Raw genomic sequence first — 72089 nt, 5'->3', positions numbered from 1 at the left:
GACAGTAAATGACAGGCCTAGGAAAAACTGAAAGCTAATAATTTTTTAGTTTTGTTTTGCATGAAACACCTGTCTTTTTAATATTTTCCCCACTGTGGAATATATTTTTTCTCCTGTCTTAATCAGAGGTAGTAATGATGGAACCTGTTCTATGCAGGCAACAAGTGGAGGTTTCATCATTTTGCAACATGTAGCAGTTACCATTGCTTTTAATGGGTAAGAGTTAGGGTCAAGCACTTTTGCAGCTCTGGTCATTTCTTTTACTTGCCTAATTGCCAAAATAACTCTTTGTAAAGGCCTGCACTTCTCAGACTGAGTGGAAAAGGAAATATTTATGAAATGTTGGGAGTATTGATGGGATGGATGAAGGCAATTGAAACAGAAATGCTTTCTAATTAAATATCTGGTTTAGGATTTGAAAATGTACATTGTCCTAGATACGCCATAGATCTGAGACTATTGTTCCTGCAGAGCACTGTGTTCTGCAGGACAAGTTCTTGGGACAGGAAAGAAAGCATTTATTAATTAAGGATTTCAAATTGCTAGGCTATAAGGAATCCATTCCTCATTCTCCTCCCACCTTCTTCAGGGACCAGCTTCCCCCCTTCTCACACACCTACCCCCACCTAAAAGCTTCACACATTAACAAATGAGATTAAGAGGTCAAAATCCCCTGAACATTTTCAAAAACCATAGGAAAAAATCCCAGATTTATTTCATACTCAATCTGAAAGGTATGAGGTTATCCTTGTTGATCTCTTTCCCTTCTCGCCTGTTGAAGACACCCTATTGCATTGTAAGAAACCCCAAGGCTCTTGGTGATGGCTGCCAGACTCTGGGCTTGGCATGTGCTTTTTAGACAGGGTGGAGGAAGGCATGTCAGACGGGAAGAAAAACAGAAATTTCCCTGGGAAAATTGCCCTGCTTCTTTTGAACTGATCCACAAACTGACACGATTCTACAGGATGTTTTGATTTCTTCCGTACTGACATTTCTTGACAGAAATAAAATTAAAAAAAAAAGAAAAAGAACAAACAAGAAATGTTTCCTCTGAAAACTTCCACGTGACTGTATTCCAGGTCTCATACAGTAGCATGTTTCTTGTTAAATCCAAAGAGTTAAAGGGAAGAGATCTAAACATCACAGTGATCAATAGTTAATGCTTGGCTGATGTTAAAAAAGAGTTCTGGAGATCTCTTGATAGTTTTGCTCAAAGCATACAGTGAATTGCTATAAATATCTTCACTGACATAAGGCAGTATTGTTCCACTGTGGGAACTCAAAGTAAGCCCTCTGTCCTTAGCAAGCCCACCCTTCAACCTCAAGCATCAGGGCAATTGCCACACGCCCACTTTTCTGTACGGCCTCCGTCTGTAGGAGGACAAGCGCTCACCTCCAAGCACAGGTTACCTACACATGCCATTTATCTGGAGTTGAGCAGATGAAGAAAGGTTTTATCCAGGATCTGCCATGTTCACTGAAAAATTCAACAAACCAGTTTTTCTTTTGATCACTGCCTGAAGGTACGTGTATGCTGAGTTTGAGCACAGCACTCTTTATTTGGGTTCATTAAGTTCCTACTCTTCGGCTGAACTTGTCACAGGGTTTGCAGGTTTTTTTGATTTGTTTTTTTTTGTGTTTGTTTTATTTTGTTGGTTTGGGTTTGTTTGGTTTTGTATTTTGTTTTATTTGGGGGACTTTTTTGAGTATAAGCAGCATGAATAATCATTTTTTCCCCAATTACTATAAAGAAAGTTTCAGATGTTTAAATACAGGCGTGCTCCACCAAGACTGCTTTGACGAAATAAGCTGTTATTTGATTTCCTGGTGGGATTAGTTCTTGTTAAATACATTTTTAATGTACTTCTGGTACCTAATGAATTATGTAGCGTGCCCCTTTTTCTTCTGTCAAATGAGGTTTGGAAGAAACCAGGTCAAGTCCAATGGCAAAAAAATTATATCATATTCTGAAATAACCCCTAGTCAGAGAGAAAGAATCATTGTGGTAGAAACTAATTCCTGATGAAAAAAGGCAAATATTACAAACACAAGCTAGACCTCCCTATTTTTGTGGCCACCCCTCACCCAAAATTTCTTCCAATAGGGCAGAGGCCAAGTACAGTTTTTTACAGATCTTAAAGGAAGGTAGTGAAAGCCAGGTTTGAAACTATCAAAAGAAGGTTATTTGTCCCTCAGTGTATAGCAGGCCTGTGGCACTCCTAAAGGGGAGAATTTTCTGTGCATATAAGTAGAGCCTGGACACAACGTTGAAGAGAGAATCATTGCCGGTTATTAAGTAGAACAAGCCTGGAGTGCCCAGGAAATTCCCTGAGCTCAAAAAGCTCTGATGCAGGAAGAGTAGTAGCTAAAAAGTCACATGAGCTTGTCATGTTCCACCTCCTTCCTGGGTACCCATTATCATCATTGTTATGATTATTGTGTTCCCATCCCTATTAAAGGGTGAAATCCTAGAACAAAAGAAAAATTTCCAAAGTTACTTCAGTTGTTTGGTCATGTTTTTGTGATTTAATCCCAGCCAGCAACTAAGTACCATGCAGCTGCTCCCCCACTGCCTCCCACCCCTGATGCCAGCGGGGTGGAGAAGCAGAAAGAAAAGATAAACATTGTGGGCTGAGATAAGAACAATTTAATAATTGAAACAAAATATAATAATAATTATAATAATAATTATTGTAATAATAATTACAATAATAGTACAATACAGTAACAGAAATGGTAAGGAGAGGGTGAGAGTAACAGAACCCAAGAGAAACAAGGGGTGCCCAACACAGTTGCTCACCACCCGCTGATCAATGCCCAGACCATACCTTAGCAATGATCATCCACCTTCCAGGTAACTCCCCCAGTTTTTACACTGAGCAAGATGATCTGTGGGAAGGGATACACATTTGGCCAGATCAGGTCAGCTCTCCTGGCCATACTCCCTCCTGGATTTTTGTGCAGCTCCTCACCAACAAATCATGAGACACTGAAAATTTCTTGTCTTAGGGTAACCAACACTTAGGAACAGCCAAAACATCAGGATGTTATCAACATTGTCCTCATACTAAACCCAAAAAACAAAGCACTGTATCAGCTTCTAAGAAGAAAATGGACTCTGTTCCAGGCAAAACCAGGACATATGTACAAACTCAAAACCAATTCTTTTTAAGAAAGGGTTAACTATTTTTTCTGTGGAATAGCATTGTTAATGCAGCAAGGGTTTATGTTTTGCAACATGAGGTGTGGGGGTGACTCTTAACATCTTCCTGCCCTTAGGTTTGCTTCTGTGATGCTGACACACTGATTCATTCCAGAATGAGTGATGGAATCTCTGGTTAGGACTGAAATTAAACGTGTATTCAGTAAAGCCTGCATCAAATTTTCTGAGATTTCTCAGTTCTTTTTCTTCTTTTTTTTTTCTACTCTACAGAATTTTGGTTATTATCAAAAACTGAGCAGGTTCATAATTTCTAATTAAACTTTGACCACTGCCTCCTTTGTTCAACTTTTTAAAAATTGCACATTTGTAATTTTCCTGACAAGAATCAAATTAACAATTTTGAATTGCCTTGAGCTAATACCAGTCTCAAAGTCCTGCACACCTACGTGGTCTATTTTGATTGGGATAACTGGCCTTTCCAGATCAGTTGGAAGATTATTTGTAATGTGGGTTTTACACTTAACTAAATATCAGATACCTTGCTTTTTTACTGAAGCAATTTGAACTCAAATATTCCCTAGGGATTCTGGAGCAGAAAATCATTCTTCTACCTCCCACTTCCAATTATGTTGACATATTTTCCAAAATTTCAGTTCCTGAGGTAGCCAATGTCACATACACCTTGAAGGAAGAAAAAAGTTCTTTCGAACACAGGGCTTTTATTTTTTTCCTCCCATAAATACTATTTTTTTTATTTTATTTTTCTTTTTCCTGAAAGTTGTCATTAATCGCTGCTGAGAAAGGCTTTAGTTAATCAAAACCTACTTTGACACAATGTCTGAAATTTACCTGTTAATATACAATCTCCTACAGTTACTCGTCCATCCATTCAAATTCCCTCTATGTGACTCAGAACTGGAATATGAACTTGGCTTATCCACCTCTCAGGAAAGTAGCTTTGTCAGCAGTTTAGACCATCTGAAACAGGTTTCTCTTAATTTCTTCTTTTGGAGCTCTTCCCTTGGATACACTTAATTAAATATTAATTGTCCCCAGAGGAAAAAAAAATGGGGAGGGGGTGACTTCTGTTGGGTGGAAAAGGGAAAGTTCCAGTCCCTGGTCTGAAAAGTATGGAATTACACATGCAAATCAGAGCAGTGGAGGGGTTTTAGAGGGGAAAAAAAACCTTCTGGGACTCCCATAGGTGCAACAATTTATCTTTTCACCAGTTTGTCTCTCACTGGACACGTTTTCAAAAATGAAGCAACTGGAAGGTAGAGATGCAGCATTAATAGCATGTCTCCCTGGGATTTTTCTGCAGGACTAAGCATATCCTGAGATTGTTTATCTTGAGACAGCCTTGTACACAAGATGTGGGGACAGAGGTGTGTGCTAGCAAAACTGCAGTAGTTTTTTGCATGTACATAATTTGTGAGAGGCCCATTCAAGGTCCCAGGCACGTATGACTTTATCTCCCTGTGTGAGTAACAGCCCTTCACCCCCACTGAGTAAAGGACACTGCAGGCACACTGTGAGTGTGGAAATCGGACAGGGAATTTCATGTGTGACAAATGAGATGGGGTTTCCTCACCGGCACTACAGGCAAAGCCACGGATGTCTTCATCACATCTGACCTTAGTCTCTCAGAATGGGGCAATGAGAATTGCAAGACATCTGGACAACAGATGTGAAATACAATCCACCCTTGTCTACTGCGTTTGTACCATGATATTGTAAGCAGAGCCCAGGGACATATATCATCATTGTAAATGACTACACAAAGTGAAGGATGACCGGGACTCCAGAATCCACCTCCAGATGGGCAAGGAGACGTACAGGATCAGAACAAACAGGCAAACAAGAGGATGTAGGAGCAAGTCTGATAATTAATATATGAGAAGGAAAAAAACTGTTACTGTAATAAGACGTAAATTGAGTGCCTTTGGACAAACCTTGCTAAAGTGATCATTGTCCATGATGTTTTGTACTCTTGTTTGTTTCTTTGCTTCTTGCTTCCCCTGGTGGCATAGGTGCAAAATTCATCTTGTTTGGGGGTGCTTGGAAATTTATGCAGTTATATGGCTGGGAGGAAGAACTGTTGCCTCTCACCTGGGGCTGGCTGGGAGCGATGACAAATTCAGTAATGCAGCATGGGAAATTGTGATGCCCTAGCAAGCTAAACTTAACACAGTGTAAAAATTAGGACCTGAAATAGGGCATTTCTAACTCTGGGTTGGAAATCCCAGTCCTTTGTTTCTTTTTAGGTAGGCACGCAAGCCTCAGTAAGAGAACAATACCCCATCTTTCTGTCTGCTATCGAAGCATGTATAGAGAGCTCTGCGTCAGAGATAACAATGGAAACATGAGATAAATGAATAACAGAAAATGCACCAATGAACTCCAGCTGACTCAAATTTTCCCTAGAGCACTTTCCCCACTGGAAAGTATATGGAAAGACTGATTTTGAACCATTTTCTTTTGAGTTTATCTGATTGGCTTGGCCTCCCTAGAACTGAAACACAACTTCAAAACAAGTTAAAATGTGCCAGCTTGTAATTTTGCATTTTTCCCACTTTTTTTCATTCTGAAATACTTTGTTGAATTTTGTTTTTCTTAGACATCAAGGTAAATTCAGGGAACACAAGCCCCTCTTATCACTGTCCTCCTGGAATTACCTGAAAATCCTTTTTTGGACAGAAACTGAGTTTTGTCTTTGTTCAGAACACTTAGAAAGCTGTGGGTTTTTTTCCTTTTTTTCCTTTTTTTTTTTTAATACATTAATCTATAAAACTGAAAACTCAGTTGGTTACAGAGCTACAAACCAAGATGACCATGCTTCTACACCCCACAAGCCACCAGCAGCAGCCCAGCAGTGTTGATTGCTTAGCAGGTATCACAGAAGAAATTAGCTTTCAAGAAATCTTAGAAGAAAAGTGATATAGTGACTATGGGGACTTTGGCATGGGAAGCCATGAGAGAACAGGATGGGGATTTAAGGGTTGGCAGGATCATCAGGTAAACAGTTACAGGATATAAATGGATTATTGGAGGCTGTCTCTATGTAGCATCTCTGTTCTCTGCTCCTTAATAGCCTTTGTGTGTTGTCATTGATACCTGTCTTTCTGAGGAAGACAAGACCTTGAAAGGACTAGAAATTACTGAGTCCATAGACACTTTATAAGAAGATGAAAGATACTTTTGTTATCTCATAAAAATTTTATGCAGGTATTGAGTATCACAAATGTTCAAGCTGCCTTGCCCTGTCTTCCATTCTGTCTTCCTATGAGGGGCTTCTGGGGAGGGTCTTTCACAAAATTCTGGAAAGCAAATCAGCAACATAATGAGTTGTAATGTCATGTTTTATTGACTTCCATATGCCAACAGATTCAGCTGAATTCTCACATAGACAGTATTTGGGGATAAAGACCAGAAGTTTTATATGACATGGCCTGTCATGAAATTTTTAGAAATATAGGGTGAAATTCCCTATTTTTTATTATATATACTGCACTTCTAAACAAGCTATTTAAAAGCATTCAAATAGTCTCATTTTTCATTTTAATGTCACATCTCTTCATACTGCTGATGTTATGTGTAATATTAGATCAGGCTTTACTCTCACACAGATTAAGAGTTGGTAGCATGAGATATCAGAGAGTAGATAGGAGGTTATCTGCGTTCATTGTGCTTATATCAGTAAAAAGAGTTTGCATTTAGCACCTCAGCCAAAGGATAAAGATCAAATGTATCTACTGAACTCAGTGAGTTATTGATCAGCAGATTTAATTCAACATGCTAAGCAAAAAAGTTGTATGAGGAAGGCAGATGTTATCCTGTCTACTACAATATATGTTTTAGGAGATGAAAAGATAAAGAATTCACCTCCCTCCACCCAAAAAGCCTTTCAACAAGCCACTAGAGGAAAAAAGTTTCAACTTCTAGGCAATTAGGTTTTTATTCACCAAGCAAATTTCCTTATATTATTACCATTCAATAAGCCACCTTTTCTGACTTTCTGCCTCTAGCAGGCACTAATATGGAACTCTGCCAGGAAAAAATTACACAAAAAACTTGTACAGCTATTTTCCCATGCTGTGCTATAAAAGGTGTAGAAATCCTCCCTGACACAGGTTTTTTTCACTTACATCCAAAAACATACAGCATATTTTCACTTGATAATCTACAGGAGCTTATAATGGACAGAAAACCATGTGAGAATGAATAGAGTGGATGGCAACTCTGCTTCAAAGTCAAGAAAGGCTGATTAGAATTCCCTGTGCAGCTTTCATGAAGCTTCTTTCTGTGCAGTTTTTATGACATTGTCTCTCATTACGTGCTCACATACAGCTCTTTTCACAGGGCACGAGTGCACTCTGTGCCTCGGATGAGCGATGATCACTGACAGAGGAATTACTTCATGCTTTCTGCATTGCTCAGCATGCACAGCACATTTACTGCATCACACCAAGGCAGAAAGCATCTCTTCACTGCTCATTTCAGTCTGTTCTTCTCTGCATCAGATTTCTTATCTCATCCATTCCTGGCCCCACTTTTAGTCTTCCCATCTCAGTCTCAATTTTCCCAGTCAGGCTCAGCCTTATCTGGTCTCCAACTCCTGTACACCCATTCCAGGTTGATTGACACTGCAGTTGCTTCAAGCAGATGGAGCCTTTGTTAAGGTAGCAGAGATAGCTTTAAGCTAATTAACATAGGAAGCATTAAGAGTGAAACCTGCTAAAGCCCTCAGCAAACTCTTCATAACCCCGTAGGGCTGAGCCCCATGTCACCAGTGTTCAATGCTGGTACAGCAGTGCAGTGCCCAAGGGCTGCCTCTCCATTTCCAGGGCCAACTGCTTTCAGCCTCCCTCTTCACATCTGTTTTCTCTTTCAATAATCAAACCAGTTTGGACTACTCTGCATACAAACTGGGATGGATGTCATCATGGGGGGTCCTGAGATGTTATTTTCTAGACAGCAGCAGAAATGGCAGCAATATTGCTATTAATCTCTGTCTCCAAAACAGCTCTGATATCCCTTTATAGCAAGACTTCTACTTTGCCTCAAGAGCAGAAATGTCAGTCTGTTCAGTCTAGGTAATATTCACACATGCTGGGTCCTGGACTCTAGCTCAAAGGCAAAAGCAAAGCTGTTGTGTCACCTTGCCTTGACGTTCTGTGGGACATCAATGCAGAAAGCAGATGCTTACAAAAGTCCATTCATCAGAGAGGAGCTCTGTCTCAAGCTGATTCTGAGCCAGCAGCTCTCAGCATTGCCCAGCTAACAAACATGAACAGGGGCTTTCTGCAAAAATGCAGCGCAAACAGCAATGCTTGGGGCAAAAGAATACATGATAATCAACATCAATGCACTAAATGCTTATATTCAGGATGACATAAGCTCATTTTATATTTGCTTACCCAGGACTTACTGTGTCAAAAGAAATACTGAAAGACGATTTTTCCCCAGCTTTTTCATAAATTTCAGTTTCCAGCTTTTATTACTTTGTAATTAGTCATGCATGATGCTTTCATAAATGCTATACCCAGGGAGAAAAGTCCCTAAATAATCCCTAATGTAGTCCCTCAAAGGGAATTTGGCAATCACCTCAGATAATTAAATGGTGATCAAATGACTGGCTAAAACTGAGATGCTCTGCAGCCTCCCAGGTTTTCTGGTAAAGAGCTGAGACATGTGTTGCCCCTATTACCCAGGGAGGACATCAATCTGCTGGATGGTGTTGAAAATAAGACTCTTCCCTTATCTTCCTACCTTGCAAATACAATGTATGTTTGACTCTATGCTTTATTGCTTCCATTCTCATCCTGTAAGGTGCCCTGAGGCCTTATGCCTCTTCCCTGCCATGTATTACTGCACAGCTGGGGCCAATGCAGTTCAAGGAGAAGGCATTACCCTGGTGGGTTGCCTGAGCCTATTCTCACCCAAAGACTTACTTGAAAAGTTTCCATCCATCTGTTTGTCAGATTTGGGAGTCAATTAGCACTTCCATTTGTAGCATCTGTTTCACTTAAAACTTGGGGTTTTTTGTTTATGTTTTTTCTTGTGGTCACAAAATTTTTTGGCAGGTTTCAGCCAAGCTTTGGGGGAAATTTTTTAGAACCTTCTAGCCAGATATTCATACATATGTCTAAACCTGCTAGTTCAGGTTCTTATTTTCAGAAGGAAACTGATAATGACTTTTGCATTCAGCAAGACACTGCACGAGTTGAGTTTATGGGGCTTTCCCATCAATTTTTATTCCCACTGGTTTTTTTCTCCATCTCTAATGTGCAAGCTGATATACTGTTAACTGTACTGAGATTGCTGATGTTTACTCCAATTTATGCTTGACCTGATGGAAACCTCCTGTTTCTCCTCTGTCAAAACCACCAGGACTCCATCATGGACTGTCAGCATGAGTTCCAGCTGCATGGATAAGTCACTAAGTGAAATCAGAAACTTCATCCACAAACTGGCTGTGCTCAGTGTGTGGCAGTGCAGCCCCTTCAAGCTGGTGGTGACCATGTCCTCCAAGACCAAACCAGTTCAGAAATATGTTAAAGACACAATCATGCAAGACAAAGCAGCTCAAAGTCCATGATATTCTTTAGGAAGCACGCTGGGAATCACTCAGGAACTCTGTCAGGTTTCACAAGTAGATCAAAATGTCTGCCATGGTGGCAAGTGGAAGTCCTGGAAAAAGACTGTCCTAGTGTTTTCTACTGCATTTATTCCTAAGTGTCAAGTTACTTTCTGTACACATATTTGAGCATATGAAATGCCTTGATCCGCCCATTACTCTCTTCAGTAGTTTCATTGTTGGAATACAACAATGTGCACTTAAATTGCAAATAAAATTTCTCTACTAAAGAAAAAAAACACCTTTAAACTGAAAGAGTGGAGGTTTAGATTAAATGTTAGGACAAAATTCTTTACTATGAGAGTGGTGAGAACAGGTTGCCCAGAAAAGCTGTGGATGCCCCATCCCTGAAAGTGTTCAAGGCCAGGTTGGACAGGGTTTTGAGCAATTCTGCTCTAGTGGAAAGGGTCCCTGCCCATGGAAGGGGAGGTGGAACTGGATGATCTTGAAAGTCCATTCTATGATTCTATGACTGAGTCTATGATTGATTCTATGATTTAAGAGTTATTTAATAACTGCATGCTGTGAGAGGTTATTTGTGATCTCAGGCACAAGGTCATACAGACAGAAGTATATGCTTATATACATACTTCTATGTAGAAATGAATTCTACTAACAGCTAAATGCTCAAATATCTGTTCATGATTCTTCGAGTTCTATTAAGTGACAATTCTTTTTTTAATTGCTAAACATGAGCTCGCTGTTTTCACACTATGAACTCCCTCTGCAGGGAGATAGAGACTTCCCATACAGTAGGACAGAAAATGTAAAGAGTGACTAATGAGGACAACATGCGTTTACAGCAATCTCAAACTCAGTTTCTTTAATTTCCTTTGCATGAACTTTATCTATGCAGGTTCTTCCTGTCTTCAAGCAACGAAAATATTGATCTGAGAAAGAATAAAAGAAGTATTCACATATCAAAGGTCATAGATACAAAGGATTCACAAATGCTCTTTAATCAGACATCAAGCACCTAAAAACCAAATAAATAAGTTTGCTACACCATTTTGACTGAGTATTCTGTTTTTAATCTGGACAGACTTTGTGAGGAAAATCCTTGTGGCCTTGGTTTCTCTGCTGAACTCAGGAACTAAGATATTGTACTGAAGCCAGTTATAATGTTATCATTTTTCACTGCTACCAAGCATGCCAGGCCACTAGACACAAGTCAGAAACATCTGCTAGATAGCATGTAAGTGAACATAATTGAAAGGAAAATATTCTTATGTATGTGTCCTAGCTCTCTCAAGAAATCTTCCTCTCTTATTCTCATCTGGGATGCGAATGATGCTGGTGTGCTGCTGCGCTGTCTCTGCTTGGGACTGTGGGGACAGCCAGCAGGCACAGCTGGTGGGCAGGGGGAGCAGGTCAGCTGCAAGAAAGGCAGCAAGAGGGGAGGCCAGGGTCAGGGGAATGGCCAGGGGCTGTGACTTCTTTGGGCTTCATGGGAGAAAGGGCCTTCAGCATTTCCAGTCATGTTAGCCCGAATTAGCATGAGTTTAGTTTAGTTTTACTCCTTCTTTGGGGGTTAGAGGTGTACAAAAGAGAATGCAAAACTGAACGAAATGGACACCGTCTGCAAAAATCTACTGAGGAAAGGAAAATTTATTTTTATATCTTTACACTCAGAATGCTTCATCAAGTAGATGAGAAGGTGTTTGCTCTAGTTTAGACTTTGTGTCCTAAAATTCAGCCTGTGGAGACTAAGAATCCTTTGGCCAGCTCCTTCATAAAAGAGGTGGTGCAGCTTTACCTTAAAGTTCTGGCTGATGCCAGATTGCTCACAGTTTAAATACCTTTTGCTCAATATTGTGAAGGAAAGATACTGAGGCAGTGGGTGGGTACATTTTTCCTTAGGGATGTGGTATAATGTGATCAGAGTACTTTTCAACTGACATTAACTATAAGAGCTAACTTGTCCTCTGTTGCCTGTCTGCTCAATAGAGAAAAACAATTTGCTTGAGAGAACAATTCACTTTATTTTATGAGCAGATAAATGCAACCCAGTGCATACTTCCACTGACGATGATAGAGCCTAATTACTGGGATTTACATAGGTAGGTGAGATGAATCCCACAAAAGCTATCTCAACTTGAAAAATGTACATGGGTTTTGTACAGCTCCTCAAATCCAAGATGCATCAGGAGGTGCTTGAAATTAAGCTGCAGGGTGAATATAGGCATGTTCCTGCATTTTTTTTAAAATCCACAGCCACGCTTCCTAGAAAACTGAGTGCAAGATTCTTTCCTTTTATAAAATGTATATGCTTAATTTCCCCAGTAATATATGAAGCTCTCAGTCCTGTCTCTTGCTATGCCCAAAACGCTTGGCATTAGGATAAAGAAAATAAGTGCCTTTTGTCTCTGAAACAGTCTTCCATTCCCACAAAGCAGTGTTGGCCTGTGGATTAATGCTGGGCAATTTGGGAGATGTGTGAAAAGTACCAAAGAAAAGCACTCCTTACAGCTGCAATCAGTCATGATGCTTTCAAACAGCATAACCCAATAGCAACTTTCAGTCCAGTTCTTCCCATTCCCTTTATAATATCTACCCAGATGCCACTATGCTCTTGTGTGTCCTTTTCTCATCCTTCTGCTCTCCCACCACAATTTTCATCTGCTGTTAGTGGCAGTGCTGGCACAGCCCTGTCCCAAAAAACTTCCTCTTGGCACATGGGACCCCCCTCCTAATGATCTGCTTCCCAGTTGCTTTGGAAAGAGAAAAACTAGAGACTTAGCTGAGCCACACACACCAAGAATTACAGCAGTTTGAGAGTCTCTAAGTAGAAAATATTTCAACAAGACTGTGCTAAGTCTCAAAAACACATCAAACAGAAATGACTTTCTGTAACAGCATAGTCCTGACAGAGTTCGGTTTTGTCTACATGAGACATATCAGCATCTCTTAATACAAATGAGAAAGTTTTACATTACATCAAAATCACATTTTCTAAACTCAAGAGTGTGCTCTGACTGAAGGTGGCATAAATCTCAAGTAATTTCATTGCTATAATTATTCTAGGTTTAAGGCAGTGTAATAGGGAATAAAATATATTCCAGCAAGCATTGCAAGTCCTTACTTTAATACCAAATTTTAATTTTATGGAGAATTTTAACTAACGCAATTGAAAGAGGAAGATGGAACTAGAATGTGGAAATAAGTCACTTTCAAATTAATGTATTTATAATGGCTTCCTCTGAAGCAGCTTGTAAGCAATGCAACCACTCATCCAGAACGGGGTTATTTTTCTAACTTTAGCTATTGTTGATTTAAATACCATTTTAGTAACAGTGAAAGAAAACTAACACTTGATTCCTTTTTATTGTGATTAATTATTCCAATATTTCAATATATTTTCTGAATATTTCCTGTGTTCGATTCTAATATCACTTACATTTTGTTTTCCATTACTTTAATTTCACTAGCCCTAAAGAAATTATTCCAGATATTTGCCAGGATAATTTGGAACATAAGCATTATTTCATTTTAAATAACCATTAAAAAGTTAATTTTTAATAATACCAATGTTATTCCCACCTCCTCTTATTTATTCTGAAAACAGGAAAAACCTAGAGACTCCAAGGAGCTGAACAGCATGCAAAGCATGATTTAAAATGCAGGTCAAAATAGATGATTTTAATGTGGTTGAACAACCAGTCCAAGAGAAGCCATCAGGACAACTCCATTCAAAAGAGTCCTCCAGAAGGCTGGGTTAAGGCTTGACCATCAACCCTGGGATCACATAATGCCATTAACATCTAAAAAAACCCAAAAAACAAAACGAACCCAAAAAACTTTGAATCACAAAAATCTGAAGACAGGACTGAGCATAGTGAATGCTATGGGGTATGCTTGATTCTGCAGCTCTGAGACATCAGCTACTGAGCTAGGAGCCTCCTTCATCTCAGCAGAGGTGCTGAGTTGAGCCTCTACAAATAAGAATTGTTTTCTCAGGAGTGAAAAACTCTTTTCTCAGGAGTAAGCCTCTCCAAAACGTCCACATGGCAACATTACCTAAGTAACATTCTAGACCCATGCTAAATTTACAAGGTGCCCATGGCAAGGGATATGCAGAGAGACATCCGTGTTTCAATGATACTTCACCAATAGTTAGAATTATCAGCAATAACAAAACCGAAAAAATAATATCTCCTTGCCACAGCCCGTGGTGTAAATCAAATCTCTCCTGATGGGAGAGCGTTTTTGAAGTCCTTGCCAGGAGTTAGTTTGAGAGACAGAGACTTTCAGCCTTCACTGCTGCTAGATAGTTGTTTATTAAGTCTTATCAGAGAAACAGAGTCACTAGCATGACCCAGACATAGCACAGAGCAGAGAATGCAGGAGAAAGCCCAATTATCAAGATTTACACAGCCTTTTAAAGATAATTTAACCAATGGTTACTAAAAATGTATATTATTTTCGCTTTCCTACCAATTATTCAGTAACATGGCCAGGAACTGTGGAATTTTTTGTCCAATCATCCCAAATTACTTTTGCTGCAGAATATGGAGTAGTAGAAGAAGAAGAAGGTTTGAAGAACAACAACAATCCTCCATTTTGATGTTTGATGTTTTTTGCTCTTATCTATTTACTACAAAAAGAAGCCGAAAACCTCTAAATTTTTCACCCTGTGACAATCTTACATAGTAGTCTATCACCTAATTCACACCATCGTATTTTCTAGTTCTTGTCTGATAGTTAGCAATTTTTTCCATGGACGAAGGTCAAAACAGTGTTGTTCAGGGGGGTAAAAACCCTTCAAAACAGGCAGAGAAATATTCTCTGCACTCTGGGTTCCTACATCCCCTCATGGATATAACTTATATCTCTCACTGATGATATACTGCCATCCAGACTTCATTAAATGTACACTCTGTATGCAAGGATGGAGACTCAATGATTTCTTTGGGTAACGTCTTCCAGAATTTGACCACCCTTATAGCAAAAAAAGGTTTTCTTCTGTGCAGTTGGAATATTGTGTCTTCTAGTTTGTGGCCACTACCTCCTGCCCTATCAGTAGTCTTTCAGGTGTGTCAAACGTACCACACAACGTTCATTTATGGAATATTAGAATGCTCAGACCTTCTTTCACAGAATGTCAGAATGCTCAGGCTGTATTTCAAAGAATGTTAGAATGTTTTATCTTCTTTTCCTTACGTTTATTTTCTGGTATGACCTCCAGTTATTCAACACAGACTTATTTCTACGACTGGATTTCTCTGGCAATTCAATTGCCTATCAAATAGAGCTCTTACACACACCATCAACAACCCAGGGCTAGATATGCTGCAAGGTGAAAGAAGCAAATTTATTGAACTGTGGTAACAAAAAACCCCAAAACAAAAGTCTACCTCTTCAGTCATTTCAGGGACTATCTTTGCTGAAGTCCTACTAATTCACACACAGTGATTCTTTTCTTTTTTGCTAAACCTTCTGCTGCTTGTGGAAGGTTTAAGAATTCACCACAGTACCCAACTGTTAATGTACCCATCTTTTCACTGTTTCCAATCCATCTCACCTATGAGATGCTTCACTGTGAGATGAGATATTCCCACTAACAGCTTCCATTAGTATTGACTGTTGCCCACATCAAATGTTTAATGTGTACTGTCAGGTTTAATCATGTGTTTGCTTGAACAAGATCCATTATTGTCTCTGCTTGTATTGCAGAGACAGCTTAGTAGGGTTTCTCACTTCACGGATTATTGAATCTTTTTTTGATGTACTGTACTGTTTGTAGCCTAATAACTACAAGCTTTTAATTATTAAGGATCTTGGAGAATTCTGAATGGTACAAGATAAAGGTTTTTCAGTCAGCACTTAGGACTAACTTGCTCCAGCATCTCTTGCCTGCCCTGTGGAACAAATCTAAAATACACAACACACGGAAGCATCAATGACTGTCTGTGTAATACATACATACAGAGAGATCCCTGGAGCACCAGCTAAACTAGTTTTGGCTCAGGCAATGTAGTGTGACAAATTTACACATGGACATTTGCTTCAAACACTTTCCAGACAAATTCACCTCTGTTGAGCTCCATCACCAATATGTTAAAGCGCTTGTTAAGACTGCATGCAGCCCTCTGGTTATTGTGTTGATGGATGATAGCTTTCTACTGCAGGAAGAGATTGAGTGCCTAGGGCTGATTCTTTCACGTGCTAGCCTTATTTTTTTGACCAAGAAGTTTTGTTCATATGCCAGTATCTTAGCAACAGCAGACAGTCTGATTCTACTAAGTTCACTGTTTCCTCCCTGGGAAATTAATATGATGATGACATCCCAGTTTAACCTTCTATTTGCCTTTTGGGGTATGGAATGTCAGTTTATTTAGTGCTGTCCACTGCAAAGCAACAGCTCCAGGAGCAATCAGCCCAGAAGGGTCTGAATAATGTTGCTGTGATTGGGGCAGCAATCATTATACCAGAAATACAGCACCAGTAACACAAGTACTTAGGTAGATTAAGTTAAGTTTGCAACCTAAGAGTTTTAATGTCCTGAAATTAGGGACCAACAATAACAAAGTAACCTGCAACTTCATGAAATATCTTAAAATGCATCAGCAAGAAATTAAAAGTTTCTGGAAATTATATATTACTTAGACTACAGAGGAAGAGACATAAACTCTGTGAGAAATGATATCTGTACAGCAGTAGGACTGCAGTCATGTTCAGCAAGGTACTCTTTGAATTCTTTGGAAGACAGGATTCATATACATATATATCCAAATATTTTGTGCTTAAGCAAAGATTAGAAACCAAGCATAGACTACATTTCCTTCCAGTACTGCTGGCTCATCCTTTAAGGTTTTCTCTTATGGTGTGGAAAGGCACTGATAAAGTTAAATGAAAGAATAACATGACCTATTTTAACTAATTATTCCTTTAGGGTCCTGCTTTAAAAAATAGTTTTTTCCCTGCCTCTTTGTCATCAGCATCCGAATGTTCAAGGTTATGCTGCAAGGTATGCACTGAGAGCCCAGCTCTGCAGCCCTTATTTGCAAGTCATAAGGAAGAAAGCTGAAGAGTATCTGGGTGGCACTGGTCTAATGTACACGAGAAGCAAAAAAAAAAAACCAAAACACATATTGATTCCAGGGTGATAGGTTCTTTTTCAAACATGAATATGGTGCATAATGCACTTTTAATGTCTGAACAACAGTGTCCGTCTGTCTCCCTTTCTTCTTGTTCAAATTTTCCAGCTACATCTAGAGCTTGGATTTGGTTGTACTCAGTTCTAGCACACCCTAACACTTTTGTGTGACTTTCAGCACCACTTGTCTCTGATGTTAATGCAAGAATCTGGCTGTTTGGAGACCTGCCCAGTATGTGCACTCATATGGGAATGTGAGCCACATCAGCTTCAAGAAAGCTAGTGTCCCTCCTTCTGAAACTACAACACACATTTCATGTCTCCCTGGCTGTCAACTTGCTTCAAAACTCGAAACATTTGCACCCTGCGATTGAAGAGCAATCACAAGAGGCCTTCACAGTCAACTGGCAACATTTTAAAATTGGAATTCTGAATGAAATGTGTTCATGGTCATCCTGAGACTACACACTGTAGAAAGGTTTAGCATAAGATGCAGAGTTTTAACAGAGGTGTTCATATAAATAGTTTTACTTACAAAAAAGTGCCTTGCTCATTCACTTGCTGAAAAACAGGAAGAAAGAGGTGGGACTTGCAAGCAAAATCCTTACTGTATTGGATTCAATGTGTTTGAGGCTAAGTGTCTTGGAAGACTTTAATTTTATTCCAGAGAAATGCTGTCATTAAGAGAACATTGGCAAAATTTTGTTTGCAATTACTCTTAGGAGTAAAAGTCTGATAAACATGGGCCAATTGCAGAAACTAACTAGGACAACAGCAAAATAAGGAATACATTTTTATGAGGACAAAAATAATTTTAAATAGACTTTTCAAGCTCTTAAATGTCAAAATATATGTATCAATCAACAGTATTTTCTTTGACTAGCCAGGAAAAATTGTTTAAGGCATCAAATTTTAGTCTCTAAAAAATTGCACTTACTCATACTGCTCAGGAGAATATTAATAATAGAAATCCATATTTCTGGTCTAAAATATTTTGTGAGGATCATAATTACATGTAAAGATAAAATGCCAGTCTGCAATGTTCAAACAAAATATAGTTATTTTGGAACAATTATATGATTAACATCTAAAGGTACTTGGGAAAAACATCCACTTGACTGATGCAACTGCTGCATGCAGTTCTACTCTGCTTAACAGAACATTGCATTTGAACACAAAAATATGCTTTTTATGAGCATGAGAACATTGCCTCATATCTGAGAGCACATTTTTTGCTTCTGTGGGAAATGGGATCCTGATTTTGTGCTGCTCCTATCCTTAGCCTACTATTTTCAAAATTATCACGGAACAATGTGTTCACGCTCAAAAAATGACAAAGGAAGGCAGTCCACAGTTTGACTCTGAGAAAAAGAAAAGACAAATCAGAACTCCATTGTTTACATATATTTAACTGACATGAAGCTACATGAAGATAGTGCACGGTTTTCTTTTAGAAACAGGGATCAAGACATTGCCTTCACAATACTAGTAAAAACCAAAAGAACAGCATTCTAGTACATATGGATAATGATTTTACACAAGCAGAAGGATGGCATTTTTAACAGAGTGGATGTTACTTAGGAATGTCACAGTAAAACGTTTGTTGTGACTTCCAATGATAATTACAGGGACAAAAAGTTTCCTATAAATACTTGAGAACAGAACACACTGCTACTTTACACTCATCATTCTTCAGCTAACGTTCTCCTTTCTTCCCACTGCTCCTTTTCATCTGCCTAGTCTAACATTTAGAAAAAGTACTAAAAGGACAAAACAGCAATTATTGTTTCAGTTATGTCTTCCGGGAGAGTCCTTAAATCTCACTTGTAATATCCTAATTTTCCTAAATAAAGTAATACTAAATTATTATTAAAAGTCCATCTTTGAGAATTAAGTATTCTAATCAGGACTATATTAGAAAACAGTGAGACATAAATATTTTTTATCCCTATTGAAGAAGGGGCAGGCCACTCAGGAAGACTACAATGATATCATGAAGTTATGCAGAGAGAAAATTAGAAATGCCAAAGCCTAACTAGAATGAAATCTATTAAGTGAACAAAAGATGACAAAAAGCAAAAAAATGTTTTTAAAAATACATTGGCAACAAAACGAGGGCTAAGGAGTATCTCCATCTTTTTTTCTATGCAAGGGGAAACACAGTGGCAAAGGACGAGGTACAGGCTGAGATACTTAATGCCTTCTTTGCCTCAGTCTTTACTAGTAAAGACCAGTTATCCTCAGGGTACTTAGACCTCTAAGCTGGAAAGCAGAGACAGGGAGCAGAAAGAAGTCCCCATAATCCAAAGGGAAACGGCCAGCGACCTGCTACACTACTTAAACACACAAAAGTCTATGGGGCTGGACAGGATCCACCCAAGTGTACTGAGGGAGCTGGTGGAAGCGCTCACCGAACCTCTTTCAATAACTTTTCAGCAATGGGGGATTGCTAATGGGGGATATCCCACATCACTGGAGGTTAACAAATGTGACATCCATCTACAAGAACTGTAGAAGGAGTATCCAGGAAACTACAGGCCTGTCAGACTGAGCTGGGTGCCAGGGAAGGTCACAGAGCAGACCATCCTAAGGGCCACCATGTGGCGCATGCAGGACAACCAGGGGCTCAGGCCCAGCCACCATGGGTTTGTGAAAGGCAGGTCCTGCTTGACCAACCTGATCTATGACAAGGAGACCTTTTTAGTGGAATAGGGAAAGGCTATGGATGATGTCTATCTGGACTTCCTTGAGCCTTTGGCACTGTCTCCCACAGCATTCTCCTAGAGAAAGTGACTGCTCATGGTTTGGATGGGTGCACAGTTCACTGGATAAAAAACTGAGTGGATGGCCAGGCCGAGAGAGTGGTGGTGAGTGGAGTTAACCATGCATGGCTGGTCGCTACTGGTGTTCCCCAGGGCTCAGTACAGTCCTGTTTAATACCTTTATTGATGTCTTGGATGAGGGGATTGAGGGCATCCTCAGTCAGTTTGCAGATGACACCAAATTGGGTGGGAGTGTTGATCTTCAGGAGGACAGGGAGGCTCTGCAGAGGAATCTGAAGAGGCTGGACCAATGTGTCAAGACCAATTGTATGAAGTTCAACAAGGCCAAGTGCCAGTTCCAGCCCCTGGGTCACAATAACCCCTTGCAGCACTACAGGCTGGGGCAGAGTGGCTGGAAAGCAACCCAGCAGAAAAGGACCTGGGGATGTTGATCAACAGCTGGCTGAACATGTGCCAGCGTGTGCCCAGGTGGCCAAAGAGGTCAGTGGCATCCTGGCCTGTATCAGAAACAGTGTGGCCAGCAGGACCAGGGAAGTGACTGTTCCCCTGTACTCGGCACTGGTGAGGTCACACCTCAAATCCTGTGTTCAGTTTTGGGCCCCTCTCTACAAGGACATTGAGGTGCTGGAATGTGTCCAGAGAAGGGCAACAGAGCTGGTGAAGGGTCTAGAGCAGAAATCCTGTGAGGAGCAGCTGACAGAACTGGGGGTGTTTAGCCTGGAGAAAAGGAGGCTCAGGGGAGACTTTCTTGCTCTCTACAACTCCCTGAAAGCAGGTTGTAGCCACCTGAGGGTCAGTCTCTTCTACCAGGTAACAAGCAATCGGACAAGAGGGAATGGTCTCCAGTTGTACCAGGGGAGGTTTAGATTGGATATTAGGAAAAAGTTCTTCCCCAAAAGGTTGTCAAGCATTAAAACAGGCTACCCAGGGAACTGACAGAATTACCACCCCTGAAGTCTTTAAAGAAAATGTGGATATGTCACTTGGGGACAAGGTTTACTGAACATGGCAGTGCTGGGTTAACGGCCAGACTTAGTGATCTTAGAGGTTTTTTCCAACCTGAACAATTCCGTGATTTTACGATTCTGTAATTCTATATATATTTCACATAACACAAAAACCAGCATTATTAATATTAACAACAAGGTGAACCAGTGGCAACTTAATTAAGGGAGCATAGAAGATAAAAACCAAGATATGGGTGTGGCAGAGAGGGAAAAGCCAAAAGCAACTAATTACCATGAGTTTCAAGAAAGGCTAGGGTTCAGAAAACCATAAAGCCTACGGTTCCAGGGACACTGGGGCTGCAAAAGGCACGCCAAGTGCACCAATGCAAATTTTGAGGACTTTTGCCAGGAGCGCTGAATCACCCTAGACTTTTAGATTGCCTTCTTCAAATGCATGCTTTATGGGAAGACCTGGGGTTTATTACTTCCTTTTCAGGTAACCACCCTCAGATATTCAAAGAGCACAAGCACTTTTCTTGAGGGTATTCACACTCCTTTGTGAAGCTATACTGGAGCTGCAATAGGAAGCACAGGGGGCAGTTTCACAATGAAGGACAGGGACAACACTTAAAAGCCTTTAAGTGTTCTTGACTCTCAGTCCCAGCCCATGACATGACACGACACGATATCCAGTTCCTTAGGACACAGCAACTTCAATTAGGAAGAAAATCAAATTTGCCATCCAAAAGAGCAGTTTAATACTGAACCTGCATGCTATGCCCAATGTTTTCTGTTTGCTTTGCTGGGTTAGTTTTCAGATGGATGAGCTCCCCAGTCTGCATGGAGGAGGTGGAAACACAGCTGGGGATATGTTGCAGAGAGATCAGGCAGGTTTGGGCTTGTACCAAGCTAAAGAGCTAAAGGTGGGCAGCACCACACAGGGACATAAACCTGCTTCAACTGGCTCAGTTTGCAGAAGAGCTTCTTGATTAGCTGTGCTGGTACAACTAGGGGAAGAGGTGTGTGGGACCAGAAATAAGCATGGCAAGAGGAGCAAAAACTCTCTTCAGCTGTGATTGCCACCCAACTGCTGAGGAACTGGTAACATTTACTGTCAATTCTGCAGCTTCCTGCAGTTCTGGAAACAAGAGAATATACTGGCTTGTTTTGGGTGGACAGAAAATCTGTGACCACTCTGGGAGGTGCCTCTGTTAACCAGCATGGTGTTAAAATGAACTTCTGCCTAGCTGAGATGGTCTTACCATCACAACCCTTTCTGGAAGGCTCTGTTAGAATCCATCAGCAGTTAAACCTCTCAGGCAATATATAATAGACTTTTAAAGAAGACTCTCCACAAAGCTTTGAAATACAGCTTTTCACAGCCTTGTACTTATATGTCATCAGTTCCTTTATAAAGGGAATGGGTATTTCATGCTAGTGGATATTTACAACTCATATGTAAATGTTGTTCTAATTTGATAGCATTTTTACTTACTTTACATACTTCTGAGCACAAGACCAGAAATTACTATCAGGTCATTACTATAATCTCTTTATCTTGGACCCCTAAACTTTACTCCACGCTAAGTTAAGTAATTTATTTGATCAAAGTGTAGGCTGTACTTGACAGCTGCCATAAAATCCCTTATACTCCTGCAGTCTGACGTCTTCCCCATTGCTTTATTGTCAGCACAGCAGTTTCCTTGCTGTCACCAGCAGATTTTTCTTCTTTCCCTGATTTTTATAACACTGTCTCAGACTGCTCTGTACAGCTTCAGTGCAATTCACAAGTGCTGGGCATTTCCTAAGCTGAAATGCATTGTGGTTCAGAGTCTCCACAGCCATGGTGTTCAGTTACCAGTGAAATTACATTTAACTCCCAAGCTGTTTACAATTCAAACAAAAGGATTTCTCTGTATAGCATCCAAAACCAACAAAGTTACACGCACTTAAGCTTTTTGCACAAAGATCAAATATAAAAGAATCTCCCTCCTCATATATCCTTTGGTGGCAGTCTTCTGCATACCATATAGCTTAGCTTGTATCTACAGAGCCTCTTTTTATGTATCACATAAGCTTCTACCGATAAGCTCACTCTTCTAATCCTCTAAGGCTTCCATACAAATTCAGCCTTTTCCCTTCTAAACTTCTTAATTTCTTACTTATTCAGAAGATAGTTCTACACTTCACTTCTTAAAGACTTGGAGATACAATTTTTTTTCAGAATACCTGTTAAGCTTTGTACCTAACTGGCCTATTAACAGATCTATGACTCATAAAAAGAGCTAAATTCCACTCTTTCCCTTTATCCTAAACCAGGTTTGACTGTACCCATAAAATTGCATTAGGTCTTGAAGGAGCACACTAAAAAAATCTGCAGTTAGCTAAGTGCCAATCTGATTTATAAATTATCTGTCCATTAAAATTTGTTCTAAATATTTTGGCTAACCATTTTTCTATCAGATCAAGCAGAAGGTGCCTGTATCAGAATTCCCCAGACCACCCCACAGGTCCCTTCCCACTCCTTGACTCCTGAGCTCACAGCACCTGGCTGCAGCTGCTCCTCTGCAAATCCAGGCTTGGACCCTGCTCCTTCTTTCCAGTCTCACCATAGTCAGCTCTCTTTCCATCACACTTTGCATCTGCTTTCACCTTGGATGCCCTCTCTTCTGTTTTCCCTTAGGCCTTCTCCTGAATCACAGGTATTGTGTTCTATAATCTCAGCACTGCTGCAAAACCAGAACCAAGCCTGGTACAGAGCCAGACTTGCTGTAAGCAGCATTCCCTGGAAACAGCTTAGTGCACTGAGAAACTCGTGAGAGTGAGTAGGCAGGAGGGCAAAGCAATCTCTCCTGGCAATCAGACAGTGAGGAGCTTTGCTGCCTTGCTGCTGGCAGAACATCTCAGTATCCATGCTAAGCTGACCTGGAGCAATGCAGGAGACAGGCTTTGCACAGTTCATACCAGGGGACCATGTATGCCCGTGACAGCTCTAGTTCTGTCAGTGTGACCTGCTGCAAGCTCCAGGACTTGGATCCTGTCCTAGTGAGGAATACAGACATAATTCCTACATGGACTGCAGCTTATAGCCCCTTCCTGTATTTATATTTTACAGAATCATACACTTGTTGAAGTTGGAAAAGACCACTGGAGAACATGTAGTCCAACCCCCTCTGCCAAGGCAGAGTCACCCAGAGCAGGTGACACAGGCACAAGTCCAGGTGAGTGAATGTCTCCAGAGAGGGAGGCTCCACAACCTCCCTGGGCAACCTGTTTCACTGCTCTGCCACTCTCAATGTAAAAAAGTTCTTCCTCATGTTGAGGTGTAACTTTGTGTGTTTTAACCTATGGCCATTGCTCCTCTTCCTATCACTGGGCACCACTGGAAAGAGTCTGGCACCATCCACTTGTCACCCACCTTTGGGATATTTACATTCATTAATGAGATCCCTTCTCATTCTTCTCCTCTCTAGACTAAACAGTCCCAGCTCCCAAAGTCTCTCCTCACCTGAGAGATGCTCCAAACCCGTAATCATCTTTGTGGACCTCCTCTGTACCCTCTCCAGTAGCTCCTTGTCCTCCTTGAACTTTGGAGACCAGAACTGAACACAATACTCCAGGTATGGCCTCACTAGGGCCCAGTAGAGGGGGAGGATCACCTCGACCTGCTGGCCACACTTGTCCCAATGCACCCCATGACATTCTTTGCCCTCCTGGCCACAAGGGCACTGCTGACTCATGGTCAGCTTGTCATTCACTAAGACTCCCAGTTCTCTGCAGAGCTGCTCTCCAGTAGGTCAGCCCCAGCCTGTCCTGGGGTTATTCCTCCTCAAGTGCAGGACCCTACACTTACCCTTGCTGAATTTCATTTGTTTCTCTCTGTCCAACTTTCCAGCCAACCAAGATTCCACTGAATGGCAGCCCAGCTTTTAGGTGAATTTGGAGCCATTCCTTCTCCACAAAGGAAAAGGAAGCATCCACGACAAAGGAGCACACTGCTGTGGGAAGGAAACCTTTGAGAAAAGTTGGACTATAGATACCTAGGAACTCTTCAGTTGGGATGCACTCTAAAATAGAAACATTCATGCACCTTTTTTTGCCTTGTTTGGTCATCATGCTTCACACACTTTTTAACATTCTGTTTTTATTTTACATACTAATTTAAATAAAGCCCTTAACAATACCCCTAAGTTTGGTATGTCTCTGCACAACCCTCCCAAGGTTCTCAGCTCTTCACAGTCAGGATATAAGAAAGAGCTATCCATAACTGGCACTGCTGCAGCGAACAGGATTGGATGAGGTGGTATCACAAACAAAGCAACCAGGAAAGAACAGAAAATATAAGAAAAGAGAGAGAAATGAGGAAGAACTTGATTGCATAAACCAAATGACAACTATTCATAGCTGCCCATACATACACACTACATCAATCAAATGCTCTGTGCAAAGGAAAGCTACCCCACACTATGAAAGACCTTGTATGGGACTCTGTCATGGACTACCTTCCCAGCACTGACAGGGAAATGCAGTGGCTGCAGCTGGGGCTGGCACTTCCACAGCAGGTTCCCCTCAGGTACTCTGGTACCATCCAACAGCCATCTGCTCTCTCAGCCTCTCAGAAGCACAGACAGCGCAGATCTTTTCCATGCGCTGCAGATCGAACTCATCTCCGAGCCTGAGGGACTCCTCGTCTTTTCCACAGACACACTGCAACTGCAGACACAAAAACTGAGCGGGAAGGTTGCCCATGAATGGTTTCATAAACGGTCAGAGCCACAGAGAAACAACAACCTCCTGCAACACAGCACTTCTGTGGCTGCTGACAGACCCTGTTAACCTGCTTGCGTGGCTGGGGCTGTGGAGGATGTGGGCACTGCCTGCTTTTCCACGAGTCAGCAACGACGCTGGCAAAGCAGCCGTGACAATATACTGCACTGTAAAGTACTGCTGACAAAACACTGCTAGCCTGGACAAGGATGGGAGCTCACTAGTTTATACATTCTTGCCACAGACTCTGAAAGTCAGACACGAAACTCCCTGTGTTCTGGCATGCTCCCCATTTTCAAAAGGAACATTTCCATTAGAATTTTTCCTCACCCCTCATGTAAAGGAATAAATTTGCTTCTGCTAATAATGAACACAGATACTTTTTTATCCTCAAGTTGATTTCATTTTATGCCTACACCATGGTCTCTGGAAACTCATCTTACAGGTTGAAGCAATAAAGAAACCCTGCCAGAACTATCTTTATACCATCTGCCAAGAGCATTTTGCAAAGATCTCTGTGGTGTTCTGGAGCCCAGGAGAAGTCAATAGCACCCTGGATAAACATGAAGAACCCGATTTTACAGATCTTGGGAGAATAGCATGGAAGATGCCAAACTGCAACCTTTAAAAATTATATTGGTAATTACAGAATAAGATTGCTACAGAGAAACAGGCTGCCAGCATATTGTCTACTGGTTGTGTGATCGTATTCGGTACTGACCAGACTCTTGTAAAACCTGGCACAGATGGTACATACAGTATCACAGAAATAAGGAGCCCTCTGTGCACTGTCCTCTTCACAGCTGACATTACTGTTAATATTTTCTGTCTATGTTTACTGCAGGCATAAAAATGTAAGTAACAAGTAATAAATCCATTAATTTTCTACACCTCTGTAAGGTCTTTGCAAACTTCAGTGGGACAAAAAGCCTAGTATTTCACTTTCTTTCAGTTAAGAAACCAGTTCATAAAGTTGCGGGTTTTCTTCCTTCTTCTGGGTTTCCTCCACGATAGTGGACTTTTGAACAGTCCCTGTTTACTGAACACACACAAACTGTTACTGATAGCATCAGGCAGCACTACTGTTGGCTATTCTGCCCAGTATTTTTAAAAGGGCACATATAAAAACTATGCATGTTTGTAAAGTCTTGCATTCATTGCTCATTACTGACACAAGTCTACTTTGTCTAACGTGAACCCTGTATTGCTGCATAGCTTCTTACCATTAATCATTATATGAAATGCTGAACTGTGAAATCAATATTAAGGAACATGATCAGTGTATCCTTTCAAGCTCCCACTCTGCCAGAGAAGCAACTGCAGAGGAAAATAACAAACAATAAAACCATCAACTTGTGCCTCAAAAGGAATGGGAAGCTGGAAAATGTGGATGTTCTAGTTTTTGCCTAATAGCACATAAAGTTTAACTTCAGCATAGTTGGAGTAAAATCCAACTCTTGAATCCCATTTCAAATGAAATGCTTTCTCATTCTACGATCCTTTAATTTTCACTCCCGGCACATACATGTGCACTTCAGAGAGGGTGTGATCCTGCAGGACACTGGACATATAATCAGGTAATTGTAGGCCCCATTAAAATGGAAATGCAGAGGAGATGATATAGCAACTTCAGCTTTCAAGGCTGATCTTAATTTTGGTCTTTATAGTTTTCACATTCTTGATTTCCTGAGTTTAACACTTAAAAAAATTTAAATGCAACATCCCAAGCAAAGAGTTATAATGATCCCTAGTAATTACTTCTTCCCACAATCACTACCAAGTTTTGTTTCTACAACCTGTGTATCAAGAACATTGCTCTCGAGTAAAAAATACTAATTCAAACAATGCTGAATTAACATAGTTCTTCTGTTTGTAACTTACTGAAAACTACTAAAAAGAATCAGAAATAAGAACAGAAAGAAATCAGAGACTCTTCTCAGTTCATACCCCAGATGTCCATCCTGGCTATGAAGTTTCACACTCACTCAAAACAACTGAGGTGCAAAGAAAAAGTATAAATTAAGACAGGCAGGCCTTTATCACACCACTTGGCTAAGGAAATAGTGGATTTGCTTCATTTTACTGAATGAGAGGAATTCTTCGAGGAACGGGGTGGCAAAAAGTCCCGAACTTTCCGAACCAGTATGACAAAACCAAGAGATGCTCAGAAGTGACGCTCAGAAGTGACGCTCAGCACCGCTAACAGTGCATCTTCAGAAATTTAGCGGCAATTTATGCCAACAGCGATTTCCATCAGAAAACCCCTTCCCAGCGTGCCGGGCGGGCTTCGGCTCAGGCTCCGGCTCCGGCTCCGGCTCCGGCTCCTGCCCGCGGGCGGCAGCAGCTCCCTCGCCGCTGCAGGTTCCTGGAGCACCTAGAGGGAGATAAGGAAAAAATCACCCCAAACCACCGAGCTCAGGAGAACCAGCGGGCGGTGGACGGTGTGGGCTGCCATGGATGTGCACGACGGGCAGCCGGGCACCCCCCAAGCTCCCGCCGGACGCCCGGCGAACGCCGCGGTCCCGGGCAGCGGGACATGCTCAGTGCGCGCGGCGGGCTCCGCCTCCGCCTGACCCGGATACAGACAGCGCTGCCTCGGCCGCGAGCGTGGAGCCGGCGCGGCGCCGCTGCAGCAGCGGGAGCGGAGCGCTCCGGCCGTGCCATGGGATTGTGGTGACTGCCCGGCCCCGCCGCCCGCCCACCCTGCGGCCATGGCCCCCATGGGCATCCGCCTCTCGCCGCTCGGCATGGCTGTGTTCTGCCTGCTGGGGCTGGGCGTCCTCTACCACCTCTACTCCGGCTTCCTGGCCGGCCGCTTCGCCTTCTTCATGCTGAGCGAGCCGGCGGCCGGCGGGCCCGAGACGCCCCACGGCTCCGCGGCCGGCGGCGCCGTGGACCTGCGGGAGCTGCTGGCCGTGTCCGTGCTGGCCGCCGTCAGGGGCGGGGAGGAGGTGAAGCGGGTCCGCCAGGGGAACGTCCTCAACGCCAAGGCGAAGGGGAAGACGCGGGAGGGGGCCGAGGAGCAGCTGACCACCGGCGACCTCCTCTCCAACCGCAGGATGTTCTACCTGCTGAAGGGCGCCTTCCCCGCCGTGCAGGTGGGTGCCAGGCCCCTCCGTGGGGCGGGGGCTGCCGCGGGCCCGGCGCTGGGACCCCGGTGTGGAGCCCCGGCGCTGGGCTGCTGCACACCGGCGCCTCTGCGGTCTGTGACCGCCGGCGGGAAGCGCTGCCCTCCTTTGCGCTGTTCCTGCCCCTCCCGCTGAAGTTGTGGCAGTGCCACCTTATGCTTGTTGCCCTGGGTGTTGGGTTGCAGGGGAAGGAGTTGGAGCGTGTTGCAAGCGAAGCCACTCGAGGTGAAACAGTATCAAATAGTACGGGCATGGAGGGGTGGGGGAAGCACCGAGTCTCGCTCGAGTGGATCGTGAGCTCTGTGGTTAAAGATACGGGTAATTGCACAGCGCAGATTCCGCGTACGCTTAAGATAAAGAGATCAGGAATGCCGTTGTTTTTGTAGTTATCCTTCCTGCTAGTTGTCCTTCCTGCCGTCAGTTATGGGGAGAGCCAGGAGTGCGGAGCAGCGATCGAGAATTCGAGGCTTAGGAACATAGCGCTGCAATAATCGAGTGTTTAGCGCTCGTGGCTGTGGGACAGCAGATAGGCACAGCTGTGTTAATACTGTGGACCACTGCCTACCTGAGCAGAATGAGTTTACTTTGCTTTCAGAGGTGTACACCCCTTCCTGCTCTCCCTCACTTCTGAAATCTGGGTCTAGTTTTTAAGGTTGTGCCCTAACCTTTGAACTATACTTTGAGGCTTTTTGGGGTTTGTTGGCATCGTTTCTGCTTTCACTTCAGTAAATCGGAACTTCTGTCTCTTGATGTTAAATTCCTTTATAAATTCCTGTTAAATAGCTTTTTACGGCCATTTAAAATGGGTAGAAAGCCCTAAATTTGGATCTCAGAGGTGGTGATCATATGCTTCTGCTGGACAGGTTGACAGAAAAAGTAGCTAAGTCTGGTTTTTGGTTGGTGAGTTACTATTCAATTTTTAGTAGTTGTTTTGAAAGTTCCACAGAATAAAGTGTAGTTTTTTGTTTGTTGGCTTTTTGGGCTTTTTTTTGTTTGTTTCTTTGTTTTGGTGGAGTTTTAAAGTGTTGTAAAGAACTTACTGCATGTGAAATCTAGAGGAAACAACAAATTCTTCAGTGTTTGAAGTAAACTTGATATGTGACTAATCTTCCTCTACAGAAAGATTGTGCAGATTCTGTTCTGAAGATTTCCTGGATTGTCTGTCGGTGACAAGCCACCTTCAGAGGCCCAGTGTTAAAGGAAGAAAAAGTATTGACCCCTGTTCTCTTGCATTATTCGGTGTCCTCATGGAGCTTGGCTTTACAGCTTAGCTGGCTTGAAACCTCTATGCTTTCTCCCCTTTCACAGATGGAAGGACTTCATTAATCTAGATGTAAGAGTTGCCTGTGCTTCTAAAGAAGGCTGGGAGTTTGGTCTGGGCTTGAAGAGTACAGTAAACTGTGTGTTGCCTGTTCTGTGGTCATGTGTAAACTCTGCTCTGGAGCCTGGAATTCTTAGCAGTGACAGTCTGACTTGTGTCTTTCACAAGTTTTTCAGGTGATCTGGAGTTATTCAGTCTGACAGATCAGCTGTGGGATGTTTAGTATTCTAAGAATATGATGGGGATAATAACAGCTTATCTTATGTGGTGTTAAAAAAATACTCGCTAAGCTATGCATACACTGGTAAGGCATTTTGTCTCTTAAAGTCTGTGATGAAGATATATTCATTAAACTTTTGTTCAAACTAAAATAAAAGCTTTCTTTTACTACTGTATACATACATGTGGTTCTCAGGTGTGAAGACAAAGTATCATCTCAATCTACTAATCCATCAAGGGTAACTTCAGAACAGCCCATCTAAGACTGCAGCTCTTTCGTAAAACAGACCTGCTGAGTTTTGGTGTGAATATAAGGATTATAGAGGATTTTCTGAGGCAGTATAAAATTGCATAATGTAAGAAATATCTTATTTTATATCTGTAATCTTATCCCCGTGTACAGAGTGACACTCCAGAATAAAAGATGCTGCTGAAGTCAAATAAACCTGCTCTCCTTGCTAGAGATGATGCTAATAAAAGCTGTCAAACAAAAACTGAAATAATTCCAAGAGTAAGCTTATGCAAAATGCTGATTTTCTCACATCGTGAAGTTGTTGAGCTTAACAGGGGTACCTCAGTATTTAAATTGTTGCCAAATGCTGCAGCACAAAAACTAGGTGCTAAGATATGCTTGTAAAGCAAAGGAAATGGAGTTGTTCAGTCTGGAGAAGGCTTCTGCAAGACATTACAGCGGCCTTTCAGTACCTGAAGGGGGCTGTAGGAGAGCTGGAGACGAACTTTGTACAAGGGCATGCATTGACAGGACAAGGAGAATGGCTTTCATCTGAAAGAGGGCAGGTTAAGATGGGACATTAGGACAAAATTCTTTACTGTGGGAGTGGTGAGGCACTGGAGCAGGTTGCCCAGAGAAGTTGTGGATAACTCCTCCCTGGAAGTGTTCAAGGCCAGGTGGGAGGCTTTGAGCAGCCTGGTTTAGTGGAAGGTGTCCCACCACATGGCAGGGGGGTTGGAGTGACGTGAGCTGGAAGGTCCCTTCCAGCCCAAACCATTATATTACTCCATGATTCTCTAAGAATAACCATGGCTTTCCAATGTTTCAAAATAACCAAGGGGCGAAGTCATGCAACTGAAATAAACAAAAGTAAGTGAGCTGCGTTGCATTCCCTGTTTTGTGCTGCTGGACATAAAAAGGGAAAGCATGAAAACAGTCTGTCTGAAGCAGATCAGAGTCTCTTAAAGTGTGGTTATTAAGAGAAGATAGAAGAGTTAGGCTTCTCACTTGCAGAAGCTGAAATAAATCTGGAAAAAGTCTTATAATACTAAGAGTTGAGATTTATAAAAAAAGCCCTTTCAAAATCTGAGGGGGAAAAAATCCCACAGAAAATGTTTGCCTTTGTTCTGTTAAGTAAAGGTATTGTCTGTACAGAGGAACTCCACTGCTGACATCAGCTGCTCTGTTTGATATAAATAGATGCATTTGCATCAGTTAAGACTTCTCAAGCTATGTTAGGTAAGACCGAAGAGGTGCAGCTCAACTGTGTTTTATCACTGTGAAGTAGATTTAGTGGTGGTGTTTTTATATCCCTCAGAACCAAGCGTGAGAAAGATAAGGGACAAAGAGGCAAGTCACTTACTGCTACCTTGGGTATTACCCAGTGTTGTCTGATTGCACTCAACATCCAGCAATAAATATTTGCATGTGTATTCCATGATGCATCTTTGTACAGTTGATTTTGAAATATACTTAATGCTAAAATACATGCATCACTTTCTCTTGGTGAGGTTCTCAACTGCAGTTACAGGCTCCTGCATTACCAATATGTTTCCCTCATTTATTTGTCTTGCTAAGAACAAGTTAAAGCTCTGATCCAGCTGTAATCATCCCCTCTGCTTCTTTCATTTTTTATTTACTGTTTATCTTTTCTGGGTTACTGCTCTTCTTTCCTGGTTGATTCTCCATGCAGCCCTATTTATTCCTTGTGCTGACACAGTGGTAGTGTGACAAGGACTGGGGTGGGAGTTAGGTGAGGAGATTAAGGAGATGTTTAAGGCCCTGCTGCTGGGGTAGTAGTGGACTGGGGCGGCATTCTTTCCAAATTCAGTGGTAGACTAGCCGGAAACACTGGTATGTTCTGCTCAGAAGAGCTTCTGTGAAGAAATGATCTCATCATTCCAGAGTTTCAGCAGCATTACCTGCTAAAAGATCCCTCTCAGCATCATGCCTTAGGGTCTTATTTCTTTTAATGTGGCCTGACCAGGGATCAATGTCAGGACCTTGATAACTGAATGTATCCCGAGTAAAAATTTAAAATAAAAGTTATTTAAAAGAAAGGTTATTTAGGAATACCATGGTTCACTTCCCATTACAGCCCATCTTCAGCACATCTGAAGGAGCAGCCCTGCTTGGTCACAAAGGCAGGAATGATTGACAGAGTGTTCCTTAAACTTTCACTTTGACCACGTTACCTCTTGTCCTCTGACTGAAAAAGGCAATTTTAAAGTGATCCACACAATTCTGCTGTTTTGTTGCTGCTATACTAGAGTTATTTTCACAGGATGCAGACTTCAGTCTTACTGGTCAGATTTTATTCTGCCCTACATTCCCATTTTGAGCTGTTTTGGCTTATTTTTGTTCTAGAGTTGCATCAGCTCTATGTCTTGTTTTCTAGTGTAAATACTGAATAGAGTTTCATCTTGTTTGGTCCCTCTTTTTTTTTATTGTGACTGTGGTGGAAATCAAGTCTTCCTCTGTCCCAGTCTTTCTCTTTGAGCATCTTTTTATGAGTCTTGACACTGTTCTGAATACAAATGTTCTTCTATCTCTTTCCCAATTAAGACTGATGATAAATACTGCATTTCAAGCTTATGCATGATAATGCTGGAATCAGCGTTTGGAATGAAAATTTAAGAACATGTCACTTTTACTTTGATTTTCTTCTAAATTAATCTGGCTTTCGAAGATTAGTGACTCCGAGCACTCCTTTTTTGTCAGGCTATCTGAAGTACTGTCTAGGTTTAAACTCACTGTTTACAAGCTTCTGACCACAGTGCCAACATACCTAAAAAACTGAAATTTCATCTGGGATGGCACACTCTGCAACTGATACTGATTCTGTGTGAAAGATAGATATGTTAAAGAAGTAGGTTTAAAAACCAAAATACTACTTAAGCTTCAGAAGTATTGCACTTTAGTGAAGAAGTTCAGTAATTTGTCATTTCATGTTGTGAGAGGCCTCCTCAGTCTTAGGGCTTTTAATAAAATTAATGTTCTTCTGACCCGGATGATCTTTGCAACTGTCAGTGGGTTTCTAAGTAAAACAAGAAGTGTGAATGTCAATCTGGAATCTCAGTAATAGGTGTCTGGAGATGCATCTCCTAACACGGGTTCCAAATGATGCCAGATGACTTATGCCTACTCTCTTTGCATAAAAATGAACTTAAAGACTGTAACTTTATGCTAATGAGTTCCGTGATTTTCTTTTCAGATGCAATTAGAAGCATTCATTTGGCTTGTTTGTACACTGGGGGTGTTTAATCTATCAGCTGAGCATCTAGAGAGTTGAATTTCTTAGTGTAGCCACTCACAAACAGTGGAAGTTTTCTGGGTATTATCTGTTTTACTGGTAGATTTCTAATCTGTCCTTATTTGGATGTTTTCTTAAAATGACGAGAAGTGTTGCAACTCTTGTGATGAGCAAGTCATCCCTTTCTCTTTACTAGACTTGGGTCTGTATAGAACTGTAATAGAGAATTTTGCCATCTACTGAAACTACTTGTGTGAGCTAATGAGCAAGTGGCTCTATTTTCCTGGTCTAAAATTCTAGTTGTTTCTGCAGATTACTGGTGGAAACAGTGAATTCTGTGATCCATGCTGATTCCCTCAATTCCACTTTTGTTGTTTTTACCAATCTCTATTCATCGTAAGGCCACAGAAGCAGAGTTGTCATCGGATATGTCTTTATCATTTATTAAATCCTTTTTCTTTCAGTGTGCTTCCTGCTGGCTTAATGGCCAAAGTTACCAAACGAGTTTTGATAAGCACTAATTGAGCTTCTGGACATTTAGGCTTGTCTAGATTCTTCTTTGCACATTCTGTCACCTTATTCCTGCATTAAGTGACTTCTTGTTGCTAAAATAAACAAAGATGTAGTTGATGGTAGAGGGAAACCTCTGTCTGTCTGGACTTAGGTGCCTTGAAAAATGTATGTGTCCATTTTCAGTGTTGTGGTATAATTATAGAAATATTTGTTTTCTGATCAAATGAATGACAACATGAGACCAGTGGGTTTATACCTCTTATTATTTCATACATTTGTATGATTTTATACCTTACATATTTATATACAAATACATTTTATAGTTTTAAACTTAATTAAAATTTAGTACTTTAAACTTACAGTTTTTAAACTTAATTACCTTTTAATAAGTTTGGGGTTTTTTTTTTTAGAAAACCATGTGATTCAGCAAGGTCTTCTCTCCTTTCATAACAAAATATGCCTTGCTAAAACTCTTTGTAAATTGAACCTTGGCAAGAGGAACATTTTTGAAAGGCACGAAGATCACCTGTAAAAGCTTATTTTTCCTTTCTAATATGTTGTGGTAATCTAAGGAGGAAAAGAACCTTTTCAAAAGCAAGCAGCTGGCTTTAAAAATGTCAGTGTATTGAATAAAATTAAGGGGTTTTTTTCCTATGCTGGTAAGGCTACTATTCAAATTTTTTAAAGCTTAAAGGTATTTTAAATTTACAAAAAGAAGTGGTACTTTGATTTCCCAGTTTGCATTCTTTTCAGAGTTAAGTAACCTAAACTTTCAAGAAGCAGCTTTCATTCACAGTGAAAACTCTTATTCACCACCCCCAAATTTAAAAGTTGGAAGGGAGGGATCATGAATGGTCCTGGGTGCAGGTGAGCTAAGTCTTGGTGTGAATGCACACTGGTCCCTTTGTAACAGATTTTGTAACCAGGGTAGGTTAGATACTTTCCTCAGATACTGGAAATACGGTGCTGTGTGCTCTCCTGGAGCGTTCTCTCCTTTTGAGCATATTTATATGTCCTGACTTGTCAAGTGGGTGTTTACATTCACAAGTTTTGGCATCTGATTCCTTCACACGATTTGTGGATGTACAGATGCTGTGAGAAGCTGAGACAGCTTTCACCTCTGATACATTTGAGGAGAAAAACAGAGAAGCAGAGCCAATGGAGGTAAAACAATCTGACTTGTAGTGCAGGAGGTATAGGGCTGCTCTTTGGTGCAGTGCAGCAGCAGTGATTGAAGGGGTCTCTAAGTGGGGGAAGTACCAAAGACTGCTGGTCGAACCGCTCTCCCCTGAGCTGTGACATCTCTGAAGCACAGTCAAATAAGAGCAAATCAAGTACAGTCCCATGCAGCCACCTCATAGGTACTGACCTTCACACCTTCCAAGGTGTGTAGTTGTGGGTATCCTAGAGCCGTAAAATAACTTGTGTTGGAAGGGACCTTAAAGATCATCTTGTTCCAACTACCCTGCTGTGGGCAGGAATGCCTTCCACTAGACAAAGTTGCTCAAAGCCCCATCCAGTCTGGCCTTGAACACTTTGAAGGCTGAGGCATTGTAGCGGGTTGGGTTTGTAACCGGGCGGAAACACCAATTTCGTGTAGTGGTTTGACCCAAAATACTCATTACTGCTTATCTTATGTGAGATAAGAATTAGGAGAAACACAAAGCAGGCACCAAACTTGAAAGAATATAAAGAAGTTTATTAACAGACCTAAAAGAGGGGGAAAAAAAATTATATCATACCTTCAGAACTCTCCTCCTCCTCCCGCCTTCCTCCCTTCTCCCACTGACAATGTGAAAAGACAACCCTTGAGATGTTCAGTCTGTTTACCGCTTCCATAATAACCTTGTTCAGTCCATTTAGAAAGAGAAGCCTCTTCTTGCTCGTGCTATGAAAACATTATCACAACGAGACAGCCGCCCACTTCCAAATATTGTTCAGTCCATTTAGGAAGAGGAGTCTCTCTGCTCGCATGTGAGTCCCTTCCCCCGACTTGCAGCTTTTCCCGCAACTGCTTTCGAGGGTCCACTCTTGAAGTTTTTTGGGGTACAATTTTAAGGTTGAGCCGTTCAGAAACAAGAACAGAGGCCCTTCTCCTTCCCTGGGAGCAAAGGGTCTTCCTCATCTTCATCTTTAGGACTATCTCTGGGAGCATCTCTAGGAACTGAGGTTTTCTCCTTTCCCATTTGGAGCAAAAGTCCTCATCTGGTCCATCTCTCCCTGTCCAAACTTCTCATGAAATTACAGCTGCATCAGCATCTGCCTATCTCAGGTGCTTTTGCTTACGAGTTGAACACTCCACCCCCCATATCTTCATGAAATTACAACGGGATACTCTGATATATCATAGCTTCACAACAGAATTTCAGCTTTAAGCATCTCCTCTTTCTCTTCCCTCAGGTTTTCAGCTCTTCACAGCACTAAAAGGGTTAGTCTAACCTAGGCTTTGCAGCTGGAATGTGGCTTATCGCTGTTGGTCACCTGGCCTCTGCCGGACAGCGGTGCCGCTTTTGCTGAAATCTTGGCCGCAGTGGAGGTGGGGGGGTGCGTTCCGAGCCGCTCTGGCTGCCCACAGCCCTGCTGGGGGGGTCATCCTGGAGCCGTGGCCCGGCCCGGCCTGGCCCAAGAGGGGACTGGGCCCCGCAGCCACCTGTCCCAGCGCCGGAAACGAGAGAGAGCTTGAGGGGGGGGTTTGTCTATTCTTAAGTGTGGATCGAAGAGGCAGTCACACCTTTAAGTGGCTTAAAGAATTGTCCATATTCAAACTGGCCGGCTGATAGGTTCTATCCGGTCATAGAGGAAGCTGTAAGGAGAACATCACTTCCGAGACTCAGCTTGCTAACCTATGACAGGCATCCGCAGCTTCTCTGGGCAACCTGTTCCAGTGCCTCACCACCCTCACAGTAAAGAATTTCTTCCTAAAATCTAAGCCAAATCTCTCCTCTTTTAGCTTAAAACCATTCTCCCTTGTCCTATCCCTATCTGCCCATGTAAAAAGTTATTCTCCCTATTTTTATAAGCACCCTTTAAGCATTGGAATGCTGCCTTAAGGTCTCACAGCAGCCTTCTCTTTTCCAGGCTTAATAAACCCAGCTCTCAGCCATTCTTCATAGGAGAGGTGTTCATCCCTCTCATCATCTTTGTGGCCCTTCTCTGGACCCACTCTTAACAGGTCCACGTCATTATCATGCTGAGGACTCCATACCTGGTTGCAGCACTCCAGGTGGGGTCTCACCAGGGCAGAGTAGAGGGGGAGAATCGCTTCCCTCCTCCTGCCGGCCATGCTGCTTTTTTTCATGCATCCCAGGAGGTAGTTGGCTGTCTGGACTGTGAGCACACATCCATGATAAACCCCAAGTCCGGCTACGTTATGCTGCTCTCAGTGGGTTCTCCCAGACTGTACTCATGCCTGGGATTGCCAGGTGCACCATCTTGTGCTTGGACTTGTTGAACTTCATGAGGTTCTTGTGAGCCAACTTCTCAAGTTTGTCCAGGTCCCTCAGGATGGTGTCCCTTCCTTCTGTTTTGTCACATGCACTCCTTGGCTTCATGTCATCTGGAAACTTGCTGAGGGTCCATTTGATCTTACTGTTGTAAGGACATAATTATCAGATGGGGATATTGATGCTCTCTGGAATAAAGTGCTGTGCTACCTCATGTTTTTCAATATACTGGATTATTTGCATATTAAAATATAAAATGAGTATTGAGCTGGAGAATTCTGTGGGGAAGGAGAGGGAGTACTAAATTAAAAAAAAAAATTCACATGCCACCAAACACTTTCTAAGAAAAGCATTGCATTTTCATGTACTGATGTGTGATTTTAAAAATAGAAGCTTCTGTTTTGGGATGGGGGGTGGTGGTGTTTGCATATATTTTTTCACTTTAATTTACCTTCGATGGGTGAATTCAAAGGCATAACTACAGTTGTGTTCCACTCTTTCAGACCAGGAAAAAACCTGAAGTTGTGCACCATGCCAGGGACAGCTAGCTGGTATTCAAGTAGGCTTTTTGAGTGAAGAGCTGCCACAAAGACAGCATGAAGTGCTGGTAGGGACTAAACCAGGACAGGACAAAGAGCCACTGTTAGTTTCCCTGAAGTCTTTAAGTGGTCAGGACTGTTGGCTGTTTGTTAGAGCACTGCATTTATCCAGACAAGTTCATAGTATATTGGAGTTGCTTCCTGTGTTCCTGAGCAGATCTGTGTTCCCATCACCAGTGTGCTGGAGGGGAGTGTTCTCTGTGCAGAGGTTTCTGAAGGCTGGAAACACCTGGGTGTTTTGGAAGGCACACCATGGACTGATCCTGGTATTGGTGTTGGACCTCTGCTGCTGGCTTCCATGAGCAGCATCCCTCATTTGTTACGGAATTCCTGCACCTTACAGGCTGGTTTTGAGGAAGCTCCGTACTGGTCAGATGCAGCCTGACTGCCTTGTTTATGAAATAATGGTTTTTGGTTTTTTATTTTACTTTCCAGCAGTATTCCATGCACTGATTTACATATATTTTATTAAATCTCTGTGTTTGATGCAGTTCTTTGTGAGGAGGGCTTTTAATTCAAGCGTAACTGGGGAAATTTGCCAAAATGTAGTTAAGCATCATGTCAGTGCTTCCAGAACTTCCCCAGGTGGGCTTTTACACCTTACAGCTATTAGGCAATTAACCCCAGAGCATCTTGCTGAGATAAGGTCTAGTGTCTGAAATATTTGGCCTTGTCACTATCTTTCTACCATAGCTACTCCTAATTTATGAGTGAGGGTTTGGGATTGCAGTGAACTACATATCCATATCGCTTGAGAAAAGTTTAAACTGTGAGGTCATGGCCTCTGGAGGCTGCCAGCAAATGAGAATGACAAATAGGAACATGGAATTAACACAGAGGCATGTTTTCCAGGTATATTTTCCTGCATTAAAAAAAAAGAAAAAAAGCAGGAATAAAAGAAGCTTTCAGTTTTAAGGGTTGGTGAGCCCCTCTCAGGCAAATATTTAGCCAAGGCTACAGAGTAAATGGTCATATGAATGGAAGTAGTGACCTGGTTGGAGGGGATGGGATTTGTGGGGTTTTGTTTTGGTTTTGGGGGGTTTTGTTTGTTTGTTTTGGTTTGGTTTTATTTGGGGGTTTTGGTCTGGTTTGGTTTTTGGGGTTTTGTTTGTTTGTTTGTTTGTTTTACTTTCTCCAGATGGCTGTGCAACCTTCTCACTCTTTCCCCAGTTTTTTTCTAGTGGAATAATCATGTCTGTTGAGAGACAATCATTATAAATGCTGCACAAAATCTGAACTAGTAGGTGGTGTTTCTCTGAAAACAGTACCTTTCAGGTGGTTTCAGACTTTAAATTCTAGTGTACTCTAACAACAGGTTTAACAAGATATTCTTCCTTTTGAGCATGGGTTCCAACCCTTTAACTTTTTGGAGGCCCCTTTCTTCTGTTGAGGAAATGTTTTTTTATGATGGTATGTCATGTGCTGCAGTGGAACTTTGACTGCCCAGGGGCTGTGTTGAGACTGCCAAGTCTGTGGAACTACTCATCTTGACTTTGCAGGACTGTTTTCCCTAGGGGAAAATGCAATTGTCAGGTTTATTGGACAGTGACAGATGTTTAATTTGTAAATGTCACAGCAACTTCAAGAGCTCCATGTTTGGCATATAATGCTTCAAATACTGGTTTTATGTGAGAAGACAGCTATGATGTATGGCTGGAGTTGCTGCAGTTCTGCTTCCTTTTACTTTTTGAATTCTCTTGGAGAAAATGGCCCTTAACTCTTGGCTAATAACTTGTTGCAGTTGAGGTCTGTCACATTCAAATGTTGTCTGATAGCTCCTTCATTTTCCTTGTCTTTCCATGTCACTTGCCTCCAATTTTTGGGACAGCTGCATCTCTGGTCATCCAAAAATATTGTGCTACTGCAGTCACAAGGACGTTGTGTTGGGTTTTGCAGATCATTACTCCATTCAACAGATTGGTGCTGTGTGCTCCCCTACTGGGCCAAACTCCACTTGATGTACTGAAATGCCCTCTGGTGTGAAGTAAAGTTCATTAAGCTGGGCAGCAAGTGACAATAGGCTTACATGTGACTTTTGACTGCTGTTTATAAATGTTCTTCATGGGCTATCCTTAGGACCTTACCCCAGCCTACCCTAAAAATGAGTATGGGTTGTTACTTACTTGTTTGTGAAATAAATTTGTCTGACAGTTGTGTAGTGGTTAAATTCAACTGAGCTGCTAAAATTTCTAGTTGTAACTCAATGCCGGCAGCAGAAATATATGTACTAAGATTTCTTCTTGTCCAAGTCATGCAGAATCTTCACAATATCTGGTGGTAGTATATCTGTACATTTCCATGTGCATCTACTGGTCTGTATAAATTGAGTATTAGACCCCCTACTGTCTGTGTACTGTATGATTCTCCAGAGTCAAATTGTCTGCTGGTAGTCCTTAAAGCAACTGCATTTAAATATTGATTTAAAAAAATGCGATTCATGCTGTGGGAATGTTCAGTAGGGAGAGCTGCAGCCAAAGCAACAGTATCCAGCTGTGGTGTGGTTCACAGTAAAATTCTGGATTGTGGTTTTGCATTGCTTGTCACATGACCATAATAGCCTGTGAGCTGCTGAAAAATTACTAATTCCTGCATTTGAGGTGCAGGAAGAAAGAGAAAATGTGAGCAAACCTGTAATTTTTCCAAGTGCTGCAGTTGCTGTATCTGATATGTTAGTGCAACTTCTTTGTTGTCTCACCACAGATAAATTCTGAGGAGCATGTTGACACAGCTGATCAGGAGACAGTCTCCTGGGATCGCAGTATTCCTGAAGACATAAAGCAAAAAATACAGCCTAAAGAGGTGCCAGCAGAAAGTGTCACTGTCTGGATCGATCCATTAGATGCTACACAAGAATACACAGGTAGCTGATTCTTGTTCACAAATCATGTGTGTAATTCTGATGTTTGCCTTTTACCCTGGAGACAAAATAGTAAGTACCTAAAATGACGTCTCTTGTTAAAGTGTCTTATGTCAAAGCTATTTGTGATTTAATTGAACAAATTGCATAATGAAATCTCTGTGGTTCTTAAATTACAACATTTATATATTTCAACTCTGAAATTACTTTGGTATCCTTGCAACTAAGTAATTGCCATAATAAATGGTGACTGTCAATTATGGATTGTACTGGAATTTCATGTTTCTTTATTTCAGTCATTACTGTGACAACATTAAGTATCTTATATTTTCAGTTTTGCTTATTTAAAGGAAATGCTAAGTAAATATCCTATTTAACTTGATATAAGAAAATTTGTGTTGTCATTTTTCAAAAAAGCATGCATAATTCAGTCTTCCCCCTTTTCCAATGTTTTTGGATGTCACATAAGCAGTTCAAGGCAATCCAACTAAAATCCTTGCTGATAAGTACTAAGGAACAACTGAAAAAATGGGATTGTTTTGGTGACTATTTCATTGATACAATTATCCTTTCCAGTGAATCTTCTTTGGGTTTTTAATTACCATTTTTGAACTGATAGAGAATACGAGGTGAGGCAGAGAAGGGAGAATGCAGGGGCACAGATTTCCATGAAAACATGGGTTGCATAAGACACAGGTGTTAGCATTAGATCTGGTGGCAGTATAGGTTACATCTACTGAACAGGAAAAATTGCTGGAAAGCTGAAAAGTCTTTAAAGTCTTTTGAAAACTGAAAGGTTATTTGAAGATACATCGAAGTTACATAACTGTAAAGAGGCAGAATGTAAACTGGTCTTCAGAGAACAATCTGAATCATCTCCTGTCTGTTTTCCTTTTGTGTTCTGACATCTGATTGTAAACTTGCTCACTTTGTTGTTTTGTCCACAGAGGATCTTCGACAGTACGTCACAACGATGGTTTGTGTGGCTGTAAATGGTAAACCAGTAATAGGAGTGATACACAAGCCCTTCTCATCATATACAGGTACCTTCATGCCTTCACATATTTCCATCATGGTCAGTCATAGTGTTAATCAAAATTTGGTGTTTCAGGGGACATCTGTAGGTATAAATGAGAAAATAGTACTGGGGCAAAAGGGCACTTCAGACCTCACAATTAGAGCTGCAGATGTGTTCTGTGCTGTGAAACCACAAAGGAAAATGCTGCCCTTGTTCAACCTAAAAATTATGCATTTAGAACAAACTAACTGAAAATATGTTTAAGAGCTAAGATCTCTTCAATCAGAGTGCTTATAGCAAACAAAAAAAAAGTTAAACCTGCAAATACCGATCAGTTTCATGTGTGCTTTTAGTCTTTAGCAAAAAAGAGTACTTTTCTCATTTAGCAGAATAACTTGGGTCTGTGATAAATATACCCAGGACCTGCTGTTTATTCAGTGTGAATAAAAAAAGATTGAATTAAGATCTTAATGGCAACTCTTTGTATGTAACAGGCAAGACTGTCTAGCATAGCCTTATTGATTATCTGACATGCTTTAATGGCACAACTGTGAAGTAATTAATTCTTTAGTATTAACGATGTATCAGCAAGCATTGCTGCAAGTTTGTCAATTTGCATGCACTTCTGAAAGCTTCAAAGCAGTTTAAGTATTCATGGCTTACTGTGTACTTAAAACAGGAATTTCTGTTTACATTTTCTCTTAGGCAATACTGACCTCTAGAGTGCTGAAGTTCTGCAGTAGCTCTGGCACAAAAACTAAGTCTAAATAAAGGCATTTTGTATTTGTTCTCCTTTTTTGGCCCACTGAACACTCAACATTTTGTGCTAAATATTTTGCTGTCTATAAATATGAGTTTAATTACCAGTCACTTAAGTATGTGATATATTTGAATATGCTTCAAGAATCTTGGAGGTTTTGGAACATAGTTTTTTTAGGTATCAATACCCATCTCAAGAAATGGGGTTTTAGCATTGCAATGTTGAGAATTTCTCTGCTTTAATAATAGTGAAGTGTGCAATGTTCAGACAAGAAATCAGATGAGATGCAATGAATTCTGTGTGACAAGTATTCATTTTCCAAGCTGGAAATACCAATATGTTTTGAGTCAGATTGTTCCTAATACTACCACACAAATACAGAGCAATAAAGGGCAGTCAGCATTGTTATTACACACAGCTCAGTCTGTTGCCAAACAACCTGGCTCTCTACTGAGATGAAATTGCTGGGTAGTTTACTAAGTAAATGTCAGATTAATGGTTAGGGGATGCCACCTACCAAGCCTGGCTTTGAACATCATGATGAAACAAGTGGGAAGTTGTGTATTCTAAATGCAGTTGTCTGAAGCACAACATCAAATATCTTTCTTTGTAGCACTATCCTCCTGAGCTATTTCCTTCCTTAGCATTAGTATCCTTCTGAACAAAATGACTCCATAGCATTTTTGGTATCTGCTTTAAAGGGTAGTGGGGCTTTTTGTTCTTACATAAAAACATTTTTTGAGGAAATTTCTGATGAGGAGATATCCTTTTAACTTTGGTTAAAAGGTTTCCAATTGCAAGTTCTGAATATTAACTACTTGGGATTTTTCCCTCTTACTCTGTTCTTTGGAAGTATCACACAAGAACAGTCAGGCTTGGGATAATGGCATATGCACCAATGTGTGTGTGGCCTGTTTGTCTTCCCTTGTGTGCACATGTGGATATGCACCGCATCCTCTGTCAGCCCTAACTTTCTCTGTTACAGTAGTGAGAGATATTAAGTCAGAGGTATCTATTACATATTCTTAGATAAGTACCCTTTTATCTTCACACTTAACAGAGATTGGTTTTTGTTAATCTTAGCAGAATTTTTGTTTCTCTTGTAGCCTGGGCAATGGTGGATGGTGGGTCAAATGTAAAAGCTCGTTCCTCCTACAATGAGAAGACTCCAAGGATTATTGTGTCCCGCTCCCATGCAGGAAAAGTTGAGCAGGTTGCACGGCAGACATTTGGAAATAAAACTGTGATAATCCCCGCTGGTGGAGCAGGTTTGGTTCTTTAAGCATCCTATCCAGTTTATTGCTTCTGAATGTTTTAATGGTGCAGCTGTTACTAGGCAAAAGGATGTAACTGTGGTGCCTCCTCTTTTTCCTCTTGCTTTTTCATCTTCACATCACTGAAAGCAAGTGCTTGACCCTAGGGACACAGTTTTTCCTGTGTTTGGGAACCTGCATGCAAACTTGGTTCAGACTTCAGGCTGTTCACAAGTCAGTATGTTACTGAAACTAGGCCTGGGCCAGCAGTGTTGTTGTCGTCCTTTCATTGAAACATGCTGATGTATGTTCACTTAAGGCACTGATGCCTCAGTGGGACAGAAAGGGTTGTGTGACCACAGGCAGAATCATGGAAGAGAATCTGTTGGTTGTTAGCTGATAGTATGGTTGATTAAAAAAAAATTAAGAAAAAAGCCATTAAAGTTTGGTACTATTTATTGCATTTATGTCAAAAGAGAAAATTAGTGTCACTAAAGTCCATTTTTATCTGCCTCATACTCATTGAAGGAAGTTTTAGAATACTTTTTACTTATGTGATGTCCTTGTGCATGTTACTGACAGAATGTAAATGTGAGGCACTAGTGTAAAGCAGCAGAAGTTTTAAAGTCCCAGAAAGGCCATGTAAAATTTTATTTTTACAGAAATGTGTCTTTCTGTGTCTTTAATACGAGAAGCCAGAGCTCCCTTACAGATTTTTTAGTCAAGAAGGTCTTGCATTGCTTCTTTAGATAATGAATCTAAATGACAAAGAAAGGGAAAGTGTAGCTAATTATAGCAGCTCTTGTCCAGGGCTTGACTCTGTTTAAGAAGATAAAGAAATTAACAGATTAATGAAACAAGAATATTGGTCAAAGAGTTGAAAAACTCAAAAAATTCCATGAAAGAAAGAACACTTTTTGAGCAATTACTTTGTGCTGCATAATGAATAATAAAGGACTGCTTTGCTTTATTAAAGAGTGGTGTATACATCTTCCTTGTATTGTAATAAAAAGCCAGGGAGAAAAAGATAGACTTGAGCAGGGGGTCCGATGCTGGTCAGCACTGGTGTGCCACGACCTTCCTAGAGAGTGTCCTACAAAGAGCAACTCTTCGAGGAGTGATGGCAGGCCTCCCTGGGCAGCAGGTGATCTCAGCAAGTGTAGCAACTTCTCTGCTACAAGTGATTCCAGCTCTTGTGATTCAGCTCTTTGTGAAATCACCCAAGGCGAACTCGGGGACCGAGAGACAGGAGCCTCGTTTGGCAATTCCACAGAGGTAGCTTTTATTGTCCAGCAGCCCCTGTGAAGGGGAGGCCAGGGACAAGGCTCCCTCTTGAGGGGCAGAAACAGGGGCCTTTTATGGGAAAGGCAGGGGGTGGGGTAGAAACCAATTAGCCAACTGGGTACAGGCTATTGCCATATAGAAACAAGACATGCTGGGGGTGGTCACTTTGTCACCATGATCCGAGGAAGGTTGCTTATCTCTGGGGGGAGTCTTTTTGCCCTCAAGCCTCTCTCCTCCAAGGGAGTGCAGAGGGCTCTTGTGCCAAGGGCTCACAACCCCTGCACATAAGCATGATACAGGGATTGAGAAATGAGTGAATAAACATAAGAGCAGAACTATATTTTAGTTTCTAGTCTTGTTCTTTTAATGCGTTTCAACAGGAAAGCTTGGTTTAATTTTTTTTGTTTACCTCTGCCTATTTCTTCTAGGCTATAAAGTGTTGGCCCTCCTTGATGTGCCTGAAAAGAATCAAGAAGAAGCTGATGTGTATATCCATGTCACCTACATTAAGAAATGGGACATATGTGCTGGAAATGCAGTGTTGAGAGCGTTGGGTGGCCATATGACTACCCTGACTGGTGAAGAAATTAGTTACACTGGCTCAGATGGCAATGAAGGAGGACTTATAGCCAGTATCAACATGAACCATAAAGCACTAATTGAAAGACTTCCAGATCTGGAAAAAAGGTCACACAAATAAACATGACTGATGGAGACGTACAAGTTGTGCTTTTGGAGCCTCCAGATGCTCTGTCTGAAGAAGCAGCCGTGAAAACCTGCTAGAAAAGATGCACAGCAAAGCAAAGAAGTTTGGTGTGGGTTTGGGGACTATATTTTGCATTGGGTTTTATCAGTGGTGGTATTTAAAAAGAATAAAATAATAATAATCAGAAGTAGGAAGGGGACCGATGGTCTCACACATCAGTTTCCATGTTTTATTTTTTTCAGACTGTTTTCATGCAGTTCTTATGCTCAAGGTGCGTTTACCATATATATTGGGGAACATAGGTAAACTAAAGAAAAATCCAAATTTTTTCATAAAATAACTTGAGTATTTCTCACAGGAGTCTCTTGAAATCTTTTACATCTTACTGTAGTTTTAGCAATTCCATAATAAATTAGGTAGGAAAAAAAGCTTGATTTATATAGGGATCTGATGACTGTAAACAGTCTATCAGGAATCATGACCTCGTGTTTTGTATCCCCTGAATGGAAAGCACAAGAAGGTTGATTCAAATCTCTATGCAGCAACAGATTATCTTTGACAGTGTGGCACTCTTTCTGCTTTTTAAGAGAAAAAAAGAAATGTTCTGTATTATTTTGACTTCTTTCCTGAAGATGTAAACCAGTTTTAGTTCAGGTGGGTTGTGAATATCGATGTTTTATTAATCAGTGTAATTGTTTCCTTATACCTTTTTAAAAGAAGGCAGCATTTCCTTGTATAGTTTTTAGCAGTTACTTCTTGTCCTTGATTTCTGCAAACAGTGTTGAAGATGCATGCTAAATTTTTCTCTAATGCTTGTTCATCATGTGGTGTTTGTGCCTATAGAAGCAGCCTCTTCCTTCATTACCTTCAGTTATTTTGTTTGTTTGGGTTTTCTTTCCATTGGACAGAGGGAATGAGTTTATCAGAAATAGTAGGTTGACTGGTTATTTCCATTTCCAACACAAGATACAAACTATCAATTTTTCTACAACCCCAGGAATAGCTTTGTCATTTTAGCTTGCGGTGCACTCTTTTCTGCAGAAAGCTCTTCAGCCATTCCAAACAGCTTGTGCTTATTTGGTTTGTGGTAATTTACAGAGAGAGAGAGACCATTTGAATTTGAATCTGCTTAAGCAAGTTTGAAGAACATGTGGCACTTGAAGTACAGCAGGGTCTGCAAAACTTTACTGAAAAATGTTCTTTGCAATCCAGTACATAGAGAACAGAACGTGGGTCCTTTGATATCAAATGACAGTTTGTTGTACCTCTGTCTCCAAACATGTAGCCATCTGCATTGTTGTTCTCTGCATCCCCCCCAAGGGTTTCAGAAGGTTCAAATATACCTGTTATTTGAATTATCAGAAAATAAGCTGCCCATCTGTCCTCAAGAATGCTAAAATTCTTAGTTACCATAAGATCTTTTCTGTTCAAAGTTTATTCAATGTAGACCTGCGCTGCCTGATCAAAACCCTTAATTCTTTAACTTCTTTCATACTGTTAATGAGACCTGCTCTTCTGATTAAAAAGAAGTTTTTCTCCTTAGGTCAGTAGTGGAGAATGTTTAGATACTGCTTTCAACTTCTAGCTGAAGTTCACATTTCCGAAAGACCTCCCAGATGTTGCATAACTACAGATACAGACTTCTATTTCTTGAACTCACTGGCAAAGGAGACTGAAGCTTAGTCCTGTGAGCCTTTTGGTGCAGATAGTTTTTGGAGAACTTCTTTTCCAACATGGACACTATTGCTGCTCTTTGAAAATAACTTTGACACATGTAGATAATTCACAAAGCAATTTAACTTTCAATTCTTAAATTTAATAAATGCTGTATGCTATGACAAATAAGTGATCATGCCCTTTTTAAAAAGGATCTGATCTATTTCAGAAACTTGTTGAGCTTTCAAACTTCAGTGAAAAATAAAAATAACATTTATCAAGGTTTTAGTAATATTTTACAAGAAGACTGCAGCTTTTTGAGACTGATTTTAATGTCTTAAAGGCTAGGTTTTTTTAAAGAAAGCTCTTCTTATATTTATTTGTTAGAGAACATGGATTAAAATTTAAATATGAAATGTAGTTAGCCTAGTATAAAAACCTGATTGTGTCACAGAGATCAAATGCACAATACTTAAATGGGCAATTAAGATAAAATGTTGCAGTTTTAGAACCAGCTTGAAATCTTAGGTAAACATACTTTATGAAAATGGGACTGCTTTTATTTTGGGGAATGCTTCTATCACTTCCTTGCATAAGCTGTGATCAGACTTTCTTTATGGGAAATGAAAAATGGTATGTTATGTACAAGGGCTTATTTGTATCTTAGTTGAAGGCATAGAATAGTGAACAAAAGTATTTCCATAAGTTATTTTTTCTTAAGAAAATGAGGTACCTTAGGAAAAGCCCTCTTATCCTTCCTCCCTCATGCTGGCTAAAATGCCTAGCCTTCCATTAGGAAGACTTGTGCTTGTTTAGACACATTAATATCCTAAATTGCTTTGTTGCAGTGGATCACAATGTTCAGTACCTTTCAAAGGGGACCATTATTGGCCTAATCTCACTCCTGATGAAACTGAGGAGGTGAGAGTGTGCTGCCCAGTTAATTACTCATAGAGCCTGAGCTCGTAGAGCTTTCCCACAGTTGAGGGCCAAGGTAGTGCTTGTGATCTCCTGGTGTAATTTAAAGAGCAGCTGCTTTGGTGTGAGAACAGGTGAGCAGCTGGTGAGTATCAGTTTCAGATGTCATTTTGCAATAAATGTAACTCTTATGCAGACCAGCAAGTATTCACAAGTGCTTGCTTAGTGCACACGTCTCAGTGCACTTTGTTTGTACAGTGTTAACACTCAGTATATCATTTCTTTGACTGTGTTTACACTCCATTCTAAAACGTTCTGCTGTTCTGGCTTAAATATTTGTTTGGTTTCATCAGTGTGGATGTGACTTAACCTTATGCCCAGAGAGGTAGGAAGTCATACCATACCCACATCTCACTGCTGGGCTACAACAGTGTTCTTTACATCTTAGCATTTTCCACATAAAGCTGTCACACACCATTTTTAGAGATGCTACTTAAAACAATTGCATGTTGTAGGTGGGTCCTACAAAAGTATATGTTTTTTAAAGATTTTAATTAAAAAAAAAAAAAGTATCATTCTAGCTCCAAATAAAGGGATTAAGAGAATGTATTATTTTAGCATTGGTTTTCCAATGGTGGATTTTTTTGAGTGGCTATTATGATTAAGGTAGTTGCAAGTGAAATTATTCTAAAACTGTATGTATTTTTTCTTTTTCATTCTGCTAAAAAGAGTGTATGGTAGCATAGATAATACCTGGTACTGTACCAAGAGTCCTAGCTTTCATTCCTTGAATGAATGTTTTTTAAATAAATGGACACAGAAATAAATGGGTTGAATATTGTATTTAACTGGTTTTGAGATTAACTTGTTTGCCAGACTTTTACAGATGGATTTAAGAGTTATTTGTTCTGATCTACAGAGCATGTAATGACAATGAAAATACTTAGTAGATATGGCTTACTTGGATAGTGAATTAACCATATAGGTGAAGCTGCAAAATCATCTAGTGATATTTTTTCATACATTTACTTTTACTCCATGGTTGTTAGAGGGGGCATGTTTTCTAATTGGCTTCAGGTGTGAGAAAAGGTTTGATTTTTATTTATTTTTTTTTTTTTTTATTTAATTTTTTTTAATGGCCAGTGGCTGGAGATCAGGGGTGGGGAGGGGAGTCAGTACTGGAGTTCATCTCTGCTTTTTTATTTATAAATAAGTGTATTCCAATGTCTTTGTAGCATCCTGTTATCTGTTGGAGTTCTACAACAGTGGTGCAGTATTGTATAATTCTAATTTAATGTGTAAAACAAGGAGTGCACATCTCCCAAGAGCTGTGCAGTGAGAAGTGACTAAGTGTTGCTCTGGGCCTCTGCTGTGTTATGCCAGCAGAGAATGGCTGCTTCGTTGTCTCATGGATGTCATTCCAGTAGCAGTTTCTTTCATAGAAAACTGCTTTTCTAGGCTACTGCCTCTCCAGTTATGCCCAGCCTCTTTGTAGATCTGTTTTCTGAAGTAAACTAGAGTAGTGGAAAGAATCAGATGGCTGTGCTGGAAAAGTTACAACAGAGGACGCTTACTTCTGTTTCTTTATTTTTAAATTGCATTGATTGTTTAATTTCTCTTGTCTTTCAGGGGTTAGATAATGATACAGATAAGATTCAATGGACCACAAATAAATGGCTGTGGGATTTTAAGCCCAAGCAAGAGGAGGGCAGGAAGGACTGCCTCTAACCAAGGCGAAGCTGAATGGATGGTTTTCTGTCAGGCCACTCATGCTGAGCCTTTCTTCAGTGTTTTAGTGGTTTAGGCCCTTTCACGCAAACAGTTACAGATTTGATTTTGCCAAAATATCATTGATAGTCTTATCTTCTAATCTGCTGTCCTCGGTGAAACTGCACTATAGCCACTTCACTGTAATGTAACTCACTGAGACAAGAATATGGTAGCTCCAAGGACTCAATTGCTTGAATTGTGAACCGCAACTTCTGTATGGCATCTCTTGCAGTGATGTCCTAGTACCTGCTGTGAGTGTCTTCCCACCCCACAAGGAGGTCATGCACCCACGTTTCATACTGAGAATCTGTTTTAGCCTTATACGCCATGGTTTTCAGATGCCACATCAGCTCTTTCAGCTCTTCTGTGAGAAGTGCTCATCCAGTTTCCTTCTGAGGCTCCCTCTGGAGCCAGTAATTAATGGCCACTTTTCCCTCTTTGCTCTTCCTCTCTGTTCCCTTCTGATCCTTGATCCTTTCTTAGTCGATGTGGACAAGAAAAATGAGAGATCAGAGGTGAAAACAGTCCCAGAATGAGAGAGCCCCAGCAGTCAACTATCCAATTTATCCTGAAACTGTTGATGTTTAGGACTAAGGTCTAAGGTACTGACTGTTTCTACAAGTGCAATAGTTGCCAACGAAATAGTTGGAATGTGGAGAAGTTAATGCAATTAGGGGTACTGAACATACAGAAAAGATGCAGGTGGACTAAGGAGAAATTAAACACCCAAAAAGAAGGAGAAAATGGTTTTTCAGTATAATGTTGCAAGCATTTGGCATTTGTGGCCCCTCTGGGTGCAGAGCTTCATTGCTTATGAAAGAGGCTGCATTGGCCCTCTGTGAAAGGCCTGATTTTGTTGAACTCAATAGCAGTATTCCCACTGAACTCAATGTGAGCAGAACCAAGCCAGATAAAACAGGAACAGTAAATTAAGCTAAATTCTGAAAAGCTCAACTTCTTTCAGGAGAGCAAACAACCTGGGTTGTGTTAAAAGTTGCCTCTGACAGCTTCAGTCTACATTTGGAAATGTCATCCCACTGTCTCAAGGTTCTAAGTCTTTCAGGTTTTTGTTATAGTCTACAGGTAACATTGTTTTCTACCCCAGTTGTTCCTTATTTGTAATTCACATTTCATTTTTTCTCTCCAAAGGATCAGCAACACTCCAGCATTTTTCCTGTTATCCCACCAAATTGTATTAGCATTTTCCAATTGTGTGCCAAATTGAAATAACAATTCTATAAATAAATTCTCCAAAAATACTGATCTCTGAGGGTGTTTTTCTATATTTTGTCTTTCTGGAGGGTATTTATTGTTTCTTTGTGCTCCAGATACTATTTTTTTTTTACAGTAATGCATGCCATGTTGCTTCGGTTGTGCTCTGCCCGTCATGTGTGTGAGACTTCCTGCCTGAGGAGTTATTGATAAGTCCAGCCAAGTTTATGATAAGTATAGTTCAAGATCCCTGGTTTTGTTTTCATACCTGTGTTGGTGTAAAAGTCAGTCAGTTTGTGAAAGTGAGTGCTTAGAAATCCCCTTAGAAAAAAGAGATTAGAAAAGATAGTATTGCTCTTTGGATCTGAAGAAGTTTTCCTTCCAACATCATTTCCACATCTCTTCCTAATTGTGTGACTTCATTCTGCTCAAGTCTCTTGTTTCCATGAGAATAGTAGTCGCAGGGTAGTAACTACCATTATTTGCCCTTATTCTATTAATGCCCCACTCTTCATAAGTGAAACCATGGAGCAAGTTGAAAGATCCTTTAATGTCCCATAACAATATGGCATTTTGGGCTGTTCTTGGATGCAGCTTCAAATATGTTTCTTCTCACGCCTACCGATGTGTGCAAGACTGGGTGTACAATGAAATTGTCTGTCATCCTGGACTTAGGCAACACATGCCACAGAGCTGTACACAGATGTTCTGAAAACCCTTGATCATACGTGATCTAACAAGACAAGGAAATTGGAGTCTGTTGCAATGCTCTGAAATGCATCTTCAGAGGAGATGCAACCCAGAGGAGGCAGGGTTCTTTCCATCTTGCAAAGCGAGGAAGTGCATGTCTGTGTGCATGTGGTGCATGGCTTGTTGAAAACAGTTGTATGCTTTGGGAAGCCTGAATGGTCCAGTTAGAGGCAAATGTGTGCTCTTTGCTGTCAGCCATTTACATGAGGCTCTCAAACGTGCCTTTGTCACACCTGATCTATCATGTCCTATCCTAGGGCCAGAGTTTTGCAGGTTTCATTATTTAGAGCAGTGTGAAAGGTAATGTGTAAGACTACAAAAACTATACAGCCCATGGTGACATCCTGCTCCTTAACAACATAAACCAAATTTATGGCTCCCGTTTGTCTGTTGGGTCAGCTTCTTGCATATATTGTGTTCCACACCTTCTTGGTTTTGTTTATTCTCTTCAGACAATCATGCTGTCCATATGCAATTCATAATTGTGAGCTAAGCTTGTTGAAAATGCAGTAAGTTTAGTTTATGTTGTGCGTGCCTGAGAGCACTTGTATGTTTCTTTCTTTGTACAGTAGTAAGACTGTCCTGAGTAGCCTTCTCATCTCTTGGCACACTGGCACCCTGAGCACTAAGTCTAGTCAGAGAATATTCTGAGCTGGAAGGGGCCCACAAAGATCATTGAGTCCAGCTCTTAAGTGAATGGCCCATACAGGGATCAAACCCACAACCTTGGCATCATTTGCAGAGCTGTGCTCTAACCAGCTGAGCTGAAGGCTTTTCAGTCACTAAAAGCCCTCCTACTCCAAATGTAATTTCATTTGTGTTGCTACAATAATTAAACTGTTTTTCAGGGTAATGCTGCACAGCACTGTTTTGACTTGGTCTGGACCCTAACTGAGTTGCTTAAAGGTATTCTAGGAGTCTGTCAGTCAAAGAGGATTTCTGATCCCCAGGCAAAGGGCTGAACTTCTGCTGCAGAGAATGGAAGTTTGACCTGGCACCAGCAGTGGGTACGGAAGCAGAGATTGTACAGTCGGGAAGCTGGGAAGGGGCTGTGGGAATGCTTCGCAATCAGGGCAGTCAAAATAGTGTCTTCCCATCATCTCTGCTGTAGGCCCTTTACCTGTCATGCCCCTTAAGTAAAAAGACTCCAAATTACAGGAATTCTTCCAAATTAAGTGCTGTGATCTAAATGAAAAGCACAACAAGCATTGTGCTAAGAGATAATAATTCTGTTAGGGTATGCACAGAGGTGAAACTATACCGATTTGGCTTTTACATTTTAAAACTGCTCATTTTTCTTCCAAAGGGATGTATTTATTGTAGAATTAAGGATGTGTCAAGTTTGCAGTCCTCTCAGCTGAACTCCAGCTGGGCTGGGTGGGTATGGGGCGTTTGTATTGCAGAGGGCCAATAGCATCATGCACATTCTACTTCTGCAAGGGGATAGTGTTCAAGTAAAGTAAATAAAGCAGATAAAATATATTTGAAATCCATACTAGGGGAAAGGCAAGTGCTTTAACCTGCTTCCCATAATATTCTGGAATCTTAATACCTGAACCTGTTGGAAATATTTGTATCAGCAGTAAAGATTTTAGTTATGTTAGCAAAAATAAAGTATTTCTTGTATATAACATTTTCTACTGAAACTGAACTGAATGAACCCAGATCTCCTTGCTATTCTGATAAGATCCTAATCTTCTCTTACAAAAACAGTTTTATGCAGGTGCAACAATGGCTTTTGGAACCCAAATTGCTCTCCATCCTAATTTAGATCAAGAACACTATGTATGGCAGAAAAGCTTTTAGGGCTGTCACTGGGATCTCTAAAGGGCTTGGAACAGGGGGGAGCAGAGGCCAGTAGAGGGCTCTGTCTTTTCATGAATACCCTGAAGAGCCAAAAAGATCTCGGTGGCTATGAGTTTACATGGCTGTTTCATTTTTTACAAAGCAGAGTCTTTCACCATTTTTTTTCCTCACTTGTGACGTGACTTCAGCTAAGAGGGCACAATTGATCCAATTAGATCTTCTTTCAAGATAGCAAAGAACAGGTTTCTTTTCTGGCCTTTCTTCCACATGAGAGCAATTGTAACCGTCTTTATCTGGAAATGTTACATCTTGAAGCAGCTCCATCATACCTTTCCAGGCTCTTTTGGGCTATTGTGCCAGCAAGAACACATTAATTGTAAACACACTAATATTTTACCAGCTTCTTGCTACTGAAGTTGTTTGGAGTTTATTTTTCTTATCTCTGTCACTGGAATTGTTTTCCTTTGTGCTCATTTCTCATATGGAGGAAAAAAAAGAAGTCATTTTCCCTTTCACCCTTTTGCAGGAAGCTTGCTGTGCTTTCCTCCACAATTGTCTTTCATTAAAAATGTGATATTATTGCTTTGCATTGCCTTTAATTTGCATGGCATGGACTTCTACTGACTGTCACCTCCAGGCCTGTGGAACAGAGAAAAAAAGAAAGATCCATGTGCCCCATGCTGCAGCTGCCCAGCTAAAGCAGGTGTGCATTGTTCTACACAGATGCTCATTTAGTCAAACCTGAGGCAAGATGGGAGAGAGAAGTGGCTCTGAAAAACATCCATTTGCTGCAACCCAAACTTCATTCTCCCACCAGGATTGTTGCTCCCCTGGTGAAAGCCAACGTAAAAGTGTCTTTGCCTGCCAGGGGGATGGTGCAGATACCAGAAAGTCTAACAACAACAGCAGAAAAAAGAGCTGGGGAAAGATAGGCATCCTAATTTTAAACAGCTAATTTGGGAGTTGTCATTTTTGTGTGCAAGTAATTCCTTCTGTTAATTATAGATGGCTGCATATTTAAGTGCAATACTTAAAATGTGAAGATGAAGTTCCTTAGCTACTTTGCGAGATGAAAGGGAATTAAGAAGAGAAAGCTAGTGTTAAGAAAAAGGAAAGGAAAGGAAAGGAAAGGAAAGGAAAGGAAAGGAAAGGAAAGGAAAGGAAAGGAAAGGAAAGGAAAGGAAAGGAAAGGAAAGGAAAGGAAAGGAAAGGAAAGGAAAGGAAAGGAAAGGAAAAAGGAAAGTAAAAAGGAAAAGGAAAAAGGAAAAGGAAAAGGGAAAAAAGGAAAGGGAAAAAAGGAGAAAGGAAAGGAAATAGAAAAAGGAAAAGGAGAAAGGAAAAGAAAAAGGAAAAGGAGAAAGGAAAAGAAAAAGGAAATTTAAAAAGTAAAATGAAAAAGTAAAAGGAAAAAGGAAAATGAAAAAGGAAAAGGAAAAAGTAAAAGGAAAAAGGAAAAGGAAAAAGGAAAAGGAAAAAGGAAAAGGAAAAAGGAAAAGGAAAAAGGAAAAGGAAAAAGGAAAAGGAAAAAGGAAAAGGAAAAAGGAAAAGGAAAAAGGAAAAGGAAAAAGGAAAAGGAAAAAGGAAAAGGAAAAAGGAAAAGGAAAAAGGAAAAGGAAAAGCTGTTTGTTTGCGCAGCTATCCTCACTACAAATTGAAATGCTTTGAATCACTGAGACTTTCTTGGTCCATGTTCATCACAGGTACTTTCTGCAGTGCAGTGTCTCTGCTTCAGGACTTGGCTGAGTTTTGCTGTGTGTCTGGGGGTGGGCTGAGGGTGGTGGTTCATTGTCTCATGCATTGGCTGGGGTCATCAGAGGCAAGGTCATCTGCAAATTTGCTGAGGGTGCACTCAACCCCACTGTGCCACTGATGAAGGTATTGAACAGCACTGGTCTCAATGTGGGCCCCTGAAGGACATCACTCATCACCAAACTCAATCGGACTTCTGCCCTCTGGATGGGACCATCCAGCCAATTCCTCATCCACTGAGCAGTCCAACCAGCAATTCCATACTTCTCCAGCTTAGAGAGAAGGATGATGTGGGGAACTCAAGTGTTCCAAGTGTCAAAGGTCACGCAAATCAAATATTTAGTCTGAAAATTTCATATCAAAATGACATGAAAAATCATGATGATGACATATTGACAGCCAAGAAGAAAATTTCTATCACTGGTATTTAATAAATCTTACTTTAAAGCCAAAATGGTAAAATTGCTTAGATTAGTTACTTAGGTTTTGGTTTGGTTTTTTTTTTTCTTTTGTTTGTTGTGGTTATTTACAAACTAACATCTATGTAAGACCGAAATGAATTAAAAATACAAAGTTCATTCTTTTATGCTTCAGTATTTCAGTATTATATTGCAAATGCCTAACAGACAAAGCGCAGGGAGTTTGCTTGGAATGGTAATGAACAATTAATACTTCAAAGATGTTTTCAGTGTTGGAGAACCCCCTCATCTGCGTTTGTCTGCCATGCCCTAGTTTGTGAGTGACACTATTGAAAAATGGGACAAATAATGTAAGAAAAGATTTTCAGGATCAACAGTGCAGTCTTTTCAACATCTCTAGAAATATTTTTCTCTTAATGGGAGAACTTTTTATTTCACTATACTGAATATTAAAATTCTTGACAGTAACAGACTGTTCCTGTGTCCTCCCTTTTTAAGCTATCAAGGGATTTGGGGTTTTCTTTACATTTTCAAAGACAGAGATCTGAGCAATATTACAAATATCATATTCTTTGCCTTTTGTTAAGACTTCAACCTTCACAAGTGTGGAATAAAAATGGCAAGGGACTACCTCAGATCAATATTATCATATGCTTCTGGTTTTAAGTGGTTCATTGTAGTAATCCTTCTCCTATGTCACCATTATGGTGCCCTTAGTTACAGAGTGGCCAGAACATCTGAGGCTCTTCAGATGATGAATTACATCCATTTCCTGCTGCTTCAGTACAGCCATTTTTCCCTAAAAGTTTTGAGCATTAGCCAAAGGGCATAACTGTATTACTGTAGGTAGAAATTCAGATCATCCTCTCTGTAAGGACATGAGGTGGACTCAGACTCTGTTTCCTCCTTGCAGCCCTATACAGAAACCCTTGATATTTACACAGGTGACAGTAGTTTTGTCTCAGCAGTTTTTTATGTCTTGAAGACTCTCCAAAGCATTTTATGATGGGGTTTGACTTAAATCCAAACGGCATTATTCAGCTGATTACTACAATGGAAGGGTTTGTGAGTGCTTAATCAGAACTGCAAATACTTGAGTGCTTTGAAAACCCTTCCAGGGTGAATTCCCACAGAATTCCCTCATAAGAAAACTCAGGATGGGAATTTAAAGGAAAACTAAATCATGAAGTTCTAGTTTTTGTCTCAGATGTATGACTGGTTTTTGGCAAGAAAAAACTTTTGAATTTACCTTTGTGTGGATGCTAGAATAGGTATATTTCTGACCAGTTTTTGTCAATAAAGATATTAGATATCTGAAACTTCAGAGACAATGCTGCTTTTCTATTTTGTCTTAGAGCCCTTGGTTGGCTCCAAATACACGAAGTATAAAAAGGAAAAGGAACAAGTCTGCGGAACAATTTCTGCAATGGTGGAAGAAGATTTGAAGACAAAATCTGGTTTCAATTTCTCTCTTGTTATAAGGCATTAAATGATTTATAGCTGATCTAAAAATCGAAACCTTTCCAAATTGCCACTTCCTTTCTTTCCTTCTCAGTTCATGGTACATGACTGCATCCTAGTCAAGCAGAAACTTGTGCTGGGAGATTAACTAGGAGAGGATTGGGCTGATGTTAGGTGAATTTGAGCAGTTCAAGGAACTTTCAGCACCTCTGTGCTATAGAAAGTAGAAGTAGAGGCAGGAGTGCATTTATCTAGAGGTACAGAGTGTCCTCCACTTTGCACTGAAAGGGCTAAATTGTAGGGAATTAGCAACTATTCCTCTTTGGGCTATATGTCTGGAGTCTGGGACAGATTTGGTTTGTGAGCTCATAGAACAATTTGTTCTCCCCTCTCTCCATTTTGATTTAGAAAATTTTGAATAACATTTAGAAAATTTCTTTTAGAATGCAGAATAATGGCAACTTTAAAAATGAGCATGAATTTATACTTATGTCAATCTTACTAAGCTCATTGTCTTGGCCTGGCAAAGAGGTTAAGGTTTACCTACATTTTTCCTGTTGCACTTTACTCATTTTGAGAGTGCTAAGGTATCACACAGTCACTCAATAAGTGCATGTTCCAATGCTTTTTTTTTCTGGTGAGGTGAAAGAATAATCCTTTTTATAGAAAAGTAAGCTTGTGGTGGACATCATAAAATGAGCCAGGATCCCTGGACAAAACACATACAAGATGTATCATGGCCAGTAGGTAAAAAGAAATTATGGCTATTAAAAAATGATGTCTGTCCTTACTATTATTACTGTTACTTGGGCTTATAGCAGGGAGAAGAGAAAGCTAAGAGGCAATTTAATAGCATCTTTAAGCATAGCTACCAAGATATCAGGGTTACGCTCTTCTTGCAAGTTGCAAATGGTATAACAAAAGACTTTTGAAAAAACTTCTTTTCTGTGAGAGTAGGATGTGGTTGTGGAGTTTCCAGACTTGGAGGTTTTCAACATCAGCCTGGACAAAACTATAAACAACCAGATCTAGAGCTGGTGATAATCGTGTTTGAGCAACCTCTGAGATGGTTGGACTACTGACCTTTAGAAATTGCTTCCTCTCAACATTTCTTGAGCAGTTAAGATTAAAATGCTCTGAATAGTTGTGGGGAAAGCCCTCTGGCAGGACTTTTATATCCCCTAGTATTACAGAAGAACTCACATGGTTACCACATGGGTTTCACTGCCTCTTTCAAGCTCCTCAAAAGCTGTGAGCGTTCAGCATTTCTGCACATCCTGGTCAGATCATCAGAGGATGTCTGTGGAAGTAGGCAGCTCTCATTTAATGCAAGACAAAAAGAGGTCTGAAACAAAACTGAATTCTAGCACTTTTACTGCTTTTTTTTTTTTTACTGGATTACTAATTGCCTTGTTTGCTGATATTTTTTATTGCAAATTTCTCATCAGTTATTTAAACTGTTCATAAAACATGGCAAGGATCAGTATACATGGACTTCAGCCTCTTTCAGAGATAAACCCTCTAGTGAGAGTCTCTGCAGCGCTGAGTTACTTCCATAAACGGTAGCTAAGCCAAGTCAAGCAGGGCAAACAAATCAATGAGGAAGGAGAACAGGCAAAACTGGGATTATTTCCAAATTCAGCTGTTTCTTGGTGGAAAAGAATGACATTTAGTAGACCTTTTTGTGTTGTGCAGAAAATATGTCCTGGGCAGAATAGCTCCATATGTTCAGGCACAGGCTTGAGGAGGAAAATGTCCCTGCAGCTGAGGGTCTGCTAGGCTGACATTCATAGGAATATTTGCTCCGTTTTTTCTCTCTCCATTTCTATCAGGCAGATGTAACAGAGAAAACCTTCAGGAAACTGTCCTCAGAGATATCTCCAAATTCTTCACGTCAGCTCCTAGTCACATAGAGGAAAAGATAGTTTCAGACCCCCTCTTTTCACTCATTACCTCCTCCCCTCTATTCCTTACTCTAACCTTGGTACCAAGCACTGCTCTGCTGTGGATTCACTCTTATTGTCACAGCAGAACAAACCCATCTGGCAACATCTGCTGCTACTGCCCTTCTCTGGCTTCTTGCTGCCTCGAGCACTCTCCTGACCCTGTGCAGAGCTGTTTAATCTCTCTAAGGCAACACAACAACTCACCTGGCAAAAAAACAGGGAAACATTTCAGATCTGAGTGAGGCAGTCACTCAGAAGGAGGACGCAGGAGGCAGCAGCTGAATTGCACTTGCTTGACACAAAACTGCCAGCACGACTCTGACCCACTGTCACTTTGTGCTCATAGCTCCTGAATGCAGTTGTATAATCATATTACTTTTCTATTTCCAGTGAGGTGAAGAAGCCATGTGTATTCTGGCACCTGCGTTATGTCAGTTTTGGAAAATGTTTCACCTTCATATTGCTTGACAGCAGAGTTCAATATACTAAAATTAGGAAAGGACCATGGATCATTTTTATGGCTTCATAACTAGTCTCATAAAAAGACTTATGGAAGATGCTTGTGTGAGGAGGGTTCTGCAACCCTCACAGAGTGGTGCTTTGGAAAAATCCCAGGCTGGCTGGCTGCTCCTAGAACATGCTGCTCTGTTGTTCCAAGATTTGTATTGTGATGTGGCAGCATTGGTGCCAGAAGGATCAGAGAAAGAAGCCTGGACTGCCCCTTCTCTCTCAGCTTCAACTGTAACACTGGTATGATCCTGGGTACTGACCAAAATTCTGATTTTCGTAGAGAAATCAAAACATAAACACTGTGAATTGCAGCTCTAGAGATTCAAATTCATGCCCCTGCTTTGTGATTTTGGGCAAGTCTGCTACCCAGTACAACCAGTAATAATTTCCTGTTCACCTCTCCCACCTCTGCAACATTGAGGGTGCCCAATTTGTCAGAATATTTTCTATATTTTACTATTGCTGATGAGTTCAAATCTTTATTCCTCTGCTCTGTGACAGTCAAGCGCTGCTTTTAAATCCATCCATATACTGAGTGTGAGGAGTACCATCCTGACCAACTACTTATATACAGGTCAGTCCAGACAGAACTTCAGCGTAGAAGAGTAGCCAGGAATGTCCCAAAATGTCACCTTTTAGTTATCATAAACCACAGTATTTCTGATGTCCCAGATTTTCTAATTTCTGGCTAGGCTGTACAAACGTGCCCACTGTACTTTCTCAGTCTCATTTCCCACCATGCAGCAATAAAAAAGCCTCTCCTCCTCTCCTTTCACATCAGTTAGTGATTTCTTTAGCCAAGGATGACAGCTGCCTTTCCTGTTGCAACAGCAACGCAAATGTGGTCTATTCTGGTCTGACAGATCCGTGGTCTGTTCTGGTCTGACAGATCCATGGTCTGACTGGTTTTCAGGTTATCATTCCATCTGTTCAGATATGTGTCCACATTGGGATTTAAGTAAGAAATGAAAGTTGTCAGCAATAACAGATGGAACAACACATATTATTTTGGAAATACTGAATCTAGTGCAGATAAGAGCAAAAAAAAAGTGAAAATGGACAATTTTCACTGTTTACAGAAGAGTAAGAAATTAAGAGGTTATCTGTATAGCAACAAAAACCATTCTATAAATCACTGTAATAAAGGCAATAAAATTTCAGAGATTCACTGGTCAATAGTTTGAAAGCTTAGTTTTTAATTCTGTACTTGCATTCTTTAAAATACCAATTTATTATCTTTCTTGAGATAATGTAACAATTAGCTTTTAAGATATGGTCATATGCATTGTCTGGAGACATGGACTGCTTTCAGATTAATAAGAGAAATTTGAGTTAATAAATTTTAGAGAATCTCCCCACCCCTCCAAAAAATTGTAGAGTCAGAGCCATAAGAGAGCAATGAAATTAAAATTCCATTTTTTACATGTAAAAGAAATAAATAGAGGTCATACAAATGCATCATTTATTTACCTAAAACTTAACACTAGAAACAACAAAAAATAAGCGGACAGCTGTTGCCAATGTGTTTGTTTGGGGTCCTACATAATTACAGTATTTTTGGTCATCAGCTTTTACTCTGCCTTCTGTCTGTGGGTTGTTGGAGATTTCCTTATAAAGATGAGTTGGTTGTTTGAAAGATTCAGCTGCCCCTGGAAAACACTGACTCATATTCCTGGGACCTGGTTCCCTTGTGTGAAAAGGCCACTGCACACCTGGCTGGACCTCCTATCAAACACTTCAGCACAGACCCTGAAAAGCATCCTCGGGGCTGCCTCCTTTTTCCTTCTGCTTATGGTTTTGGCAGAGGACTAAGCTGAGGAGCTGCACCAGGGCAGGGAGCTGGGGGTGGCTGTCCCACCCCTGGGGTCCAGCTGTCCCCTCCTGCTGGCACGGCCATGTCGCAGCGGGATGTCGCACGGATATCCTTGCCTGGGCTCCACAGTGGCACACAGGGACAGCAGTGCGCAAGTCAGCTGCCAAGATGGCAGTGATGCTCCTTGCAGCCCCACACGTGCCTGGTGCAAGATGGGGCGGGCTGAAGTCCCCCAGCCGCAGGGCAAACCCTGCACCCCACCGTTTCTCTTCCACACAGCTGCGAGCCTCAAGTCTGGAAGTACAGTAACGGGGAGATTTTAAGGATACCTTGCATTGCAATCCATGGTGACAAAAACAGTCTTGAAACAGGTGGAAGATGGAAATAAAAATGAATTACTGTAATGAAAGGATGAACACCATTGAAACTGTTTCTGATAATCATCCCTAATTTCCTTTTTATTTTCTTTCTCATTCAAATTTTTTAATAAGAAGTACAAACCTTCATTCCTTTCTATGTTGCTGCATGACTGGTGAGCTACCAAACTCTGCCACAGAGGGGAAGCAGAGTATTATTGTAAATCCATGCTGGTGCAAGCAGCTGCTCCAGATTTCTGATGGAATTAAAGCTGTGTGAGTAAAAGACGAAATTTTGAACCTTTTTCTGCACCAACTTTTTTGCAGTGTTTCCCTCACCTTATTATTTGTTATGAACGATGAAAAACTACCTGGAAACAGGATGCTTGCATGTTGGTTCCCCTTTTGGACTGTAATGTACTGTTTGGCTTCAGAATCCCTTCGTTAGCCTTGTGCTGGGATGTCAGGATTGTGGCTTAAAATGAAAACGGTTATTTTAGAAGGTACTGATTACCTGTTAGGCAGGTTTCTTTTCTGAAATGGCTGACGAGGAACACAGAAGTTTAATGTCAGTGGAATAGAAGCATGATTAATGTCACACGAACAGGCTGAAAACTGTGACGTCATTATTGCATTATATTTTTTATAGTCAGACCTTTGGGTGAGTATTTGCTAGAACAGTCATCTACAGAGGTGAATGTGACCTAGACCAAGTTCTCTCCATGCAGAGCTTCTCTTAAATAAATCTTTGCGGTAGTGGAGGAACCTGAAAGTTCCTTTAGCTTTAGGGTGATGAGCAAAGGGGTTGTGACAATTTTGAGTCCCAGGTATGTTTGAGCTTGTTGCTTTCCCTTTCTAATATTTATGTGTGCACGCTTCAGAGAGATTGAAAACCATCAAGGATATGAACAAGCTGGAATGTTACAAAATGGAGCTCATTTGCCTTTTCCAAAGAAGAGGAAACTAAAAATACACGCATGGCAAGAGGGATGAATAGAAAAGATAAAAATTACGTAAGTTGTTTCAAGTGATATCTGCTAGGAGGAAGCTGAATTTGGAAACTTGGTCCTACTAATGCCATCAGATTTACTGACGCCATCAGATTAATGTTATTATTCTTTTAGAATTACATGTGTATTGGCATGGAAAGCTAATAATAGCCCTGCTGCCTCTTTAGGAACTGTTGTGTGCTCTCAGATAAGTACAACAAAATCAGTGCTGCAGCCCAAAGAAAATCTCATGGGTAAAACAGTCCCCACTGAAGTGAGTGGAAAGGATTGGGTTTGCACAGATGTTAACATGGCAGGACACTGTCCTCTGACTCAGGCTTGCTGCTGAGGGGTTTGCTAATAGGCATCAAAAGCATGCCCTGAAAATTCTGTTTTATAATTTGTTGTCTGGTGAAGGCTAATGAGAAAAGCCCAAATGTTGATCTGGGTAAGGCATTAATTACTTGCTTTTTTCTTCCTGACTGATATCAAATTTTTGAGTGCTTTGAGAGTCCAAGGAGAAGAAAATTCATCTTAACAGAACAAAAAAGGAGTTAGAACACAGCATCTGCAATAGTGAGACAGCAGATGGACTGCACTCCAAGCCTTGAGTCTACCAGGACTGTACCACCCAGGTCCTTGATTTGAGCTGCGTTCTTTTCCCAGGCAGGATACAGGACAGGGGCTCGTGGCAGATCAGCACCTGGTCAGGACTGAGGTCCTTCATTTCAGATGCAAGAATTAAGGTTTGTTCCTGTAATGCTCAGAGTATCTGAAGAGGGAATTGCCACTGTACCATTCAGTGAAAACCATCTTAGTTGCTGACCTGTAGGCCTCAGGGATGTTAAATTCACCTATTTAGTTCCCTTCAGCTGGCTCTGTTTCCACTACTTTTCTTGATTGCTTCCTGCCCAAACTCTAATGCAGAATTTAGCATGAATTTGAAAAGGGATTGCAAAATCCCACAAATCTTCAGAAATAGAAGCTTGGGGTTCATTTTTCTCAGAAAATACTAAAGATTATTTTAATGCAATAAATTATTTAATGGAATAATTTAGTCATAGCATGGGAAAGTTTTTATTTTGGGGGGGTCGTTTGGAGTGGTGGTTGTCTTTGTTTAAAAAGGACAGCTTTTATTCAATGGAACTAAATTCTTTAACTTCACTATAGTCAGATTTTAAAAATTTTTCTTAATGCAGACAAGCTGTTAGAAGAACTGGGATGTAAAAATAGAATGTAAAATCAACTCTTTTTACAGTATTGGAAATGCCGTGAACTTCCTAAAGTAAAATTATTACAAAGGCAGGAGTTTTGCATAACTGTGATTCCAAAAGATAGCATATATCAGATTTATTATGTATTTTATGAAAGTGATAAAATACAGATGACAATAGTTGTTTTTAATCTTCTTAGCTTCATTATGATTCTAAATCAAATTAGTGAAAACTTTCATTCCTGTATGTCAGTTATTGAGTTTTTGTTTCTCTAGATCAACACCCATTTCCAGCAGAGCAGGTGGCAGAACGTCCAGATGTCAAATGGATTTGTTTGGAGTCAGGGGTGACAAGGGTGGCTTAAAACCGAAATGCCAAACTGTGAGGCATGCCAGACCATGGAAACAGCATCCTTGACATCTAATCTACCTGCCATAAATTACCTCTGTTCAAGTCAGACACACCAAGAAAGGTGACTTCCCCATAGTTAGAAGGCAAGAGAATGGCTCTGGGACTGGAAAAAATAATGATGTTCTATCTGTATTTGTTTACTGCATAGAAATATTACTAATTAGTATGTTTGTTTCTCTATTGCCTGTCACCTTTGCCCAGGGGCTGCATTAATGCAGTGATTTCAAACAGACATATTTGTATGTATGCTTGGTCAAGATTCTGTTTCACAGATAGCATTTCAGCTGGTAATGTTCATTTCTCTGCCACTTAGAGTGACCAATGCAGAAGAGCACTGGGAGAACAAAATGGACATATTCAACTACGTATTTTCATTTCTTGGAAAAACAGTACAAAATTGTCTCTGTAATTTTCATTGCTGCTACAAATTTTCAGGGAGAACTAACACTCTTTATTTTTGAGGCCTTCTCTGTCACCTTTTGGTTGGTCATGATGATTTGGACATCAGCTCCAAGTTTACAGGTGGCAAAGCTTTTACTGGAGGAGCCCCAGAGGTGCATAACTGCCTGTTCCCTAAAATTTATCTCCACCTTTTTTTTTTCCATTCTGTCCTTGTTTTAACGAACATTTAAATTTTTAAAATATTGTTATTTTTTATTTTATATTTTTATCTTTCTGTATTTTGGGGTATTTTTAAAAGAGGAAAACTGTAGGAGTTTTGGGGGGGGGGTTTGTGCATTACTGGAGAAAAGTGGTCTTTTATACTCTTGGAGGAAAGTAATTTGTGGTATTCAAGGTGTTTGAGGAAGACATCAGACATTCAAGGTAATACATTGGTGAAGTCTCTCTAATAAGGATAACCAGTAAGCACTGCAAAAGATCCAATTGATTAATTCAGTGAAGAACAGGCCAAGAAAAAATGCTGCTGCTATGATGCCCCTTGTACCTGCACCAGCATATGGAGCTGCAGGAAGAGCTTCTGCACTGGGTGCTCATCCCAGGCAGTGCAGCAGGACTGCACCAAAGCATGAGGAAGGAGCAAGTTTTTTCTGCTGAGTTCTAAGGGTGTGGGACATTTGTCCAGCTGTGTAGGATTTCTAAGAAAACAGGCTAGAAATACTTTTTATACCACCTGCAAAGACCTGAGTCTGCTCTTTAGAGATTGTCACCTGCTGACCTGTAGGTGAATAGATGCTGCTTCAGGGCCAGAGGAAGTTCTGCTCCCTCCATCCTCCATCCTCAGTGCCTAGAAGCATATTCCAGCTTTCCCAGGGAGACCACTGCTGTATAAATTATAACAGGCAGGACTGAACGATGGTGAGGATGGGCACAAAGCAGGGCTATCTAATGTGGGACATGCACCTTAGGAGGAAATAACACCCCTTTTTGTTTGTCTCAGGCTGATGAAGGCTAGCAGAATAACAAATATCAAGCTTCAGTCTCCAGTTATAAAGCAGCTATAAAGACTTTCAAATAAGTACCAAAAGTGAAAGAAAACCAACCAAAACTACTCCCAAAAAAATACCCATCTAGCCTTTTCCAGAGCAGGTGCAATTATAGCACCCGGTCCAAAATTACTCCAGACATTCAGTTAAACCAATGTCAAGTCACTTATAAATTGAACTAAAGAAAATGTGCATTTTTTTATTATTATTTTTAATAATAATATCACTATTTTATTATTGTTATTTTTCTCCCTGAGGCAACAACAGGATTTGGGAAGTATTTCAAACAGGCATTTGAAATCCTGCTCTTTAAACCTTCACCAGTATTGTCATTTGCCTGGAAGCATCTATGCAAAAAAAAGTTTCCATGGGAACAGTAGGTGATTCTGTCGTGCCTTTAACCTTTCTAATCCCAGAGGTGGGAGATTGAACCAGAGTCTTCAACTCTGGCAATTATACTTTTACTGGTGGTTTCCAGTCCAGAAGGGAATGTATTCAACAGGAAAAAGGTGATTCACATATATTAATAAAGTAAGGTTTACCTTGAGCAATCATTTCCTGAAAAGCACCACCCTGCTTTACCAAAAAGGGCCAAAGACACACATTAGGACCCAGATTAGGAAGTCATTTGAAAAAAATACATATGTAAGAAAAAAAGAAAAAAATTATTCTACTAGGATTAAACTGGCTTGTGTTTCCAACCTGAGCTCCTGCAATTAGTCTTGATTAACCGATGATTAATTACTCTCAGTTAACATTGAGAAAGTGTATTTGTATCTCCTCATTACTTCTGCTTTATTTAGATCTGGTTCTTTAAAGAAAGTTTCTGTTTAAGTCCAAAGTACTTTGAACATACATTATAGGAATGATATCCAATGGAATAAAGGCTCATGCTCTAATTCTGCTATTTAACAATCAAGTGAGAAAACAGAAAATAGAAAAAACTCAGTTTGAAGATAAATGCTTCACAATCAGCTCCATGTCTGATAAAAGAAATATACTATTTTTTGTTTCAATAACAATGAGGAGATCAAATGTGTTATTAAACCTCAGTCACCGATATTTTCTATAGAAATCTTGAAAGAAAACAAGATAAAACTGGGTAAACACAGAATTTCATCATTAATTTGGAAATATCTTGACTATAGTACACATTTATTTTATTTTAAAATACTCTGACAAAGAAAAAGCTTCAGTAGGATGAAGAAAGTCTTGTGTCTTTTTAAATCAGTATGTTAAAACAAAAGAGGTTCTCAGAAAAAACCTCTGTAAAAAACCCCATGTCACTAAATAACATAACAAAAAAATCTTTTTCAATTGCAAAGCCAAAATGAGCATTTGGAAATTACACTCTCTTTCAGTCTCACCAGCGCTTGCAAACCATGATCTGTGCTCTCTGGCTAATATTGGAAAGTCCAAGTTGCTTATTATTTTCTTTCCTCTGAAAGGATGCTAAATACATATCTTCTGAGCTGAAAGGAGCTAATCATACTGCGTTTAGTCAGTCCTGGATGAAAGGACAGCTCAGAAGTGTGGAATGATGTATATCTCAAAACAGTGGGTGGAAAAAAGAGACATTTCAAGTGGATCATGGTCTTTTTTTGTTCTTCCTACATCATTAGTGGTTTATTAGGTCAATAATTTTGGTCTTTTAAATACTAAAACACATGTATTTTGCCTTTGCACAGCATTTTCTATGGAACTCATATTATTTTGTACCCAATTAGTCTCAGATATACTGCAGTAAAGTGCCCCGGTAGGAAATATGCACAAGAGGTGCAAAAGAATTACTGAGGCCCAGACACAAACAGCTTCCCAGAGCACAGAGACCTCAGGCAGAGTGGATTGATTACAAAAGATGACACAAATAAAGTAGACCGAAGCAGGTCAATATTAGCTGAAGAAACACAGAACAATTTACAACTCCAGCTCAGTCAGGTCTAGTAGGGACTTTAGAAATTATCAGGTCTGTGTGAAATCTTGACTCATAGATGGTCCAAAGAATTGCTTGGACATGAAGGTTGAGTTTAGGTTAATAGTATTTCTCCTGCATTATCTTTAGCTGCATTAAAACCCTGCTTCATCAGTCTGCCTTCCTTCCTTGGGTGACATTATTCAGCTTGTTAGAGGATCAGTGTGCTCAGGGGTGTGGTCACCTACTAGGAAACAAGGCTTTTGAGAAAAGCATCCCAGGTTCTCTCAGAGCTTATGATCTAGCAACAACCAGGCCTGTACCTATGCATACACACAGGCTTGTATATGCATATATATATAGGTATATATCTGTACATACATACATACACACACACATGCACATGTATAATCCTAAACTTGGAGATATACAAATTAGGAACTTAAACATGAAAAATCAAGAAAAAAAAAAGGTGACTGTATCTAATACAAGCTTACCCAGCTGGTGTCTCTACTACCAGGGCACTTTTTACCTGCTATCATGTTACTTTATGGTGCAGAAAGTTCCCTACTGACCCCCTGGTCACCTGGCATATTTCTGGCATGTCAGGATTCCCTCCAGTGGCTTCAAAACACCCACATTCTGGGCACGGCAGGAGTTATTTTGCATCCCACCACCTTATATGTACCAGAGCTATTGGAGCACTAAGCTACAACCTTCTCGGAATCTTGCCAAAGTAAATGCACCATGACATTCCACAGGGGTTCTGGAGTCTGGGAGTATTCCTATGGACACAGCATTTCTTGGAAGAAGTAGCATAATTCTCATCATTTGGGAACTGGAAAATAAAGTACTGGTCTCCCCTATTATTTCAAGGAGCAGATTTTGAAGCTCTCAAATCAGAAAGAGGCAAAAGTAGAAATTCCCTTCCTTTTCTTGATCTTATTTTTCATTGAGTAAGTACATATCATTTGGACACAGAATACATGAATTTTCTTAGAGTGCTGATTCATTATATTTCCCACAAAAGTTTCCAACAGAGAAAATCACGAGAAGTAGCAAATAAATACCAAAGCAATGAACTTTGTCTCCTTTTATGATCAAAGAATAAAGTGAAGACAAAAGTTTGTCCAAGAGCAATAATCATGATGATACACTCCGAATAGCAAGATTTCTAGAACTAGCCTCTCCTCTGAGGAAAGACTGAGAGCTGGGCTTGTTCAGGCTGGAGAAGAGAAGACTTTATTGCAGCCTGCTGTAATAACTAACAGTCCTGGCTTGTCCTCTTTTTCCCTCTGACTACGTATCCTTGCACAAACAATCTTAAAATATCATTAGTTAAGAACAACAATCTTATTAGTCTCCATTAATGATATTATTTGTTTCTATTTTTTTGTCACTGATTTTATTAAATCTTCAGGGGAAAAGTCAGTAAATATGAGCCCTCTGACTAAAACAGGAGGGAAAAGCGGTTCTTACACTGTCCTGCATTTATACCATCTGTGTAATGGGAAAAAGCATAATAAGAGGAAAAATCTGAAAGGCTAGGGAAGGATAAGGGAATTATTTTTTGGTGTCCAGCCTATTACTGCATTGAAATCCAGCCTCTGAGTTCAGTGACCTTCTGCATGGCCTGATTTTCAGGCTCATCCTGATGGCCAGTATAAGCACTTGTTGTAACAAAAAATTTGCCTGACTGATGGTGATTTAGTGTAAGGAAAGATTCAAAAAGGCTTCCTTAAATTGTGCTGACAATCATTTTGATCAATGCCAGGATCAAGAAAACAAATTTTTAATCCTCATTTCTTTCCTCTTTTTCTAACTGAATTTGCCACCAATAAATTGACTCATCTTGGGAATGGACTTTGTGTTCAAACCTGGGAAATTGTGCTCTTTAAGCACATGGTTGCAGTCAAGGATCTGTGTCTACAGTGAGTGGCACAGCAGGAGCTGGCAATTTTTCTCAAAATTGTGGGAGTATTTTGAAAACAAGCTCTATTATTCCCTTTTGAGAAACAGCTCTCAGGATATAATGGAATGTTTATGAACATTGTTTTAAACTCATGATCTGTTTATTAAATTATTTTTGTTGAGAACAGGTTTTGTTGTTTTCTGTGTATGGAGGTTGACAATTTCTGTCACCTGTGTTTGCATCTCATACACAAATCCAAGTGATATGAATACACTGTACTACACTGCAAACTGCAACCATTTTTGTGTGAACATGGGAACATATTTTCAAAGAAATGGTCAGAAGATTGACATGACACACAGAAGTGAATAAAACTTTGCAGCTCAACCTTGACATTCAAAGCCACTTGCTTTACTCTTCATTTGCTGCTGTAGAAATATGAAATGCAAATACAATACAAGCAAACTATGCTCAGAAGTGAAGTTTGCTATAATTTTGAACATATCAGTCATGGGGTCAGATTAAATGAGGCGTGTCTTTTTCTGTTCTTGATCTGTTTTTCCATTTGAGCCAAGAGGCTGGTGTATCTTTACAGAAGTAGGATGCAATAGAAAATCCATACATAACTTCCCAACCCATTGCAATATTGTATTATAGTTAGTAGTTTCCAAAAGTTACTCACATATGAGTTCAAAATATGTTCTTGCATTCCAGTTGCACTCTTGGCAGACATTTATCTGCATAAGCACTTGCTTCTCATGAAAAATGTATGATCTGTATTGTGAGAATAAATGAAGAGAAGCGAAGCAAAGAAGTTCCATTTTCACTAGTTGCTGTCTGTCAGAGAGCACGCTATTTCAGCTCTCAATTGTTCTTTGGTATCTGTCAGTGATAATACTCATTTTTCCAAACATCCTTAAGCTTCACTGTGCACATTCAACCTGAGATGAACATGATAGGGGCCTTGCCCTCAAAAATTTTGCTGACGTCAACATGACTTTGTGCAACTAAGAAAGCAGCACTGGGTGACTCTATTGTATCTTCTTGAATGGAGTGGGGATTAAACTGGGCTTTTTCAACCTACCTAATCAGCTCCTCTCTGGGCACTGCCACCCTAACAGTGTCATGGCTCAACAGGTCTGTCAGCTCCAGAGCTGTCCAGGTCATAGTCAGTGAAGCAAAACTAACCAAAACCATTGCCAGTTAACTTTAGACAACCTCCTACAGGAATAGCCATCTCAGAGGAGAGGCAGAAATCATAAATGTGAACTACTTCTGCCTTCCATGTTCCACATGTGAGCCCAGGTCCACAGAGTTTGTTAGGAGGTAAGTACACAACACGGACTTCAAGTTTGTGCATGAGAAAGCATAATGTCTCGCTACAGGATAATTTAATCTCCAATTTGCTTATTTTCTCCTTTTTCTCTTCAATAGTACCGGGGATTCCATTCCACTGAGAATTCTGTGTTTTTTAAACTTCTCTTTATTTAGTTTGTAGTAGTAACAAGAACCTTGGAAAACCGGAGGTGAAACATTGCAACATACTAGAATATGTAAAGTGTTCCCCGTTAAAAGAGATATTGAGTAATGGATGTAAAGACATGTATCTACATAAACCATAGGTGAAACCTCACCCATTTCCTCTGTTTTCCATTCCACCACATCCAGACATCTTAATGTCCACATCGTGAAGTTGTGCCTCTGTGGTACAGGTAAGGACAATGTGTCAGGATGTGGCCAGTGGCTGTCAAGGAGGGACTCCAGGAGGTGCAGAGAGAGCCCTCTCACCAGCAAGTTGCATGTCAGTCAGAAACCTTTCTTTACCTTCAGCCCACACAGTTATTTCTTTTAATACCTTATA

At 40.5% G+C, this 72089-nt stretch overlaps 1 protein-coding gene across 1 annotated transcript; it reads left to right on the top strand.

Moving 5' to 3' along the window:
- Positions 1-27901: 27901 nt before the first annotated feature.
- BPNT2 (3'(2'), 5'-bisphosphate nucleotidase 2) lies at positions 27902-51586 on the top strand. Its single transcript, XM_032126015.1, has 5 exons — positions 27902-28491; positions 40802-40961; positions 41906-42001; positions 43843-44004; positions 45702-51586. The coding sequence occupies exons 1-5, from the start codon at positions 28105-28107 to the stop codon at positions 45971-45973; spliced, it is 1077 nt and encodes a 358-aa protein (XP_031981906.1). The 5' UTR covers positions 27902-28104; the 3' UTR covers positions 45974-51586.
- The last annotated feature ends 20503 nt before the right edge of the window (positions 51587-72089 follow it).

The sequence above is a fragment of the Corvus moneduloides genome, chromosome 1 (genome assembly GCF_009650955.1).
Source record: "Corvus moneduloides isolate bCorMon1 chromosome 1, bCorMon1.pri, whole genome shotgun sequence".
NCBI lineage: Eukaryota > Metazoa > Chordata > Aves > Passeriformes > Corvidae > Corvus > Corvus moneduloides.
The sequence above is the reverse complement of the archived record's forward strand: the minus strand, read 5'-3'. Positions and strand labels throughout refer to the sequence as shown.

Coding starts and splice junctions, on each gene's coding strand:
- BPNT2 (XM_032126015.1), top strand. CDS start 28,105: ATGGCCCCCATGGGCATCCGCCTCTCGCCGCTCGGCATGGCTGTGTTC. Junction 42,002..43,842: donor GCCCTTCTCATCATATACAG/GTACCTTCATGC, acceptor TTTCTCTTGTAG/CCTGGGCAATGGTGGATGGT. Junction 44,005..45,701: donor AATCCCCGCTGGTGGAGCAG/GTTTGGTTCTTT, acceptor TATTTCTTCTAG/GCTATAAAGTGTTGGCCCTC.